Source organism: Taudactylus pleione, unplaced genomic scaffold (assembly GCF_031769625.1).
Source record: "Taudactylus pleione unplaced genomic scaffold, aTauple2 ptg000201l, whole genome shotgun sequence".
NCBI classification, from domain to species: Eukaryota; Metazoa; Chordata; class Amphibia; order Anura; family Myobatrachidae; genus Taudactylus; species Taudactylus pleione.
Window position 1 is genome coordinate 64,116,364 of NW_028284603.1, and position 72,089 is coordinate 64,188,452.

Genomic DNA, 72,089 nt, shown 5'->3' on the forward strand with positions numbered 1-72,089 from the left:
TCCACATATATGTAGTAAGTCATTTAGCTCTTGTGACATCAGACCCTTATTTTGCTGTAAATCACTAGCTACATAGAGATAAATCCTGTAGATTGTAAGCTTGCGAGCAAGGCCTTCCTACCTATATATCTGTCTGTTATTACTAAAGATGAGCGGGTTCGGTTCTCAGAGAACCGAGGTCACCCAAATTTAGCATATCCGAGAGTAATCTAAGCAGGCTCGGAGGTTCCCGCCTTACTCGGTTCTCAAACCCGAGGCAAAACCATAGAGACGGAAATCTCGCGGTTCGCGAGCTTTCATCTCTATGGTCAATGTAGTATATAAGGGACCACGCGACGGATGCCATTTCACTCCAGCTGTGTAAAGTGAACAGGGAGGGTGGGTAGTGTAGGGTTGGGAGAGGTACTGGTGCTATCTGCTGTGTCCTGGGCAGATGACTGCTGATCCATTCTGGTCTCTCTGGTCATGGTGCTGTCACTGTCACTGTGCTGCCTGTGTAGATCCATTCTGGTCTCTGGTCATGGTGCTGTCACTGTCACTGTGCTGTCTGGTGATCCATCTGGGCTGTCTGCTGTGTCCTGGGCTTGTGCTGTGTCCATCTCTGGGCCCAAGTTCTGGACTCCAAAAAAAAAAAAAAAGTGTCTTTTTATATTTTTCTGTGTGTGCATGTGTGTTAGGCTTAACCAAAGTAGCGCACAAGAGCCAGCCAGCAAGGTTTTCAGCTTAACCGTAGTAGTGGACAAGATCCAGAAAGTAATGCAAGTTGCAACCTTGTGCTGACAGACTCCAATCATTCTTAAAAAAAAATACAATTAAAGTGTCAAATTTTTCTCTTGTTTGTGTGGGTGAGTTTTCGGCTTAACCGTAGTAGTGGACAAGATCCAGAAAGTAATGCAAGTTGCAACCTTGTGCTGACAGACTCCAATCGTTCTTCAAAAAAAATACAATTAAAGTGTCATATTTTTTTCTTGTTTGTGTGGTTGGGTTTTCGGCTTAACCATAGTAGTGGACAAGATCCAGAAAGTAATGCAAGTTGCAACCTTGTGCTGACAGACTCCAATCGTTCTTAAAAAAAAATACAATTAAAGTGTCATATTTTTTTCTTGTTTGTGTGGGTGGGTTTTCGGCTTAACCGTAGTAGTGGACAAGATCCAGAAAGTAATGCAAGTTACAACCTTGTGCTGACAGACTCCAATCGTTCTTAAAAAAAATACAATTAAAGTGTCATATTTTTTTCTTGTTTGTGTGGGTGGGTTTTCGGCTAACCGTAGTAGTGGACAAGATCCAGAAAGTAATGCAAGTTACAACCTTGTGCTGACAGACTCCAATCGTTCTTAAAAAAAATCCAATTAAAGTGTCATATTTTTTTCTTGTTTGTGTGGTTGGGTTTTCGGCTTAACCATTGTGTGCCCTGAGAAATCGAAATCACAAATCCCAGAGGAGAGTACAAGTGTGTCCGCGGTTGTCATGTGTGAGCCTGACCTAAATACTAGTGTACTGGAGGACCCTCCAAGTTCCAACATTTGTGCGCTCTCTGTAAATGTGGGGAAGGGCAGTCAACATCTTGCAGACGTAGTCATTGAGGATGCTTCTGTGGAATTGCACATGGAGGAGGACAATATTTTGGTGGATGATGGCGCTAAGGATGATGAGGATGTTGATGCCAGGATGTCATTTGTGTAAGTAAGGCAACAGCTTTTACCCATGGTATGAAAAAGCCAAAGCCCATTGTTGTCATGCCGGGACAAAAGACAAAAAAATCTACTTCTCACGTGTGGAATTATTTCCATCCCGATATGGACAACAGTTGTCAAGCCATATGTGCCCATTGCCATGCAAGAGTGAGTAGAGGGAGGGACCTAAACCACCTAGGAACCTCCTCCTTGCTATGTCACTTGGAGCGCATTCATTAAATATCAAAGTGTACGTTGCCAAGTTCCAAAACACAAAACATAACAAGTCCAGAGTCACCTACCTGCTCCCTCTCTGTGAGATCCAAGCGCCTTCGATCTCCAACACCAACACCTGCATCATCAACATCCTCATTCGTCACCGGGAGTAGTCCTGCTGCATCCAATGTTGGTATTCCAAACATGATTTACTCCTCTCCTATACGTGATTCCTCAGAAGGATCCTTGATGACTACGCCTGTTGCTGCTGCTGCTGTTGCTGTCAGTGGATCTTCATCCCAGAAGGGGACCAGGAGGAAGACTACTTGTAGCGTATCCTCCAAAAAGCAATTAACTGTTAAACAATCATTTGCAAGGGCAGACAAGTATGACAGCAATCACACAGTTGCACAGCGGATTACTGACACCATAACAGCTATGCTGGTATTAGATGTGCGTCCAGTATCTGCCATTACTGCAGTGGGTTTTCAACAGTTAATTCAAGTCCTGTGTCCTCGCTACCAGATCCCTTCTAGATTCCACTTCGCTAGAAGAGCAATTCCAAATCTGTACATGGACATTAAAAAAAAACCTTATTAATGTCCTCAGAAATGCCGTTGTACCCACTGTCCACTTGACCACTGATATGTGGACAAGTGGGACAGGGCAAACTAAGAATTACATTACTGGGACTCCCCACTGTGTAGGTGTATTGCCTACAACAGCAACAGCAGCAGCAGCAACATCTCCCAAAAGACAGCTGATACAGAGGCAGGCTACTCTTTGTATAACTGGTTTCACTAAGAGGCATACCACTGAGAACCTCTTAGAAAAACTCAGGGAAATCATTGCTAAATGGCTTACCCCACTTGGACTCTCCTCAGGATTTGTGATTTCGGACAATGCCACCAATATTGTGAGAGCATTACATCTGGGCGAATTTCAACATGTCTCATGTTTTGCTCACACAATTAATTTGGTGATACAACATTTTTAAAAAAATGACAGGGGCGTGCAGGAGATGCTCTCGGTGGTCCGCAAAACATCCGGACATTTTAGACATTCGGCGACCGCTTGTCAAAGATTGCATGACCAGCAGGTACAGGTAAATTTGCCCTTCCATCAGCTGAAGCAAGAGGTAGTAACTCGGTGGAATTCTACCCTCTATATGCTTCAGCAGATGGAGGAACAGCAAAAGGCCATCCAGGCCTATACAGCGTACCATGACATAGGCCGTGGAGGGGGAATGCACCTTACTCAAGCGCAGTGGAGAATATTTTCTGTGTTGTGCAAGGTTCTCAAACCCTTTGAACTTGCCACACGTGAAGTTAGTTCAGACACTGCCAGCTTGCGTCAGGTCATTCCCCTCATCATACTTTTGCAAAAACAGCTGGAGAAACTGAAGAAGGAGCTGAAACGGAGCGATTGCGCAAAGTATGTTGGACTGGTGGATCAAGCCCTTGATTCACTTCACCAGGATCCAATAGTCGTCAAGCTATTGAAATCTGAAAAATATATTTTGGCCACCACTCTGGATCCTAGGTTTAAGTTCTACCTTTTGAGTTTTTTTCCAAAAGACCAAAATCTAAAACTATGCGAAGAGCTGTTGGTAAAAAAATTGTTAGCTGCAGCCGCATGTGAAACGCCTTCATCTCCTCCTTCAGTTTCAACAGCTGCCAGGAAAAAACTAAATTTTCCTTACAGAATGCCTGCTGGTCATGCAGATCAGTCACCAAAATATGACATCTGGTAGGGCCTGAGAGAACTGCCTACTAGTGACATGTGTTCTACCGTGACTATGTGTGATACGGTCTCCATTCACAGAATGGTGGAGGACTATTTCAGAGATAACATCATAATAGACATGTCAGACAGTCCCTTTCAGTACTGGCAGGAAAAAGAGGCAATTTGGAGTCCCATACACAAACTGGCTTTGCATTACTTAAGTTGCCCACCCTCCAGTGTGTACTCCAAAAGAGTTTTCAGTGCAGCTGGCAACCTTGCCAGTGATCGGCGTAGGAGGTTACCTCCTCAAAAGTGGAAAAGATGATGTTCATTAAACTGAATTACAAATTCCACGAGGAAGACCTCGACCAACAATTATATCAAAAAATTACAGAGGCGCCTATGGTGGAATCCAGCGGGGATGAATTGATATTGTGTGAAGAAGAGGATGTACACACTGATGGGGAAGACGAGGATGAGGATGATGACAACTTGTAATGTAAAGCCAGTTTGTGTATGGGATTATTTTCTTTTCCATGTCCAAAGCACATTGGCAACTTGTTTTATGGGGGTCCAAACAAACCAAAAATTTCAGCCACAATTAGCAGTCCTTGTCGCTGAAATGATTGGTTTGTTAAACTGTCCTGTTGCATATACAACATTAAGGTGGATGGGAGGGCCCAAGGACTATTTCATCTTGCACCTTTTTCCATTCCATTACGTGCTCATTGGGGCATTGCTGCCTGACATTTTAAATTAATGTTATGGTTGGTTTAAGAAAGAATGATTTTTTTAAAATTAATTTATGATCAATTTAACAGCATGGGGCTGCAACCAATGAATTGTTTTTTTCATTAATTTATGATCAATTTAACAGCCAGGGGCTGCAACCAATGAATTGTTTTTAATTCATTTATGATCAATTTAACAGCCAGGGGCTGCAACCAATGAATTGTTTTTTCATTAATTTATGATCAATTTAACAGCCAGGGGCTGCAACCAATGAATTGTTTTTAATTAATTTATGATCAATTTAACAGCCAGGGGCTGCAACCAATGAATTGTTTTTAATTAATTTATGATCAATTTAACAGCCAGGGGCTGCAACCAATGAATTGTTTTTTAATTAATTTATGATCAATTTAACAGCCAGGGGCTGCAACCAATGAATTGTTTTTTTATTAATTTATTATCAATTTTACACCTGGCTGTTACTGTCATCGGCTTAGCTGCGCAGGGGTGCTTTGCTCCTGTCTGTCATGGGGCTTTTGCCCAAAATAATAAATAAACAATTTTTTATGTGCATGTCAGCCACAACTGTCATTGGCATAGCTGCGCAGGGGTGCTGTGCTGCTCTCTGGCAAGGGGCTGCATGAATATTGCAATGAAAACTTTTTTTTTAAGTTATTGGGTTACAAAAAGTTTTTTTTTGTTTTAATCTTAAACATAGCAGAAATGTTATCCTAACAGCTTAAAAAGTTATATGCTCTAAAAAGCTAAAGCCTATATTTATATTTGTAAAAAACTAAAGCCTAATTCTGCCAAAAGAGAGACTGACACCATGGCTAAACATAAGAGTCACCTTCTGGATGTCAATTGTCTCATTTGCATGGGGAAAACACAACCCTCAGATGAGATGGATCTCAGCCAGTGGACAACATTGAAATCACCAGTAAAAAGTCACAATGGAAGACTACAGTGTGGAGAATCTTTCTTCACAGTCAGGAGAGGCCTCAGAGAACATGAAAAAAGCTCTAGGTGCTGAACTTCAAGGGATTTCTCCATCATGTTCCGCAGTATGGAAAGGTTTCATTTACATGTTTTCTATAAAGCAGCTCAAAGTTACAGCCTTCAAAGTGTCTGGTAATTCCTGGCAAAGGTGGGTATTATAGATAGCCAAAGATTATTACAAGCAAAGGATTAATCTGTCCGGAATCTGTCTGGGAATTCATGGATCGTATTTGGCCTAAATGCACTAAGACATCCAGTGATTCTGTCACTGTGTTCTGTAGCCCACTAGTTTATTCCTACCTGAATGGCAAAATTAAATACGGAATAGTAAGCACAGACAACATGGAGGCCTTTGTTATTCCTGCCAACCAATACCTCCCAGACTACACCCACTGGGGGGACCAGGTCTTGATAATGACCATCCCCATCTGTTGCTAGGCCTTCTTCCAAACAATCCATGCTGGACTTACTGTCCAAAAAGGGTAAGCAGGGTACAGAAAGAGGAGCTAGATGTCCCCAATGACATGTTTTTTCTTCTATCATAGATGATGTGGAGAGAATAAGAGCTTCAAATGTTTGACTTGGAACAGTGGCTCCCACCTATTTGACTTCCATCCAGAGAATAGAGCTCTGTTCCTCAAGAACTGTCTATGCCTGAGCTGATAGGTAGGTAGTCTCTGTCTGTTGGTAAACACCCTTCAGGAGATGGCAACCCAGAATAACAACTATAATAATGTGTCCACTGATAATGAGCCTGATCCCTTAACAGCAACATACCCCATATGGCCAACTCATAACATGACACCCAGTTTGCAGCCTCCTCTTCCTTATGACACTAATTCAGTCGCCATAGTTGCTCCAGTCCAAGACAATGGGAACAATGGCAATTTGAAGGCCACTAAATAACTCTGTTTTTTTTAATGTTCCTTTACAGGTTGGGAAACAGAACAGAAGATTTATTTTTGGAAAGCACGCTTCCTGGTCCCCTTCTGGGATGAAAAAAAAATGCCAGCAAGCAGGCATGGTGCAGCCGCACAACGTAATACTTAAACCTTAGGTCTGAAATTTTGCATTTGCTGCTCAGTTCCGCTTGTTCACAATATATCTCATATAGTTAAGTGGACAGTGGGAACAACGGCAGTTTGAGCTATGTTTTTTTTTATGTCCCTCTACAGGTTCGGAAATGTCAGTTTATAGAAGATTTGCAAAACATTATTTAAGTCATTTGTCTATTTATTTTATCGAAAGCACACTTCCTGGTCCCCTTGTGAGCTGTGAGGTGGTCAAAATTGACTGGAAATGAGTGGAAATAAATGTTATTGAGGTTATTAATACTGTAGGAACAAAAAAAGGCCCATTTTATGTGATTTTAGCTGTTTTTTTTATTTTTTTAAGAAAAAATCCAGATCCAATACCAAAACCAAAACACGAGAACAAAACACGGAGGTGATGTTTTGGCAAAACCAATCCAGATCCAAAACCAGGGGAGATCCAGATCCAAAACCAAAACCAAAACACAGGGGTCGGCGCACATCTCTAGTTATTACCCAGTTTTGTTCTACTACAATTGTAAAGCGCAATGGAATATGCTGTGCTATATAAGAAACTGTTAATAATTAAATAATATTCGGGAGCATATAGTAGGTATGGAAATCTCTAGGTAGCTCCACCACTGCAAATACATAATATCAATCTCTAACAGTACATTTCAAGCTAAACTTAAATCCAATATCAAAGGTAATCAAAATATTAAGACAGCAGAAATATATAAATATATAAATATTAAGACAGATTATATTCACAGAAAGAGGAGACAGATATCGACCCATGGCAGTAAATGTGGTAAATAAGTGACCAATAGATTCGGTAAAGATAAGTATATGAGGCTGAGCTACATCTGAAATGAAGGCAAGACCATATTTGCATTAACACTCACCTCTAATTCAGAGTTCCCTTAAGAGCTGTAGATGTTGAAGAAGTAAGTAAGGCAGTACAGTACAATACATCAAGATCTTATAACTACAGTATAGCTGTCACGACCAGGGTTTCGCGGCATGGAGGTTTGCGGCCCTTAACGGTGAGGGCGCTGTGGCGCGGTCTTTCTGTTGGGGGAGCTGGCATGTGGACACTGGCATTAGCTGTACGCAAAGGTTTGCCAGCATTGGGCCATCCTAGCAAGGGTAAGTCTAGCGGCATCTCTGCGTCACAGGTGTCTGGGCGCCACCATGTTGTCTTTGGCCATGTGACATAGCAGGCCAATAATCTGTAGGTCACCTGCTCTCTCTGGCCTGTCATGTTCCGCTACTGGGTACTTAAGGGTGTTTGGAGCTGCTTGTAGGTGCCAGTGCAACGTGTTCACAGCGTAGCTGTGAGAGAGTTATTTGCGCTCCTGAAACCTAGACTTGTGCTCCGGTGCTTGCCCTAGGTCCTTGTCTGCCTCTGGCTATCTGCATAGCCTGCAATGCTCTGCCTTGCCTTGCTCTCTGCTGAGATCAGCCCTGCACCTTCCACCAGACCCACTCCTGCCTGAACCCATCTCCTCAGTAAACCCACTCCTGCCTGAACCTGTCTCCTCAGTTAACCCACTCCTGCCTGAACCTGTCTCCTTAGTTAAACCCATCACAGCATTTCCACATTTCCATTTCAGCCATCATCACAGCATTACCAGATATCCCTTTAAGCCACTATTCAGCAAACCAGGATATCCACTTCACTCTCACAGTCTGTCTGGATTCATCTCTGTCACTGATCTGGACATTCGTTTACTCCCATTCACTACAGCTCCCTTCAGCCACATATATCAGTTTATTTATTGCTGGACTTTAGTTTATCTTATTATTCATGTCTATGAACAGTCACATTAAACAACCCACCTTTCAGTTTAAACCTTTTCCGGTGTCTGCTCCTGTTTCCACCACGTGTCCACAACAAACACAGACTCTGACAATAGCTAATTAGTAAGTCAGGTATGTTCTGCATTATATGTAAATGTTTCTGATAAGGGGTACTGGAGCAGGGTAATGTTTTGCAGATCTCTAGACTATGGGTCTGATTCACTACCGATCGCAACTGCAATTACGCACACAATCATCCGATTGCTGCGTTCTGTGCATGCACAAGCTGGCCACTGTGATCGGGTGACTACACAGACCCATCGCAGAGTGATTGACAGGATGTGCTGTTTGTGGAAGGTGACGGGGGCTGGTTGGGGAAACGCAGGCGTGCCAGGGTGTTTGAACCCTGTTGCATGGGTGTGCATAAATTATCCACTGCGATGCCTAATGCAGCTTGTGTACTCATAGCGTGCGATGAGGTTAGTAATTTCTGCGTAAGGTCTGGACTTGTGCAAGTGTGTGTGAGGCTGCGATGGTACTCAATTTGTAAAAAAATTAGCGCTATTATTATATGTGGCACCTTTAAAGAAAATCTAGAAAGGATTAAAAAAATAGAAAGAAGAAAGAGAGAAAACAAAACAAAACATGTATGTACAAGTAAAAAATTATATGTTTATAGCTCTTTTCTGAATGTTAGTCGAGACCGGATAGGTAAAGTTTGTGTGCACAATGTACACACAATAAGAGTTGAATGCTAACTTTCCCTACCTCTATTTTCAAGGGTGGTAGCCACTCAGTTCAGTTCGCTGAGTCCCGGCTGTGGCGCTGCTAATCCTCTTCTGTCAGCGCTATGTTGCCGCGTAACTTCGCCTGGCTCGCCGATGGTGTTGACGTCACTGATGTGTGCCGCGGGCAGGTGATGTTTGCAGGCAATGTTGCTGGATGTAGTTTTCTTCCTGCCGGTCTCCCCAGGTTGCTTCCAATGCGTTTCGTGCATTAAATACACTTTTTCAAGGATGGCTTGCATCAAGGAAATGTTCCATTCTATAGTACAAAAACTTTATTGTTCCCATAAAATCCGGAAGTCAAAATCCGGAAGTGTGTTAATAAATGGCAGTAACTGCATGTAAAAATACCATTTTGAATGACTTCAATGTGAATTAAAACAAAAAATTATTTATAAGTGTTAAATGTATAGAGTAAAAAAAGAAATGAGGAATGAAATAACAAAATAGTACAAGATAAATAATAAAAAAATAAAAATAGATAAAAATAAATCAAAAAATAAATATCTGAAAAAATAATAATAATAAAAAATATATAAAGAAATATATAAAGATTAGGTGCCACTGATGATATATACTGTAGATATATTTAAATTTTTTGTATTTTTATATCATTAATGCTGTTTATTATAAAAAAGCATTCAATTCAAAATCAATATTCATTCCATATGGTTGTAGGATTTTCAGTTTGAAAATCCATTCTGATTCTTTCATTTTTAAGCTTTTTATTGTATCTCCACCTCTCCAGTTACAATCTATTTTCTGCACTGCTAGAAATGTAAGGCCTTTTGGATTCTTGTTGTGGGCTTCCAGGAAGTGATTTGACAGACTATGGGCGGTTAATCCCCTCTTAATGTTATATAGATGTTCTGCCAGTCTAATTTTGATTTTCCTTTTCGTTTGGCCAATGTACTGGAGCCCACATGGGCATTCAAGTAAATAAATAGCTTGCGCAGTGTCGCAGGTAATATGATCTTTAATTTGATGTACTGTTCCTGTTTGATTTGATTTTAAACTTGTCATTGGTTTTGTTGTGGCTTTGTTTAAGTTTTTACAAGCTTTACAGTTCAGACAATAATGGTATCCTTCATATTTTTTCAGATGGTAAAAAGCTTTTTGTAAGTTTTTGTTTTATGTTTCATGCCCTTCTGTAAACTATCCTCGATTTGTCTGGAATTATTGTTTTCAGATTATCATCTAGTTGTCTAGTTTGAGGACATGCCAGTGTTTCATCATCATGTGTTCTATTATTAGAGTTACTGTTAAATTGTGTTATGAAGAGGAGTTCTGGATTTTGATTCTTTTTCTTAATTTATTTTGCACTAGGTCTTTCCTTTGTAATTGGTCTATTTTATGCATTTGTTTTTCTAAATCCGTTTCTTTATACCCTTTGTCAATAAAGTTTTTCTTTAGTTCATTACTTTGTGTTTGATAAACCTCATCCTCTGTGCAGTTCTTCTGAATTGACCACTTGATATGAAATCTTTCTATTTTTGATGGTGGTTACTCGAAATAGCTAATATATTGTTTCCATTCACTTCCTTTATATGTGTTCATGTATGTACTGAATCATTCTTGATGTAGATTACTAAGTCTAGAAAGACTGCCATTTATTTATTTGTAGTTGTTGTGAATTCTAAATTGAATGGATTGCTGTTAATGTATTGAATAAAGTTTTCCAAGTCCTTTTCTGTGCCATCCCAGATAAAGAAGATGTCATCTATATATCTCTTCCAATATACAATGTTGTCTCTATATTCATTGTTGCTCCATATATATTCGTCCTCCCATTTGGCTACAAATAAATTCACAAAACTGGGTGCAAGGGATGTGCCCATTGCAGTTCCGCACTTTTGAAGATAGTAGTTGTTACCATACCAGAAGTAGTTATTTTTCAAAATAAAGTTAATGCCTTCCATAACAAAATGTATTTGTAAATTTGGAATGTCTGTTAGGGTGGAGAGAAAGTGATGTGTATAATCACAGCCTTTCTCATGTGAAATACATGTATATAATGCTTTTATGTCACTCGTGATTCTGTATTTTCTAAAATCTGGAGGACACTGATTGTATCTTTAAGATAGCTCTTCTGTTGAGTTACTAAATCTTGTCTTTGTGCACTTTTGGTAAAAAATAAAATAAAATGTTGGTATCCTACGGTTCTTCTCTTAAATGAACTCATATTATTTTCGATTGATTATGCCTAGTTCAAAACTTTCTTCCAACAAATCATCCAGTTCTCTAGAAAAATTTTCCTGCACTCGTCGATGTGGACCCAGAGGTCGCTCCGGTGGACCCTTCGCGTGAAGCTTCCAGTGATTCGGTTCCTCATCCAGGTGCTGGTGAGTATGATATGTCTTCATCTTCGTCTTCTTTTTCTGCGTCATCCTCTCATTCGTCTGGTTCTACGGGGTGCCCGCGCAAGATTGCTAGATTGGTGGTGCAGCATTTAGCCAAGAAGGCTGAGGGCAGGAGTAAGATAGGTGAGGCTTTCGGCCATGTTGAACCACCGTCGGGAGCTGATTCTGTGCATTGCGCTAATACTGCTGTACTTTGCGCAAAAGCATTATGGAAAGGATCCGTAGGGGTAAGTTTGTTGATTTTTTCACCCTCACGGACGATATAAAGAAGGGTTTAGCTCAGGCTAAGATACCGGGAGGGTTTGGGGAAGATGTGTTTTGCGGTTACAATTCCTGGCTCTAAGGTATGCTAATTTTTGAGGCTTGCTATTTAAAGATGTGGCTGGAGGAACATCAGAATGTTATCAGGTATATTTACTTGGTGCATGTTATGTTCACCCAGTCGCAAGGCATGCAGGATTATGATTGTCAGTTCAGGTGCAAACATGAGGGTAGTCACATAGTCCCTTTTGGTGTTAAATATGTTGAGATTTGGCTTGAAGTTTTGCAGCAGCCTCCTTTAGATGCGGCACCCCCCCACAAAGTTTCTTTACCTAGGTCTGGTGTATCGGGAGTGGAGTGAGGGACGTGTTTTGCCTTCAATGACTCGAGGTGTTCTCATGGCGCCTCTTGTCATTTTTGCCACTCCTGCCACATTTGTAAGGGGGCTCCTGGCCAGGGATTGCTATCAGGGTTCCGGAGCCACAGTGTCTGTTAGGGGTGATAGCTCCAAGACGGCTAGTTAAGGTTAGGTCACCCATTTGTTTGCCAGAGCTTACTAAGTGGTTGGCTGGTTATCCTGATAGGTTGCTGCCTTTCTTTTGGATGGTTTTAAATTTGGTTTGCCTATTTCCGGCCCGCTGCAAGTTAATGTGCCCCACAATTTGCACTCCGCCCGGGAATTCCCTCAAGTTTTGCGATCTAAGGTGGACGCTGAGGTTTCGCTGGGCAGTATGGAGGGCCAGTTCCTTTGTCCTCCCTTGCTGAATCTTTGCATCTCACCTTTGCGGGTGGTCCCCAAGAAGGTGCCTGGGAAGTTTTGTCTAATTCAACATTTATCCTACCCCCATAGTAATTCGGTCAACAATGCTAAACCTGATTCGGCTTGCAGTGTTGCATATCAGTCCTTTGATGATGCTTTAGGTCAGGTGCGTAGTTTTGGTCTGGATGTTTTGCTGGTGAAGTTAGATATTGAGTCCGCATTTCGCTTGCAATCTTTACACCCTGAAGCAATGCAGTATATGGGTTTTAGGCTCGGGGCGGTTTCTTTGTGGATAAATGTCTGCCCATGGGTTGTGCGGTCTCCTGTGCCTATTTTGAGATATTCAGTTTGTTTTTACACTGGTGCATAGTTGCAGGCACTGGCCATGTCGGTGTCATGCATTACCTTGACGATTTTCTCTTTATAGCTGCAGGAGGGAGTGAGGTTTGTACGGATCTCCTTCTTTCCGCCACAGCTTTGTTTAATGTTTTAGTGGTTCCTGTTGCGCATGACAAAACTGAGGGACCCTCATCTTGCCTTTCTTATTGGGGCATTGAGATAGACACAGTGGCAGGTTGTTGTCGTTTGCCGCATGATAAGGTCAGTAAGTTGCTCAATCAGATTGCGGTTTGTTTAGGAACAGCTCAGTCTTTGCTTGGGTCATTTAATTTTGCCTGTCGCATTATCCCCATGGGACATTTTTTTTGCAGGAAGTTGGAGAGGTCCATGGTCGGGGTGAGCCAGCCTCATCACCACATTCATTTGTCTTCTGAGATTAAGGAGGATCTTCGAACTTGGTCCAGTTTTTTGGTTTGTTTTAATGGTGAACGCATTTGGCCTTCTGCTCCTGTGGCGAATGTTACTTTGCAGCTTTTCACCGATGCGGCTGGTTCCTCTGATTTTGGGGCCTTTTTTAACGGGGAGTGGTGTGCAGCACCCTGGCCTACTGAGTGGCATTTGAAAGGCCTTACTGGCAATTTGCTTTTGTTGGAACTTTTCCCTATTGTAGTGTCAGTTGAGCTATGGAGGGAGCATTTGGCTAGTCAGTATGCAGTTTTCTGGTGCGACAATCTAGGGGTGGTTCAGGCCATTAACAATCAGCGATCTTCCTCCCCTCCAGCTTTGCATCTCCTTAGACATATGGTTTTGCGTTGCTTAGAGGCCAACATTCAGTTTTGCGCGTGCCATGTCCTTGGGGTACATAATGCAATTGCTGATTCATTGTCCCGATTCCAATTTTCCCATTTCCATTTGCTGGCACCGGCGGCTTCTGCAGTTGGGTTACCTTGCCCTCCTTTTGTATGGCAGATCATCAGGCCGGAATAGAGGGCCTGGCGCAGAGGTTGCTGGCTCCAGAAACTCAGAGGGCTTATTCTGCGGCATGGCAGGACTGGCAGGCTTTCTGTTCACAGAGCCCCCAGTCAGGTAAGTCTTCCGCGGAGTTGATTTCCAGGTTCGTTTGGGGGCATTACCAGCATGGTCGCTCCAAGGCTTCCATGGCCTCGGCTCTGGCGGATATTTCCTTTTTCAGTAAATTGAGGGGTTTACCAGACCCTAACAAATCATTCCTCCTTTCTAAAGCCCTTAAAGGTTGGGTCAAGGAGTTTCCTGCCAGAGGCGATTCTCGCAGGCCTATCAATCTTCATCTCCTTGTATGCTTGCTGGGTGCAATGGACAGTGTGGCTTTGGATTCTTTTGAGGCCTCGCTGTTTCGTTTGGCTTTTGCAGTTGCATTTTTGGGGCTTTTAGGGTCAGTAAGATTGTAGCTTCCAGTAAGTAATCGGTATCCACAGGGTTCATGATGGGAGACTTCATATTCCAGGAGTCATCCATTTTGTGCAAACTTTGGTTTTCCAAGACGGATCAGTTAGGCCGAGGCAGGTGGGTTACCTTGCATAAGCAGGGTGACGCCTCTGGGAGATGGAGGTCCTCTGCCTATAAATCTTATGTTCACTGCGACAAGCTTTAGGTGCACTCCTGCACCAACTGAAAAGCTGTTTACCCGCCAGCTATCGAATGGTTAGCATTCGATAAGTGGGGGTGTGAAGGGATTTTTAAATTTTTCCTCCCGGGGACCATTATCTGGCCCAACTTGGTTCACGGGGAAAGTTTCTTAGTTTTTCTTCTTCACTAAGGTTACGTGTCTCCCCCATTTGCATCCCTGCAAGATTAGTTGCTGTGTGTTAATTTTGTTGTGTTCGGCTTGGTTTTGGTGCGGTGGCTCACTGTTAGGGCGTTCTTTCCTTACAGTGGAAGACTTTGGAGAAGAGCAGGTTTGGCTTGTCGGCCATTCCTATATTTTCTGGGCAGAGCGGCATGGTTTGGCTAGACGTGCCAGCTTATTGTTGGGCAGTAGGCATGTTCACTGTATAGGTGTACGTGGCCTGCTGTGTGCATCCATTCAAGATTTGTTGGTCTGCAGCAAAATGGGGTTTGCCTGATTGGTTGGTCCTGCATGTTGGTGGGAATGATCTCAGTAAGTTGAAAGGTTTGGAGTTGTCTTTTCGGCTGAGAAATTTAGTTGATTCAGTTTGTTTGTTGTGGCTGAATATACACATTGTCTGGTCTGAAATAGTGCCATGGCTGGTGTGGCGTGGTGCATGAGATCACAAGGCCTTGGATAAGGCGAGGCATAAGGTAAATAAGCATGTTTTGTCCTTTGGTGGCTTGGTAGTCAGGCATAGCTTTTGGGGTTCAGATTTAGCCAGATTTTATTCGTCCGGACGGTGTTCATAATAACAGTTTGGGTTTAGGTTTGTTTATTAAGGATATGCTTGTTTTTTTGGATTAGTGGGTGTTTCTCTAGGTGGCGGGCCAGTCTCCTTTTGAAGCTGGCTTTGGCGGTAGAACGCTGCATCTCAATGGCTTTATTGTGGCGCAAGAGAGCGTTGTGAGGGCGCTGGACCTCGATGTAACATGGCGAGTTTGCCATTCTCGTACGAGGGGACCCAAGCGCTTAAGTAAGGATGTTTAAGGTATTTAATTAGCAATAAACCAATCTTAATATTAAATAAAAATAAATAATACATTTGCAGATCACTGGTCATTGAAACCGCTTGGATATTCCAAAGTCCCCCGTAGACTTGTGTGTCATCTGGGACCGGATATCTACATTGTAAAAAGTCTCCTAAATGGGGATAAGTTCCTCAGGAAAGTCACTCATCCATAGTCCATACATTAGATGCTCCATAAGGTGATTCACCGATGTGTATGGTATTAACCTAAAACTTAAATAAATACAAATCACCCTGAGATATTAATAAGTAAATATATAGAAATACAGCAAATCATTCCAGGTGTGTATTAAAAATATGATTTTACAAGAACCATTTTAATTCAAAGTCCTTGTTTAATCCGTGTGGAATCAAAGTTCCATACGAATAAATACACTACATTTCAGTTTTTGCTAATTATTTAGATGTATCCTTACATCCTATATTGCCCTTAATAAGCCGAATGCCATACAAAGCTTCTATGTGTGTAATAGAACAATCATGACATTCCTTCAAATTTAAGTACTATGACGCTGCTGGCTGTACCCCAGTGTATCCAGATTCATTAACTAGTGCAGCTGTTGTCCTTTGGTTCTAAAATTGTACCCCAGTATATCCAGATTTCATATAAGTACTGTGACACTGCAGGCTGTACCTCAGTTTATCCATACAAGTATTATGTTGCTGCAGCCATATGCCAGTGTATCCATACAAATACTGTGATGCTACAGGCTGTACCCCAGTGTATCCATATAAGCAGGGCCATAGAGAGCTCTGCCGGGCCCAGGTACAGAGGGTGTGTGGCCTAGTCGCGGGAGGCGTTGCCATGCCCCCTTGAAAAAAAAACAATAAATACTTTTCCAAGCCGGGAAGGGGGGCGCTGTGATCAGTGTGATCGCTTCACCCCACAGGCATAGGAGACTGCTGTGGCTGCTGCTTAGCAGCCACGAGCAGTCTCCCATTGCAGTTCAGCACACGCTGTGTGCTGAGCTGCTGTGTGGGAGAGAGAAGGGTGGGGGGCAGTGCCAGAACCAGGCCCCCATTGGGCCCCTCAGGAACCAGGCCCCCGTCGTGCCCCTCAGGAAGCCCAGGCCCGGGTAAACAGTACCCGCTCCCCCCATCTTGATGCCCCTGCATATAACTACTGTGACGCTGCTGGCCATACCTCAGTGTATACATACAAATGCTGTGATGCTGCAGGCTGTATCCCATTACATTCACATAAGTGGTGTGACACCGCAGTGTCATTTGTGAACAAAGTTTAAAAAAAAGTTGATATAAATAAAAAAATATATATGTATTTTGTTGTACTGTTCCATCCAGTGGCTGTGATGTGTTGTCTATCCAGTGGCTGTGTCCAACTACTCCGTCCTGTCACAGACTGGTGCTGCAGTGACTCCACAGGCCATACCCCACTGCATTCACTAACTTCACATAAGCACTGCAACTCCAAGCAGTGTCAGTTTAAAAAAAAAGTATAAAATAAAGTTTCAAAAGATATATTTGGTTCTGTTGTTACTTGTACTGTTCAGAGTGCTAAACCACAGTGAGTTTGTTCACGTACAACTATGCTCTCTGAGCCCCCACAGTCTGAGCTGCGCTACGAATCAAAAAATGGATAACAATCAGTTTAGAAGAGTAGAGAAGGAGCAACAACCAAAGACTTTTGATGCAATAGTCATGACGATACTAGTCCTTCAACGTCATCTAAAGCCGATGCCCAAGGGAATAGAGGGCTTAAGTCAGGGCATCTAAAATCAAAGAACTGATATTTTAAAGTGTTAAAGAAAAAAACATCAAAGTTGGCTGCAGAAAAACATAAAACTGCCAATATGCCATTCCCCACACAAAGTGGCAAGGGAAGGCTAATGACTTGGCCTTTATTTATGAGTGGTGGTTCTGCAACCATCAGTGAGGCATGTTCTTCTGCCTCTTATTATGATGATGTAAGCCCTTCTCACTCTAGAAGAGGTGTCAAAAAAATGAAAACCACTAAGGCGCAGGAATCAACTGTGTGCTCAGAAAAGTCACAAATCCCTGAGGAAAGTCTAAGTATGTCCACGGGTGCAGTATGTGAGCCTGACCTTTCCAGTACTCGAAGAGGAGCCTCCTTCCCCCATTTGTGCACCCTCTGCAAATGTGGGGATGAGCCGCACAAGTCAATATGCTGTCATATAAATTAAGGATGCTGCTATGGAAGTGTACCAGGATGAGAATATTTTGTAGCTAACTCTAGAGCTAATAAGGATGTTGATGATGAGGATGTTGTTGATGAGGATGTTATTAGTGCAAATCAGGCACCAGTGGAAACTGTTGATGACCATATGGGCATAAGACAAAAAAATCCACCTCTTATGTGTGGAATTATTTTTACCCAAATCCAGACAACAATTGTCAAGCCATATGTAGCATTTGTAAAGCAACAGTAAGTATAGGTAGGGACCTTAACCATATAGGAACCTCCTCTCTGTTACATCATTTGCAGTGAGTTCATGGAACATTTTTGGTAAAATCAGAAAATGGTGCTAAAAACATAACAGACAGTCCAGCATCAGTTAGCTCCCTTCCCTTAGCTAGATCCCAGCACCTGCAATGTCCACCGTCAACACCTTCATCATCAATATCCTCACTAGTGATCGGAGGTAGTTCTGCAGCCAGGATAAGGCTAGGTTACTCCTCCCTTATCCAGGATTCCTCAGAATAATCCTTGAGTGTTAGGCCTGTTGCTGCTGCTGGGGGTGGAACTTCATCCCAGAAAGGGACCAAGAAGACTACTACTAGTAGTAAAAAAAAAATTGACTATTAAACAATCCTTTGATAGAGGAAGCAAGTATTAGATGGTGAAATAATAGACATTGAGGATGATAGTGTGGAGGAATAGTAAAAGGAGGATGAGGGGAATATTTGTGTCCTATCTGAAGCTATAGGAGGATGCTAATGATGAGGATGTTGTTTGTGTAAATCAGCCACCAGTGGCAGCAGTTCTTGCTCATGATAAATAGAAAGCCATTGTCATGCCGGTGTATAAGACCAGAAAAGCCACATCTTGGGTGTGGAATTATTTGAAACCCAAACAGTTGTAAAGACATCTGTACCATTTGTGAAGCCAAAGTTAGTAGAGGTACTGTAGGGCCATTAACCATCTAGGCACCTCCTCCTGTTACGTCATTTGCAGCGAGTTCATGCAAATTATTTAACAAAATGATAATAATTTGTAAATTAATAACAAGCAGTCCAGTATCAGCTACCAGCAGTTTGGACCAGCAAATGCAATCTCCACCACCAACACCTTCATCATCAACCTCCTCCTTAATGATTGGAGGTAGTCCTTCCAATTATGGAGGTAGTCCTTGGTTTGTGTGGGGGCCCACACAAACCAAGGACTTCAGCCACAAAAGTGTCAGTCCTTGTCGCTAAAGTGCTTGGTTTGTTAAACTGTGCATGTCCATTTTAATATCCCACATAATTGTGCGTGGGAGGGCCCAAGGACAATTCCATTTGCACCTCTTTTCTTTACAATTTCTGCAATTTGGGGCACTGCAGACTGACATTTTTATAGTTTATTAAACTGCCATCCTGTCTGCCACTACTGTGTGGTAATGTTACATAGATGCCCTATATTTTTTATACCTGGCATGCATTTGTGCCGCTGCTATGTCGCTTACTTTAGCCAGCCAGCTTGCTGCAGCCTTTGGCCTATATTGGTGAAAAGTAGTGAAAACAATATTAAGAGCTGTGACGTGGTTAAAATTGCCTGTAAATGCCTGAAAATTATTGGTTTTAAGGTTAATAATACTGTGGGAACAAAAACAGGCCCAAATTATGTGATTTTAACTGTTTTTATAATTTTTTGAAAAAAATACAGATCCAAAATCAAAACACGTAAGGGTGGTTTTACAAAACCAAATCCAAATCCAAAACACAAAGGAGATACAGATCTAAAACCAGCAAAAATGGCCCGGCCCACATCTCTAATGTGTACCCGGCCGACGTGCCATCATATCGGATCCTGGGAACACATTAGAACAAGGTAATGAATGACGGAATGATACCTCATTCCGTTCTTCATTACCTGCAATGGGGCTGTATGCGACATCATCTGGTTGGACGTGCAGCACGGATGCCCGGACTATATCGCAGGCATCTGTGGGAACATGCATATTGGCCATACACACTGAGTGATGAGGCAGATATGTCGTTCAGATTTGTCCGGAAATGAAATATTGTGTCGACATCACTCCAGTGAGTACCTGGCTTTACTGTAGGTTAAAAAAATGCAGTAAAGCATTCCTGTATTTTGTTTACTGGGATTTTACTTTAGTTTACAGCTCCTGAAGCAGCACTGCATGTAGACTTCAGCAAGGCAGATTCTGTCAGTTTAGAAACCACAAAATGCCCCACCCACAGGTAATTCAATTTAAAATAGCCCCATGTAGACAAGACCAAATCAACTGTAGATAGGGCTAAAAAAAAACGTGGTGGGACTAGCAAACCGTTACAATATGTCAAGCATCTCAGGGACCACCATAGAGTACATTGACAGCCCAGTGACCTGCATTCAATACATAGAGCTTCCCAGTAAACACCATACAATACACAGAACATCCCAGTAACCACCATACAGTACATCAACAATTGGTTTAATCTACACATGTAGTCAAAGTCAAACACTCCTAGGGGTAAATTTACTAAGAATCGAGTGTAGGAGAGTTTGCTTTTTTTTTTTCAATTTGCTTCACCTAAACTGAGAGTGAGATGGCCGATGGTGAAGCAGAATTAAATTTCTCTGCCAAGTAGCAGGTTTTGCAGGAGATGACTCACTCGAGATTACAGTTTCTTCTCTCTGCAAAACTCTCCCAAGCAAGCAGCCTGCACATATCAGTGAGATATGTGTAAGCTGCTTGTGTTGTATCTGTAAAAAAACAGGTTAAAAGTGGTTAAAAAAAATTACATAGGGGCCCCCCCCCTAAAGCTTAACCAGCCCCAGGCTTGCCAGCCTCTCCTTGGTTCTAAGATTACGGGGAACAAAGTGTGTATGGTTCCCCTGTAATTTAGAAACCAACACCAGGCTGCAGGGACAGTCCTGATTTTAAATATAGGGGGAAAAAATTGCGTAGAGTCCCCCGTATATTTAAAAAAAGCACCAGACCCAAAACGGCCGGGCTGTAATGCCACAGCCCGGAGACCCTTTCACCGGGGCTCCAGGTCCAAAGCATTAGCAGCCCAAGCCAGCCAGGCCAAGCCGGGGATCTCAGGGCAGGTGGGGACCCCCCAAAAAAGGGGAGCCCCTCTCCCTTAACCCCAGGCTTGGTCTGAAGCCTGGGGCTCTTCCCTGCACCCCTGGAGCGTTGGGTATGGGGTAATAAAGTGGGGAAATATAATTAAACTATTGTATTTTACAGTGGAAGTACAGGTGCCAGCATGCTGCCCTTCGGCACTTGTGGAACTACAAGTGCCAGCAGACGGGCGGCACCTGTACCCCCACTGTAAAATAAATAGTTAAATAATAACAAAACACACACACCGTGATTATTAAAACTTTATTACACACACTTACCCATTCACACATACTTACCTATACCAGATGTTTCTGTCCCCTTCTCCAGTAGAATCCGTGTTGACTGGCCCTGCAAAAAAGATTTCATACTCACCTATATCCTGCCACTGGTCTCCACAGTAATCCATGGCCTTTGTAAAACAAAAAAATTAACTTACCACCACACATACTGATACCTCCCGAATGCCATCTGACGGGACTGCACAGGCTTTGCAAGTCCCGACAGTCAATCAGCAGCTGCGCTGACTGTAGAGCGGCAGCTGATTGGCCCCAACTACTGACAGTTCCCATGTGGGTGCCGAAATACATTTCCAGGCAGCTGCCTGTATTAGCATATTGTTGCACACTTATAGGAAATGGACCTCAGACTGCACACCTAGAACATATATATACACAATTGGAGGTGCTACCTGTGGAGACAATTGATATAAGCACAAAAATAGAAATACAGGTGCTCAACTCCAAATTTACTGATTGTATATAAATAAATACATTTTTGCAATGAATAGAGGTTTTTGGCATAATCTTGGCCAAGGTTATGGGCCTACCCACCACATCCGGGTAACCCCTGTCGGGAGGTCCCTAACATACTAGGGTGTCCTGCGCTCTGGATTTGAACCCTAGTATGTTAGGGACCTACCCAACAGAGCTTACCCGGATGTGGTGGGTAGGCCCATAACCTTGGCCAAGATTATGCCAAAAACCTCTATTCATTGCAAAAATTTATTTATTATATACAATCAGTAAATTTGGAGTTGAACACCTGTATTTCTTCTTTTGTGCATATTGTTGCACAGCAGTTACCTACAGGATTGCAGCTGTGATTGCATTAGTGTACATCTCTGAATCAGGTCCACAGTAAAGTAGTCTGTTTGTTTGCAGTGTGTGAGAGTGCATGTGCTGTGTGTGAGTGCATGTGCTGTGTGTGCGAGAGTGCAAGTGCTGTGTGTGAGAGTGCTGTGTGTGTGTATGTGAGTGCACGTGCTGTGTGTGTAAGAGTGCTGTGTGTGTATGTGAGTGCATGTGCAGTGTGTGAGTGTGCAGTGTGTGAGAGTTCATGTGCTGTGTGTGAGAGTGCATGTGCAGTGTGTGAGAGTGCATGTGCAGTGTGAGAGTGCATGTGCTGTGTGTGTGAGAGTGCATGTGCAGTGTGTGAGAGTGCATGTGTTGTGTGTATGTGAGTGCATGTGCAGTGTGTGAGAGTGCTGTGTGTGTGTATGTGAGTGCATGTGCAGTGTGTGAGAGTGCATGTGCTGTGTGTGAGAGTGCATGTGTAGTGTGTGAGAGTGCATGTGCAGTGTATGGGAGTGCATGTGCTCTGTGTGTGAGAGTGCATGTGCAGTGTGTGAGAGTGCATGTGCTGTGTGTGAGAGTGCATTTGCATTGTGTGAGAGTTGCTTGTGCAGTGTATGGGAGTGCATGCGCTGTGTGTGGGAGTGCATGTGCTGTGTGTGAGAGTGCATGAACTGTGTGTGAGAGTGCATGTGCTGTGTGTGTGAGAGTGTATGAGCTGTGTGTGAGAGTGCAAGTGCTTTGTGTGAGAGTGCATGGGCAGTGTGTGAGAGTGCTGTGTGTGAGAGTGCATGTGCTGTGTGTGAGAGTGCATGTGTAGTGTGTGAGAGTGCATGTGCAGTGTGTGAGAGTGCTCTGTGTGTGAGAGTGCAAGTGCTGTGTGGGAGAGTGCATGTGCAGTGTATGGGAGTTGCTGTGCTGTGTGTGTGTGTGAGAGAGTGCATGTGCTGTGCGAGAGTGCATGAGCTGTGTGTGTGAGAGTGCATGTGCTTTGTGTGAGAGTGCATGTGCAGTGTGTGAGAGTGCATGTGCAGTGTACGGGAGTTGCTGTGCTGTGTGTGTGTGAGAGAGTGCATGTGCTGTGTGTGTGTGAGAATGCATGTGCAGTGTATGGGAGTTGCTGTGCTGTGTGTGTGTGAGAGAGTGCTTGTGCTGTGTGTGTGAGAGAGTGCATGTGCTGTGTGTGTGTGAGAGTGCATGTGCAGTGTATGGGAGTTGCTGTGCTGTGTGTGTGTGAGAGAGTGCATGTGCTGTGTGTGTGTGAGAGAGTGCATGTGCTGTGTGTGAGTGTGCATGTGCAGTGTATGGGAGTTGCTGTGCTGTGTGTGTGTGAGAGAGTGCATGTGCTGTGTGTGAGTGTGCATGCGCTTTGTGTGAGAGTGCATGTGTAGTGTGTGAGAGTACATGTGCAATGTGTGTGACAAACAAAACAAACACACTGACAACGATGCATGTAGTCACCCTTTCCAGGCACCTACTCCAGCTTTTACTAGTAGTCAGTCTATTATAAAACTGTAATTCCACCTACTTACACTCCTCCTAATGGCACACTGATGGTGTGCTAATGGTGTTTTTGCCCCAGAGCTACAGCCCACAGTCCCACACCCTCTCCCTCCGCTCTCCTCTGCAGTGCTGGCCATACACGCTACAATTGTCAGGGCGATCCGCCTGATATCGGCGGATCACCCCGATAATTGTAGCATGTGGGGGGGCGACCGAGGGTTAAATATTGCTCGGTCGGGCATGCCGGATTGTCCAGCATGCCCGTCCGATGCGATATTTCCCGGTCAGCCGCATCGGGCAGTGTATGCCCAGCCGCGGCTGACAGACAGATATTTCCTGTGTTCCTTCCTACTGAAGGAACAGGGAAATGTTTCCTCCCCCGGGGCGGAGCGCAAGATGTCGGGCTATACACTGTGAGAGAAATCTCACAGTGTATGCCGGCGACATCTGCGGCTGGCAGCCGGCCATATAAAATGTCTTTACAGTGTAGGCATCTAAGCACAGAGCTCCCTATGCCCTCAGTTTCATGTTTGCACTTTCTCTATCAACATCCAATGTCCTTGTTCTGTTTCTATATATATTTTATATAATTTCATTTATGTAGGATTTTCTATAGCTGCTGTCAGGTGCTGCAGAGTCCTGGGGCCACTTATAATCAGGCAATGATAATGATGATGATTCTGAAACAGGTGCATTGCTGCATGGTAATGGAGTTTGCCGGTGGAGGGACCCTCAGAGATCTGATGGCCAAACATGTCATCTTTGAGGAATCCGCAGCTGCGTAAGTCACATAGAGTACAGTGTATGATAAAGTAATGGTGTGAGGTTGTGTATCATTCACACATTAAATGTGTCATAGCTTACAGTTTTCTCTACTCACCAGATAGTGTAGGGGAAATATAATGCTAAGTTAGTGCTACAGACTACAGCAGCTCAGAGCAGAAGAGAGGCACAGCTGAGATAGTTCCTGGCTCTTGCTTCAACAGTGCTTGAAGGAACAGGGATCCTTCTTTGTGCTACACTTACCATAAATGTTCAGGACATGATAAGGGTTTGTGCTCCTACCCTATAACAATGTCTATCTAGGGGGACACTGGTTGGTGAGGAGTCCACATGGAACACTTGATAATTGGCCCTGAGCACTCTATAAATACAATATGTGTAAGAACTGAAGCCTACCTTTGTGTGTTAGCAGGAATCATTTGCATTACATTAGGCAATGCCAACTGTGTTACAGGTCACACCTGTACCTTCTACCTTATATGCAATAAAGGAAGGAAGAAACCGTTATAAAACCAAAACAAACACAGGGAAAACATATAAAATCTACATAGATAGGGCCCTGGTCAGAATCAAATCCATGGCCCTAGCTGTGGTGAGGCAGCAATGCTATCCACTATGCTACAAACCAGTTTCCTCATATGTTGAGTCAGTGCTCGAAGTGGGAATTTAGAGGTGGGGTATGGAGAATGAATCTCCCCCCCCCCTTGGACCCCTGCTTCCATATCCCCCCGTTGTACTTCTCACCAACTCCCCCCCCACACACACACACACACTTCTCCCTGCCTGCTTCCTCTCTCACACCCTGCCCTTCTCACTGATTCCCTCTCTCTTTCACCCCCTACAATACTAACTGTCTGCCTCCCTCTGTCTGGCCCTCTCTCACATCCTCCCCTCTCTCTACTTCCCTCTGACCTGCGCTGCTGGAATGGATGGAGCCGCCGGGAGCACCGTGTCCTCGATGCTGCTGCAGTAGTGCACTGCAGTTTATGATAATCCGGTGCCACTGTGAGCCAATGAGAAGCTTCTCATTGGCTGGCGGCCGCGAGCCCCGTGATTGGCTGGCAGCCAGTTCATGCTGCTTACAGTGCAGCCGGGACCAGATGCTTTGTCCCGGCTACATGCCAACGTCACCGCTGCCACCGATCGAGATGTGTCCCCTGTGGGACACATCTCTACACGTTGCCGCCGTTGTTCCAGCGCTGGGATGCCATACTGGATCCCAGTGCTGGTGCAATTTCTACTGCGGCTAAAATGAAGTGGGGCCGGGAAGTGGCGGTATGTCATACCGCCGTATACCTCCCCACTTCGACCACTGTGTTGAGTAATGAATGACATTTGTGCTTTGCTTACATTATAGTGTATCATGTATATTCCATCATGTCTCTGTGTCTCTTCCTATCAGGTTTTACTCTGCAGAGATAATTTGCGGAATCCAATTTCTGCATATGCATGGGATAGTTCATAGGTAAGTGCTCTATCTGCCTCTCAGTATGCTGTTATCATTATATTATACTTTCCCTTTCTCTGTGGTTCCTCTGCTGTCCCACTGTAGTTATTATGCTTCTCATTAAATAGTAAAATGTTTATTGTCTGCTAATTGAGTTGTACATTTCTTAAGACGTGCAATTCAAAATACTGTTTAAGTATGAGGCCTTTTTCAAGATATGCTTGAAGCAAGGTAAGAACTACAAGTGACAATGTCCAAGCAGTTTATGACTGCCAAGGCTTGGTGAGCATTGTAGTTTCACCATACTTGCCTACTCTCCTGGAACGGACAGGAGGCTCCCAAAAAACGGGTTGTGCTCCCAGCCACCCAGAAAAATGGGCAAGGCTCCCAGTAAGCCGCCTACCCCCACAGCGATGGCACGATTTGCACATCATCATGGCCTTCACCTCTTGTTTTACAATGCCAGTAATCTCTGCATTGTATAGTGTGGCAGCATGGCAGGTCCATGATGACACGATCGCGGGTCACGTCCCACTCAATAAGCAGTGTATGTGGAGATGCTGACTAATAAATATAGGTCGCATCTCCAGGACAGTGACACACTTAGGTTTACGCACCCTTCCTTAAAAGTAAGTTGTCCCCTTATCGCTGCCTCTCTGACTACTAAAAATGACTCTGCAGTGACTGCATGTGGAAGCTGGCAGAGAGGCACTTGGTGGGGTGTGGGCAGTTGCAGTGGTGAATTGCAGGTGGCATAAGTAACTGTGATGCCCTTACTCATACCCTTAGAGTTTCTCTATCCGCTCATTGTGTCCTCTCCTATGTCCATTTCTGTCTATTTGTCACTATAACATGTACATACAGAACCTGTTATTCCTTTGTCTACCTCAGAGACTTCAAGCCAGTGAATATCCTAATCAGTAATGAGGGGCATGTAAAAATTGCAGATTTTGGCCTGGTTGTAGAGAACATCTATGGAAAATGCAAAACTGCTTGTTTTGCCGGGACCATTAAGTATATGGCCCCAGAGGTAAGTTGTATCAGGAGGTGTTGTAGTAGCTTTGCCCACTAGCCCTAAAGTAATGAAGTATTCTAGAGATGTCACTAACAGGGCATTCTGAGACCTGTAATTCCATGACAGCTAAGGTGCTTCAGGTTACCTACATTAGGCCTTACTTGTTGTACGGTATTGCAGCAGCTGTGCAATACCATTCAACTTATATGCGTATGCAGCAGGAGGCGTTTAAGGAGAAAAGATGCTTCCTCCCAGCATCTAAGTGTTGTATCCTAATGCTGGGTACACAATGGGAACGGCCAATATATCGCGAGCGCATTGGTGGGTGTGTACCCCCAACATACCTAAGAATGACAACATTCACAGACCGCTGGCTGCATGTACACTTGCTGCAGGGGCTGAAATCACAGCTGGGTGGGCAAATTCAAATGAGTGGCTGATCGGTAAGTGTGTACACTTACCTGAATCGGCCGCTTGGTCAGCACAATTGCCAGTTACCCATCAAGTTGTACCCAGCTTAAAAAATAGTTGCAACATATGTGAAACCATCGGCCATCTGAGGTTACTCAGATAGGCCCACGCAGCTTCATAGCAGAGGCCAGGAAGTCTGCATCTGAAGATGCAGACCCTGGCCCCGGTACTCCCAGAAAACTGGGAGAACAAAGCCCCCAAATGGCTGCAGCCTGTCACTGGCTCTAACTATTTAGGTAGAGTCAGTCTAGTACAGATGTGTTTTTGGGCCAGGGAGGAGGGGAACAACATTCAATATGGACAGTATACCTGTGTTATTTTAATACTACTATATGATATCCATAATTGATATGTATAGGTGATTGAAATATGTACACAAAATGGACCAGACAATGTTAAATAAGTAGTTAAATACAGTCTTTAATGAAAAATTATAAGCTATTAAAGTTTTACTATATTGTTACACAAACATTTACTTAATTTCATATAGAAATAAAATTACTAAGACCTAGGGGTAAATTTACTAAGAATCGTGTTTGAAGTTGACTGTAGTCGCTGGACATCACCGGAAAATGTTACAATCAAAAACCCAAATTTACTCATTTACATTTATTTATTTATTTACATTTGATGGTGATACTCAGTGATTTCTGTTGTGTACGAGATTAGTGGGTTTGCCCTGCTTACCATAGACTCTGCTGTCAAATCAAAGCATGAATCCGCTGACTGTCGATTGCAGATTCAAAGCACTGCACAGATCAGCATAACCAGCCCCGTATTTCTTAGCCCGGTCTGGTACTGGAAAATCAGGGGGAAAACCAGCATGGGCCCCCCCAATTTTGCAGTAAACAGCACTGGGCTGAACCAGCCAGGGGGCATACACAATAGCAGTAACAAAGACAGATTGGGGTCCCCCTGCCATTATGTAAAACCAGCCCCAAGGAATCCTCAGGAAGTGGGGACCCCAAAAGTAAAGTGGGGTCCCCTCTCCCGAAGGATCAAGCAGGGCTCTTCTCAGTATCCCTGGAGGCATCGATTGTTGGAGTGATGGTGTAAAAATGGAATTAGTATTGTTCTTTACAGTGGAACTACCGGTCCCAGCAAGCCTGCCTTTGCATGCAAGCCACTTGGAGGGTAAAATGTACTAAGCGGCAGGTTCGAAACCCCGGCGGTTTGGTGGTGGTTTGTCGGCGGTTTTGCTATCCGCAGACTTACTAAGGCCAAAACCACTTCACAACCGCTGCAAAGCCGCCATCAAAACACATTTTAGAATAGAATAGAACAGGGCTAGGGCTAAAATTATTAGTCAGCGGTTTTGGTGTCATCTAGAAACTGCCGTCAACCCGCTGGGGTTTAGAACCCGCCGTCAAACCACCACAAAACCGCCGGGATTTAGAACCCGCGGCTTAGTAAATTTTGCCCGGAGTATGCCTGCACAGTAAGTGGCCGCTGGCACCTGTACCACCACTGCAAAAGAAAATATAAAAAAAAGACTACTCACATACCGACTGTTTTCAAACGTGGTTCTCTGTACTGTAGAGCTGAATGGCTTAGAGTCAGACTGCTCTCAGCCAATCAGTGGACGCTGACATATTTTCCAGTCCCAGACCAGGCTCAGAGGTCTGGGGCTAGTTATGTTTTTTGGGAGGAAAGGGGGGGCTCACACAATTTTATAAAATTAAATTAACCCTTTCTTTATACTTTTTGAAACCAAGCCTGCACAGATCATGCTGATCTGTGCAGTGCTTTGGTCAAACACGCTACTCACAGGCAGGTCTATTTATTTAATGCATTGTGCTGCGATTTCATTGTGATTTTGATTGATTTGACAATCATGATTCTTAGTAAATTTGTGATTTGTATTAAAGTCAATGTTAATGATACAATGTTTGGTCTGATGTATTATGCCAAATTTTTACACCTGCAATTAGCCTGCGATTTGGGTTTTAGTATTTTAGTAAATCTCTGAGTTGCAAAATCACACCCAAATCGCAGAAAAATACCAAATCAACCAAACACTAATCTTAGTAAATTTACCCCCTAGTGGTACATTTAGTAGGTACTAATCAGCGCTTTTCAAAGCCACCTTCTCTGCTGCAGTTTCATTCACTGGCTTTAAACGGGAAATAATATTAAATCCCATACAGGTCTGGTTTTGTATGTAACAGTATTGTCCCTTTACAACCAGTGGCTGACACCACAGAAGATGTGGAGACTGTGAGAAGCGCTGCTTAAGTAATTTACTCCTTGTTCCTCACATGTATACATTAATTTATTTATTTTAGGCTTCACGTAGAACTGAAGGTAAAATATTACAGAACGTGCTGAAATAAGAACAGCTTTGTGTTATGCAAATATATTTGTCAAAAGCTGCTCATCCCACTCTATCACATTTGTGGAAAAGTCCATTCCACAGGGAGATATTTCTTACAGGGATATAAGTTTTTTTTTTTTTTTCTGTCCCTCACATCCCAGATCCTCAGAATGGAGCAGTATGGAGCGTCTGTAGATTGGTGGGCACTTGGCATCATCCTAAGCAGTATGCTGACAGGAAAGCCTCAATATGAAGCACCAGGCCCAAAATATTCATCTTACATGAGAAATATCACCTTTCAGAACACCTTGGATACAAAACGGCTTACATACCCTGCTGCTGACCTCCTGACCAAGGTAATTGTTTTACATTACAGGCGCGTATAGAAGGTGTAACCCAAAATATGCACTTTACCCTGATGTCACAGAACAATCACAATTCCACCATCAGCTCTGATCTTATAAACCTCACTAATTGTCTTACTGTAAATTCTCATATAACAACATTGTCCTATGGTTTAAAAAATGTACTTTCCCCTGATTTATCCAGCTCCAATCCAGAATAAGAACAGCGAATTGCGCCTTGGGGTGAGAGGAGACATCAGGGGTCACCAGTTTTACTCCAATACCAACTGGAAGAAATTGGAGAGGGGGAATATTACTCCTCCATTCCAGCCAACACTGGTAAGTATGAGACAGACATGTCGAGGATGGTCAGTGCACAGGTGTATTCACAGAAAATTTGTTTTATGACAAAACAAATTTTGGTTACTGATAATATTAATTTAATCAGGTCATCAGGCCCATTACTTATGCATATTTTTGTTCGGCGGTGCTCCCCATGAGTCAGAGAAAATCATACTTACAAGGAAAACGGTAAAGAAGACTCTTTGTTTAGGGGCACACTTTTCCTGATATATTCAATTTAAAATATAACTTTTAATACACTTCTATCCTAAAAATAAGCTAAATATAACTATAAAAGTCATCATATAATGGACAAACAAAGACATATACATATAAAGAGATTGTTACACATTTAAATATATTCCAGTACTGTCAGAATTCAAGTAGAGAAATTCATATACTGCACAAGGATAGGTCACAATTGTTTTTTTTCCCCTGGTTTAAGTGACCAGGTAGGATTGAAAAATGATTTTGGTATACTAAATCTCTGTAAGCATAAGGAGTCAAATAAGCATGCAATGTAAGGTACAGATTAAAGACTATTTAAACATTTAGCAGGGAACTGCAGTAATATTGATAAACAAGTCCTGCATGCCTCACTCCTTCTCAAAGGATAGTATACAGTCAGTCATGAAAAGCACATATATAAAATAGGAATAGAAATCTGCTTCTGGTTATTTGTCCGTCGACATTGGATAATCAGTGAGAGTTCCTTACTCCAATATATGTGATAAATTGGATTCCCTGCATCTGCTGTCAGCTCCAAGATACAGAGCTGATGAGAGTACAGAAAGAAAGGTACAATGACAGTAGTAATGCAATAGAGTATAAATCGTATCTATTCCTGGAATGTGTATTCTACAAAATAATCTCCCTCAGGAGACCTAAAATAAGGGTGACAATAATTGATAAACAGACATTAAGTAGCATGATATCTACCATATATATTCACTCCATTCCATTAAATACAGTTTAACCTTAGAGATATCCCTCCACAGTTGTTTTCATTAGTGGGGAAAAGGTAATAAACTTAAGATATGAAAATGAAAAGGAAACTCCTCTGTTCCAGTCCTCTATGATCCTGACTGGGTATTTGCCTTTGGCAGTGAATACCTCAGAAATAGTATCCAGAAGGAGGTACTTGGAGGGACAGTCTAAGGCTCCTTTATCGAGGTATGGGGAACTGGGGAAGAGAAAGCAAATACCTGTTTCTTCCATTAATGGAGATTAGCTATGCATGTGTGTATAATAGGGAGCCGGTTTGCGCAGACCTCGGCTTCCATATGGACCAACGCGCGTTTCACCCCTTAGGCTTGATCACGATCTTGAGTGTGTCAGGTGAACTTCTATGCACATTTATATAGTATGTAATTAGAGAAACCTGCGTCTCAGCTGCCGAGTTACGCAGCCAGTTCCCTGGATGTCAGAGACTCCCAGCCAATCAAAGGGATGGGCGGGACATGTGACGTTGTGTACACCACAAAGTCTTTTCAAGCTTTGTTGTGGGTAAATGTGCATAGAAGTTCACCTGACACACTCGAGATTGTGATCAAGCCCAAGGGGTGAAACGCGCGTTGGTCCATATGGAAGCCGGGGTCTGCGCAAACCGGCTCCCTATTATACACACATGCATAGCTAATCTCCATTAATGGAAGAAACAGGTATTTGCTTTCTCTTCCTTCACTATCTCTCCCTAAGAGGTATTGAGGTTTGTCCTCAGTAAGGGAATCAGTTCCCCATACCTCGATAAAGGAGCCTTAGACTGTCCCTCCAAGTACCTCCTTCTGGATACTGTTTCTGAGGTATTCACTGCCAAAGGCAAATACCCAGTCAGGATCATAGAGGACTGGAACAGAGGAGTTTCCTTTTCATTTTCATATCTTAAGTTTATTACCTTTTCCCCACTAATGAAAACAACTGTGGAGGGATATCTCTAAGGTTAAACTGTATTTAATGGAATGGAGTGAATATATATGGCTATATATGGTAGATATCATGCTACTTAATGTCTGTTTATCAATTATTATCACCCTTATTTTAGGTCTCCCGAGGGAGATTATTTTGTAGAATACACATTCCAGGAATAGATACGATTTATACTCTATTGCATTACTACTGCCATTGTACCTTTCTTTCTGTACTCTCATCAGCTCTGTATCTTGGAGCTGACAGCAGATGCAGGGAATCCAATTTATCACATATATTGGAGTAAGGAACTCTCACTGATTATCCAATGTCGACGGACAAATAACCAGAAGCAGATTTCTATTCCTATTTTATATATGTGCTTTTCATGACTGACTGTATACTATCCTTTGAGAAGGAGTGAGGCATGCAGGACTTGTTTATCAATATTACTGCAGTTCCCTGCTAAATGTTTAAATAGTCTTTAATCTGTACCTTACATTGCATGCTTATTTGACTCCTTATGCTTACAGAGATTTAGTATACCAAAATCATTTTTCAATCCTACCTGGTCACTTAAACCAGGGGAAAAAAAACAATTGTGACCTATCCTTGTGCAGTATATGAATTTCTCTACTTGAATTCTGACAGTACTGGAATATATTTAAATGTGTAACAATCTCTTTATATGTATATGTCTTTGTTTGTCCATTATATGATGACTTTTATAGTTATATTTAGCTTATTTTTAGGATAGAAGTGTATTAAAAGTTATGTTTTAAATTGAATATATCAGGAAAAGTGTGCCCCTAAACAAAGAGTCTTCTTTACCGTTTTCCTTGTAAGTATGAGACAGAGACAGACAGATATTTCTGTTACTTCTGTTATTATTAGGAAACTTTACATTTGTTTTTTCCCCTCAGAAAACTGATCTCCATCTACAACATACAGAGGAACCCATCTCAGTTTTGGTGTCCCCCGAGACGAGCTCCAGTCTACCAGAATATATCTGTATCTCTGGGATTCCTTTCTGTCATCTGACCCGGGATAACTGAATGACTGGAGGACTCTAGTACCTTTATCATATGTGTCAGGTGTGTAAATCACTGATCACATACTGTAGAATAAAATAATACACTGATATGAAGTAACACTTAGGGGTTAATCCAATTAGGTGTGAACTGCGAGTAGCGAGTTTGTTTCTTGAAACTCTCAGACTTCGCATCGGAGCGTGCTCCCAAGAATTCTCCACTCCAACTAAAAATCCCTATTCGCACAACTCGCAGCGGAGGGGTGCGAATTGACTGCGAAATGAGATTTGAGAGAAGTGCATGAAAAAGTGAGGAGACCATCCTAGAACCCCCAAAATGGATAATTTTGATAGCCGAACCCTTTAGAAGGTTATTTGTGGGCATTAGGAAGGTACTGTAGGTTTTTAAATGGTGTCAAATGGCTGTTTTTTGTTGTTTTTGTAAAATGCAAGAAAATTATCAAAAAAACTTTTTTCGTTTAATCTCAAATGAATTAAACGAAAAATGCAAAAAAAAGTAGGAAAAAGGTGATTTTTTTGGTACTTTGAGGTCACTTTGAAAAATTGCAAAAAAACTATTATTTTTCAATTAAAAAAATATTGTAATTAAATTTTGGGTGCCTATACGAAAAAGTTGATTTTGAGGTAATTTGAGGATAATTTTTCTTTTACCCAAAAAAATTACATGTAATTATTGGACTAATTAAGCTAATTGGAAACTTCCAATTGCCTAATTAGTCATTAGGGAAGTATCCAAGGGGTTCAGCACAGTGTCCCAACATTTTAACCTTAAAATAAAATTTTTCCTATCCATCCCTCAGGTAGGTGCAAATGGAAAGATGCAAATTCAGTCTGACTGATTCAGTGAAAGTTGCTAATTGCATTACAAAATTAATTCGATATGTGAGAGAATATAGCAACTCGCACCTCGCAATTTGCACCTAATTGGATTAACCCCTTACTGTGTTCCTTTGTAAATGAGGGGTGACTTCTATTTATATACTGGGATGAAATCTGTTATGTAGAAAGCCGGGGAATTGGGGGTTTCCAAGTAAGAGGGATTTGTCTCATTAGAAAAATTACCAATCTATCCTCGTACTACCCCCTGACAAGGTAAAGGGCCTTATGTAATAGCCTTTGACATGCAGTCATGGGTGCAATTCCATAGAGACAGCCCATATTTTTAAAGCGGCAAAAGTGTAAAAGATAAAACCAAGTTGGTCTTGCCTTTTAAATTATTGCGCTTTAAATGGCTGAAGTAGTAATCCACTGCTCCCTACACCTTGGAGAGCACTGTATGGAGATACAAGGAGGATACAAGGAGTGATTTAGACCAGTGCCTCACAGGGAAGACAGACAGCCTATGTGTCAGAACCTAGGTTCTACCCAAAAAAGAACCAAGAGATCAACTAGAATATATATACTTTATATAGTGGTGGTTGTGTCATACTGGTGCTATCAAAATGTAATAAATGGAAAGAGGTGGGGGGGGATGAGCATGTCACACGCCGGCCTGGAGACCCCAGAATCAGACCCCGTCGATTACCTGTGCGGGCGCTGACCCGCGCTGTCTTCCGGCTCCCGCGCTGTACGCTCCTTCCTCTTCCCCCAAAGGCAGTCTCCGCTGTTGTCCTCTGGAGGGTCCCGCTGCTGTGCTGCTCCCACACCGGCTCCTGCTGACCGCTGGTCCCCGCTGACTACCTCCAGGAAGCGCTGTCCTCCGGTCCATGGGCGCGGCCATCTTGGATTGCCCATGTGACCCCACTACCACCAATGAGGAGCCTTCTTCTTCTCTCTCAGCCTGTCAGCTCCCAGTGTCCACTATAAAAGGATCCCCAATGCTCACACAAGTTGCCAGTGCAACTAGTTTCTTAGTTTAGCTAAGCAAGCCTTCCCACTGCGCTCCAGCCGCTCCACGTAGCCGCTCAGCTACCAACGTCTACCCACGGCTATCCAGCCGCTCCACGTAGCCGCTCAGCTACCAACGTCTACCCACGGCTAACCAGCCGCTCCACGTAGCCGCTCAGCTACCAACATCTACCCACGGCTAATCAGCCGCTCCACGTAGCCGCTCAGCTACCAACGTCTACCCACAGCTAACCAGCCGCTCCACATAGCCGCTCAGCTACCAACGTCTACCCACGGCTAACCAGCCGCTCCACGTTGCCGCTCAGCTACCAACGTCTACCCACGGCTATCCAGCCGCTCCACGTAGCCACTCAGCTACCAACGTCTACCCACGGCTAACCAGCCGCTCCACGTAGCCGCTCAGCTACCAACGTCTACCCACGGCTATCCAGCCGCTCCACGTAGTCGCTCAGCTACCAACGTCTACCCATGGCTAACCAGCCGCTTCACATAGCCGCTCAGCTACCAACGTCTACCCACGGCTAACCAGCCGCTCCACGTAGCCGCTCAGCTACCAATGTCTACCCACGGCTATCCAGCCGCTCCACGTAGCCACTCAGCTACCAACGTCTACCCACGGCTAACCAGCCGCTCCACGTAGCCGCTCAGCTACCAACGTCTACCCACGGCTATCCAGCCGCTCCACGTAGCCACTCAGCTACCAACGTCTACCCACGGCTATCCAGCCGCTCCACGTAGCCACTCAGCTACCAACGTCTACCCACGGCTATCCAGCCGCTCCACGTAGCCACTCAGCTACCAACGTCTACCCACGGCTATCCAGCTGCTCCACATAGCCACTCAGCTACCAACGTCTACCCACGGCTATCCAGCCGCTCCACGTAGCCACTCAGCTACCAACGTCTACCCTCGGCTATCCAGCCGCTCCACGTAGCTTCCTAGCTACCTCGTTACTGCCGCATTCCTCAAACTCCTGTCAGTTCGCTGCACCCTCTCATGCGGAGAAACTTCATTAAGCCAAGTCTCCTCCAGCGAGCGTCTGCGCCAAGTAATACAGATCCAAGGCCCAGTCCGGGAACACAGCTCCTAAATTCCACGCTTGTGACAGTGCAAATGGAAAACAAGGATATAATAGATTGTATTTAAAATGCTGCTTTCATTATATGGTGCCTGGTTGCAGTGTTTTCAGCATGTCATCATATATATATGAAAATAACATAGAGAAACAATAATAACACTATTTGGCATAAGTATATATAACCTGTTATATGTCCTCAATTAGTAAGTGTTGCCACCTTACCAGAATACAACGTGACAGAGTGTTAAAATAAAGTAACAAATGTATTTATAAAATATATAAAACATAGATGAAACATTCGGAATTGCAATCAAAATGCAAGAAAAAAAGCTGCCCAAATAGGGACTTTTACCAGATTGATGAATCAAATATAACACAATGCCCATTTGTTTCATCTCAGATCCACATCTGCAGTGATCACATAAGCACCAGGCTGATGTCAGATGTGTATTAAATATAATTGTATCCACCTCTGCATAGACGGCAAATGTGTGAGAAGATTAAGAGCATGGCATATAATGGCAGCCAGATCCACTTAGCAGGAGAGGGGGGAGGGGGGAGAGAAAATAAATGTCCCAGGTGGAGCTAAAATTAACTAAATAAGATGCGGCTGCCCATAAAGAAGGATTGTGCAGGACCTTCAACAATTCAAAAGGCAAGGACAGTAAGGACTGCGCAATAGCTACAACATACAAGTCTCTGTGCTAGATAAACAGCACATTTATTATAAATTTTAAATCTAAATCATACACATAAATAAAAGCAGTTTAAAGAAAAATAACAACATATAATTATATAAAACATCAAAAATCTTAGTATCCAGTTAGAGGCCTTAGGAAATAAGTACAAATTGTCTCAGATTGCGCTGGAGACTAAATAGATATAAAACACCAATGCTGAATGATTGTTCAAATAAGACAATTATTGTATGTAATATAGCCCAGCAACAAGTTAGACATCTCTGGTTATTCTTTCATAGATTCCGTATAAATGCTAATAGTATATCAGAGAGAATGTGATGACAGAAAACCAAGCACTGAAATATCGCTCCGCTATTAGCATAACTGGGAATTAGTGAAATCAGTATCTCAACACTGGTGATTGTCCTGTGTGTGACTTTTTTTTTAAGGTGGAGCACTTTGAGCTTCAGGAGACCATGTAATAGTACAATCCTTGCAAGTTAGTGCTATAATCAAAGCAACAATTTTAGAAATTTTTGAAGGAAGAAATGGTAATAAATATCAAAGCCAATAAAATGCTGGCCTTGAGGCCCTTTGGAATGAGACACAAGTCAAAAACTTTAGTTGTAGCTGGGACCATTTCCATCTCCTGTGGAGAGATTTACATATCATGTTCCTCATCCCCAAGCGATTGTGAATATCGTCATCCAGGTAGAATACATATGTTGTCTTTATGGGCCAGATTTATTACAACCTGCTTTTTTAATGCTGATGTGATATATAATGTTTGCCTAAATTTGCAAGGTGTTAATTTAGCAATCTCCACTTGCCTGGAGACAAGTTCAGATAAGAGCCCTTACTGGTGAAGAGCTTGAAGTCATCTGGGTTCTGGATTCATAGATAAACTAACCTGGGGTTCTGTTGGTGCAATGGGTAGGAGAGGTGTTACAATTTGGTATGCACTGGCATCTAATAGTTAGCCAATTTTTCCTGCATTAAAACATCTCAGCCTGAATTCAGAGTCAGATTAAGGGAGGAGTCACAGGGGCCAAGTACCCTAAGCCCACCTTTTCCCACGAGCTCCCCCACTGATACACACTTATGCTAAGCCTGCCACCCGCTGCTCATGGAGTCGAAGCTTAGAACTCTGGGAGCACCATCTGAGTCCGCCCTGTATTTTACTTCTATTTGGTTAGTACATTTACCCCATAGAGTAAAAAAAAGAGATGCAAGTTCACACTGTAACTATGCTGAACCTAATAATAATACTGCTAAATTGCATCCAAGAGGTTCTTAGCATAATAATGGCCATAATTATGGGCCTGCCCACCGCATCCAGGTGACCTCTATCAGGCAGGTCCCTAACACATAGTTAGAGTGTGCACTTGCATCTCTTTTTTTGCTTGCAGCACTACAAGTCTCAGCAAGAAGCACCTCACATTGTGCTTAGAGTGTGCAATCTAGGGCCCCTCCCCCTATGTATTCTGTACTGTGTGTATGTATGTACACTGGAAGGACCAGACTCCTCCCACCTTGATTAGCACCCCTCCCACCTGTTCCTTGGTGTTTTTATTTAGCAAGGAGTCCTTGCACTCCAAGACTGCACATCTTATGAGGCACACTGTGGGTAAGACCTATTATATATATGCTGTGTGTCAGTTTTGGGACTGATAATGGGGCGTGGGGCTCTCTGGGCTGGTGTGACTGGACTGCTTCATGGCATCATAATGTACACTTTTTCATTTCTTTAGTTTGTTTTTTGTATATGTAGCACTATACACTTTTTATTATAACCTCCTACTTATGTAGGACTTAACACATAGGCCTTCTTTATTATTCTTTAACCCTCACTTTAAATCTCACACTAGTATTATGCCATGGGGCGGTTCTGCTGGGTTGGCCTGGGGGGTCCCGTGCCCTGTAGCACCTCACATTGTGCTTAGGGTGTGCAATCTAGGGCCCCTCCCCCTATGTATTCCTTTCCCCATAGAGTAGCCCAAGTAAATGAATATGAATAGAATAGCTTCTATACAACATTGGTTCCAATAGAAACTGCTACCAAATAGAACACGACATGGCACATTGTGATTTAAAAACTGCCAGGTAACAACAAATTCAGGTTCGACACCAAAAAAACTGGCCGACGGTAGACTTTTTTGCCATCTTCTGCAAATCCAAAAGATGGCAACTTAAGTCTGTAGCGAGCGCACGTGCAGAGCAGGTCCCAATGGAGAAAGCAGGAAAAGAAATGTCTCTTCCCTGCTTTTCTCCAATACTTGTAGATATGGCGCCATCACTTCTCTCAGCTATATAAATAGCATTTGTGTGCAGCTCCCATTGAAGCCTATGGGGGCTAAAGGAATGTGTACTTTTTCTATACCAAATATAGAGAAACTATATTTCTCTATATTTTAGGTTTTGTACAGCTAAAATCACCCTTCATTGCATCTTCATTACCCATTTATCTGATTTAAATAAATTGGACACAAAAATCTTATTTGTGCATTTAGGTGCAAATGGGTCACATGCATTCAGCTAATCTGTACTTGACCAGAAAGGCCCCAATGTCACAACTTTTCCTATTGGACCTTTGCACCTCTGCATTTTGCCCTGGTAATCCATGTGCTTGCATCGGTGCATCTGTGCAAAAAGTAGACGTGTGACCATTTGCCCTGTCAGATTACACTTTTTACATGAGCCTTCAAGGATAATAATTCTATACAGATAAGCATAATCAAAATGGTAATGATAATTATGTAATATATGAATATTTCAGGAGATAACATCAATGTGGGTACAAAGTTATAGGGGCCTATTCATGATGTTAATTATCGGGGTCCGAACGGACCCCGATAATTAACACCCTAATTCGCCACGGTCACCGGAGCAATTCATCATTGCTCCGGCGCGGTGGCAGCTGATGTGAAATCAGCTGCCCCCGCGAGCGGCTTCATTACTCCTTTTCGGAGCAATGAATCTTTTCACTACAGGTCACACATGCGCACAAGAGCTCCGACGTCCAGCGAAAGGAGCCGGCAGAGGGATCCGAAATGATCCCTTCTCGCAAGCCGGACCCTCTTCCCATAGGGAAGAGCGGGCGGCGAAGAACAAGCGGGGGTATTCGCCATCTGAAGATGGCGAATGGCCCCGCAGTCAAGCTCCGAAAATATAATATTTTCGGAGCTTGATGAATTCTGTCTCCATACTAGTGTATGGGGACAGCGGGCCATTCCGCAAACAGAAGGTAAGTAGGTGATATCTGTGATATCTCCCGCTTCACCTTCTTAATGAATGGCCCGAATACTTAATTGTCACAATTGCAGGTGAAAATTTGCTTTTTCACCTGCTTTTGTCAAAATTAAGTGATGATGAATAGGCCCCATAGTATCTTAAAAGAAGATAAGTATGTACATGAGCATCATAGGAATGTTTCTTGTTTTAAAGTAAAAATCACACATCAAACAGCAATATTCTTTTTTTTAGATATTAAATAAATGTTAAAATATATTATGCGACAGGTTCACACGAGACATTGTAACCAAGATAAGTTCTAACTCTGTAGATCAGAGAATTTTCTACCTACTTTACAATTTGAAAGGCAAGGAAGAATTATTTAGGGATTTAAAATACGCTTACTTTCATTTGGCATCAGTGAACCTCTCATTTGAAACTTGGCAAGTTAATGTCATCGTCAGACTCCTGAAATATTCCCAAGGGAGCTTGTTAAACATAGTAACAACAGTGCTGGCCATGTGGGATTTAATTATCAAAAAATAAAAGTAGCTAAAGTGTTGGAACACAGACATACTGGATGATCTCTGTGGGTGGTATTCAAGACAGGAGTTGCATCTTGTCATTTATACCACTCCAGTACTGAAAGGGTCCAAAGGAAAGCAAGAAGTGAACTCAGAGCAAAGCAATTTAAATATTTCTGCTACTAATCCCCATGGAGAGAGAAAACAAAACACTGTGGTCTTATCCGTTAGTGGATTAACTTGTTATCACTTACACTTTGGATCAGTATGTGCAATATAAGCATTAAAAAAGATCAGGCCTTTGAGTTTAATTGCTGAATGCTAGTACTTTATTTTTTTTACATGTAGAATTTCTGCAGCCTTTTTCAAAACTTGGCTGGAAATACCCTGTGGCAGCAGTTTTATTTAAATAAAAGAAAATATTAAATATATCTGGAATGTACAGAATGATAGATTTGTGGCTTATATTCCTTCCTCTCTGTGAATGAATGTAGTCTAGAATAGCAGCAATCTACACTAGTACTGTAGGTTGCACGTAAAAGAGCCTATTTCGATGACACTGCTTTACAAATAGTGTTCCCTGACATCAGCCGGAGGTGAAAGGCAATATGTTTTCTAGGTCATTGCAAAGAACCATGGAATAAATAAGCTTAATATACTCGCTTCTATACTCTACTGTATGTTCTCTATGTAAATGGGTCTAATGGAGCAATTATTGCAAACACAGATGAGAAATAATCAGCCAGATCCGACCTTGATGACAGAGATATTTTCCCTCATTTGATCATTGTGATAATGGAGTAATTCTGCGTCCAGGACGGAAATGTTTTTAATGTACTCAGCCTTATTTATGATGTAGGTTTACAACCTATAATCTGTTTCTATAGTAACATTTAATCCTCCACAGAAAAATCCTCAGAATCCAGCCTGGGTTAGAGAAATATTTTAGATCAAAATATAACTGTGAAAACTTATGACGATAGAGCCGCGCCATTACATCCATCTCACATCCTTTTGCCAAAAATAGTTAAAATTAGAGATGAGCTGCTTGGATCCTGGTAAATCTGTTAGAACTGGATTTTGGAGTACGGAGTCGAAGAGAATCACAGTTTGGTTTCATGTGACAAAGCCGGATCCGGAAAAGAGGTAAAACGTAATTTTCATGGAAAGATCTTGCGTGTTTTGGATTGCATATAGAACATTCCTTCATGCTCTCAGCTGCCATTTTATCCTAGAAAATGTGGGGAGAGGTTATGTTGTTAAGTGCAGTGATTTACGGAGTGGGTAAGAAAGGTTTCTTGTTTCACTGTTTCAGCAGGTTTTTATTCTTGTTGAAATCCAAGTGGCTTCAGTTGGGTATTGTTGTGTGAGGGGCAGTGTCATAATGTCTCTGATAGCAAAAGGCTTCTGTAGATGTACGCACATTAAAGAATCACAAAATTAATAAATAAAAAAATCAAAGTAGTTACAGTTAGGTATTGTGTCATCTCAGCACATCACATCTCTGACATCTAAAGGCTTCTGCGGCAGTGTGACAAATATTAAAGCACCAGAGGAAAAAGAAAAAACATGGGCCCAGCTAGTTTGTTGCTCCATATGACATGTAGCACACCCAGCATTTCGCGCCACACGGTACACCTTGAGTCACGCCTTTCAGTATTAATCGCAACAGAACGTACCTTGGCGCTGGAAAAAGTCATAGCATGTAATACAACTTTTTGCCCACCAGATGTCACTTTTCCTAAACTACACTGTGCATGCGTCCCATATCCAATGCATTTTCTTTATCACCGCCAGATGATTAGCTGACAGAAGCTGTGATTCGGTACACTATAGTACAGCATTTCGTCATGGAATCAGGGCTGTAGAAGAATGTGTAATAAAGTTTTAAATAATTACAGTACAGTATGCAGGGCCGGATTAAGGTCTATGGGGGCCCCTGGGCAACAAACATGTGGGGGCCCCTATTAAATTTGGACAAACTAGGGGTATGCGCAATGGGAACCATATGCAGAGCCTACAGTAGTGTCAGTGTTCACAGTGGTAGTGCCCCATATGCAGTGCAAACAGTAGTAGTGCCCCCAGGAGTGGTGCCTTTTATGCAGTGCCCCCTATGCAATACCCCTATTAGTAGTGCCCCGAGTAGTCATGTCCACAGTAGTTATGCCCCCTGTTGTAGTGCCCCCATAGTAATGCCCCAGTAGTACTGCTCCCAGTAGTAATGCCCCTGTAGTAGTGCCCTCAATAGTAATGCTCCCTGTACTAGTGCCCCAGTAATAATGCCCCAAGTAGTATAGCCCCCAATTGTAATGCCCACAGTAGTAATGTCCCCCGAGTATTGCCTCATTAGTGATGTCCCCCAAGTATTGCCCCCAGTAGTGATGTCCCCCAAGTATTGCCCTCAGTAGTGATGCCCCCCAGTATTGCCCCCTGTAGTGATGTCCCCCGAGTATTGCCCTCAGCAGTGATGTCCCCCGAGTATTGGCCCCAGTAGTAAAGCAGAAAAAAAAGAAAAAAAAAACCTAATACTTAACTTAAGCCCCGCTCCAGCGTCTGTCGCCATCCAACTCCGGTCCACCCAGCTGCTCCTCTGCATTATGGGAGAAACGTCATGACGTCTCTCCCATAGTGCACTGCGGGAGCCGGAAGCCAGAGCTCAGGAGTGAGCTCCACCCTCTTTCACTAGCTGCTACTATGGGAAAGGAGCTGGGTGCCCGCTGGTTACAAAATCTCAGTAGGCTCCCAGCAAATAGAGCCTCCCTGCGGCACCGGGCTAAGGTGGGCTGGGGGAGACAGAACTGGTTCCGTCTCCTCCAGCCCACTTAACCTCAATGGGTGTGGGGGCCCTTTACATGTGTGGGACCAAGGACGACCGCCTCTGTCGTCCCCCCGTTAATCCGGCCCTGACAGTATGTGTGTGAGTCCTGTACTTTTTTTAAAACCCCAGGTGTTGCGGTTCAGGGACTCAAATGCAACCTCAGTTTTCAATAAGAGCACATGATTTCCTGTTCAATAATGTTGCAGTAGTGTATTGAAAGCACTACATTGCTCCACAACTCCCCTGCACCCTGCAATGACACACCCATACAGTTATGGGGTGCAGGGGCTCGAGTGTCGGGTTTTCCGATGCACTCTCAGCTTCAGGGGCTTAGATGGGTCAGACGCACCTACAGGTGTTGGTGTTCAGGGACTCAAACGCAACCTTAGTTTTAAAGACATGCACCAGTGTAAAAATTTTCACTCTTCACCATTTTCACTGTTCAGTGCACTCTGAAATACACAAGTATAAGGATACTGTAAATATTAAGCACAATAGTGGAAAAATAAATTGTTCACATTACAGCAGTGTAAACAATTACTCATACTGTACTTCCACAAATGTTCTGCTACCCTCTGCAATTACAGTAAGTTATACAGTACTTACTGTACCAACATGATCCATTCCAGTAGGGATTAAAAGCTCTATTCCTGGACATCCCTCTGATTTTATGAATACCATCACCTGTGTTGAGCAAGTTAATTGACAATAAAGGTCACCACAGGTGACGGCAATCATAAATTAAGTGGGAAGTCCTGGAATAGAGCATTTTGTCCCTCCTGGCTCATGTTGGAAAACAAGAGTCTACCCCAACAGCACATATGCTAATGAAGGCATAAAACAGTGGCATGCAGGGCATGTAAAGTTAGGTTGCTTCATAAGACTCAATACAGTAATATGTGTCTAGGGGCATGGAGGTTACAGCAGCACATAAAACAGAGATACATGGGACACAACACTAGAGGCCTATGCACGAGAGAGACAAAATGGGCGCTGACAGCTGAGCCAGGCCGCGAGGCAGATGGACCTTATGGAGCGATCGGTAGCGAGCAGGCCATGTAAAGTGAAGGTACTGCTTTATGAGACTCGATACACAAATATGCGTCTAGGGGCATGGATGTTGTAGTAGCACATAAAACGGAAATACTGGGCTAGCGTTGGATACAGCACTATAGGCCTATGCACGAGAGGGACAAAATGGCTGCCGACCGATGAATCATGCCGCTAGACGGCCGGACCTTAAGGAGCGATTGGCGGTGAGCAGGGCATATAAAGTGAAGGTGCTGCTTTGTGAAACTCGATACAGAAATATGCGTCTAGGGGCATGGACGTTGTAGCAGTACGGAACACCGAGATACTGGGCTAGCATGGGATACAGCACTATAGGCCTATGCACGAGAGGGACAAAATGACCGCTGACCATTGAATCAGGCCACTAGGTGGCCCGGACTTAAGAAGGGATCGACGGCGAGCAGGGCATAAAAGTGAAGGTGCTGCTTTATGAGAATAGATACACAAATATGCATCTAGGGGCATGGTCATTGTAGCAGCATGAAAAACCGAGATACTGGGCCAGCATGGGATACAGCACTATAGGCCTATGCACGAGAGGGACAAAATAGGAATAGATACACAAATATACGTCTGTAATTACTGTAACTGTACAGTAATACTGTACTTAATATGCAGGAGGTGCCTTCTGAGCCTCTCTAGCCACAGGGCGTCCAACCAGTGCCTTTGTAGTGCTCGGACACTTCGGTCCCTTCCCAGTGTGGCCAGGATCTCGTGCCTTGCCCTCCTTGTAGGCCAGCTCCTTCTTCCAGTTATTAGAGAGAGGTTGGTCCCTTAATTTAACCAAGATGAGGAGCTCACCCGAGGTGAATTGCCTCCATCTGGTAGCCATAATACAGGAGTATAGGACCCACGATGCATGCATGACGCATGACACACACTACAGTATGCGCATGCTCACAGTGTCACAGTGGTTGTCAGTCCTGTAAGCTACAGTATGCGCGTGTCTGAATGTCTGTGTGTCATTGCAGGGTGCGAGGCATTTGGGGAGCAATGTAGTGCTTTCAATACAGTACCCCACCATTACTGAACATTGAATCATCAGTACTCAGTGAAAGCTGTGCTTGCGTCTGACCCGTCTGAACCCCTGACGCTGAAAGTGCATCTTAAACCCGACACGAGCGCCTCCAACACATAACTGCATGGGTGTGTCCAGGGGCGTATCTACAGGGCCAGCCCGAGCCTAATATTTTTGGTAAGCGAAGATACATTTTGGCGCCCCCCTGGCGGAATTTGCACACGCCGGAGGAAATTCCATAATCCCGAGTGCCGCACCATAATTTCAATCATGCTGGATACATGCCCAGTGCTCTGGAGCTGCTGGGCATGCTCCCAGTCCCTTTCTCCAGTCAATAGATGCCGCTTGCATGCGCATGTCATCTATTCACCATTCCCCCCCCCCCTCCCCTTCTGGGACACTTTGTCGCCAAAATAGGGATGTTTGGGAGGCATGCTGAAGGTAAGGTCTCAAAATAAATGGGCGTGGTCACACAATAGTATTCCCAATTCAAACTACACCACACAGTGCACAATCTTATTCACATTACACCGCACATAGTGCCCCTGATTCACATTACACCACATAGTAGTGTCCCTTATTTATGTTCTGACATACAGTAGTGCCCCTTATACACAATGCCCACAGTAGTAGTGCCCCTAAAACAATGCTCACAGTAGTAGTGTCCCTTGTACAATGCCCACAGTAGTAGTGTCCCTTGTACAATGCCCACAGTAGTAGTGCCCCTAATACAATGCCCACAGTAGTAGTGTCCCTTGTACAATGCCCACAGTAGTAGTGGCACTTGCTCATAATGTCCACAGCAGTGGTACCCCTTCTGCAATGCCCCCATTAGTAGCGGCCCCAGTTGTAATGCCCTGGCCGCTGTAGTAGTGCCCCGAATTGGCAGGTTTGCTTTTACTCAGCGATATAAAGAAATGAATGTAGATTATTAAGGTCATCGTTAAATTTGTCACAAAGTCTGATCAGTAGTGCTGGTTATGGTTCCTTGCTATCCAGTTACTGTATCCTGCATTTTTGGTGGATTGTAATTGGATTTTGCTGACGTAACCTTGTACAATGCCCACAGTAGTAGTGGCACTTGCTCATAATGTCCACAGCAACAGTTTCTGGATTGTCCTTGCTGCCTGCCCTGACCTCTGATTGTAGTATGACCCTTCTTGTCTGCCGCTAGCATTGTACTTTAGTCTGGTCACTATCTTGTGCTATACTACCTGCTGTCTTCAGTCCATCACCTGGCGTGTACACATAACACCACTTGAATGGTTTTTATGGTGTTATATCCCTTACACTGGGGCAGATGTATTATAGCGGCACATAACATCGGGGAGAAGCGGTATCAGTAGGGAGAAGCGGTATCAGTAGGGAGAAGTGGTATCAGCGCACATAACGTGCGCTGATACCGCTTCAGGGCTTCTTACATCTACCCCACTATTCTGAGCTAATAAACCCTTATAATCTGAAGGTCTGGCGTCTGGGGCATCAGAGTAACGGTAAGCACATAAAGCTATATGGGAAGGTTGGCTGCTATAGGCAAAGGCCTCACAAAATGGTTATAGGGCGATCATTAACTTTCTATGGATATTGCCCTTAACAGTGCATCACATCTAGTGACATCAGGAAGAGCCTAGTTCTGTGAGTTGTTGAATATTCTCAGACTCTTTTATTCCAGGTGGGTACTCTGTATGTGAAGTCTACTATATCACTCTATGGGGCCCATTTATCAAAGTGCATTTGAGGTAAATTCCCCGAAATCACCTGTTTTCGGGGGTTTACCTCAAATACTAAGTATCCCCCGAATGTATGAAGGAGGGACCGCAGCAGGTATCTCCGATACCTGCTGTGATCCCTCCATTGCCGCCGGCAGCCGCCTCCCCCATAGGTTTCTATGGGGGATGCAATGCTGCAAAATGTATCAATATCGGGAATTCGAAGCATTCCCAATATTGACCCCAGCAGCTAACGCTATCTGACGATAGCGTTAGCCGCTGAGTCCTATGGGCACTCACCGCATTTCAGCCGGCAGTGGGCGCCGCTCATGTGCAGTCCTCGGGACTGCGCATGCGCAGCAGCCCGGAAAGCGCTCCGGCCACATTGCAGGGACGGGCTCTTTTCGGAGCCCTTCTCCCTGCATGTGCCGGGTCATACATTCGACCGGTATGATCGCATTTTGCAATGCGATCATGGGCGGTACTGCATGCCCTGATCGCATTGCAAAATGCGATCCTTAATAAATGGGCCCCTGTGTTTCGATGGTTACCTGCATGCAGGCCCCGGAGACACAGGCAGTCATGTGGTACCATTAATGTAATGAAGCACTGGTCACAGCTTTCCAGCCAGACACGTCTTCCACCACCATGAACAGTACAAGAGCCAGGCTGGTCCCAGTACTGCGGGAGGCACTGTGTATACACCCAGCCAGAGGCCCCTCCTCCCAGGGGCATGCTGGGAACTGTAGTCCCTTACCTTTTCTCACATACGTAGCACAATGCACAGGCAGACAGCAGCACATATATAACCCCACTGCACCTGACCATGGTGGTGGCGGCGCAGCAGAGGAGGAGCGCCCTCTGTCAGTGCTCCGTGTGGAGGTAACGCGCCTGCACACGCAGGATATATGTGAGTGACTCTAGGCTGCAGTCACTGGAGGAGGAGTGGCAGCGTCCTGTCCATCTCCGCCTCCTCCAGTGACAGTATGACTCCGCCCACGCTGCAGGAAGCCGGGCGCCCGGCAAATGATGCCTCCCTGAGGCGGCCGGGGGGGGGGGGGGAGAGAGAGGATTGTGCCAGCAGGGGTTTCTGGAGGAAGGATTGTGGCGGCAGGAGGGAGCACGAATCAAAGCGCCCTCCGGTGGCTGGCGCCCTACGCACATGCGTAGTTGGCGTAACAGGCGGACCGGCCCTGCGTATCTACCCATTGGCCAGGAGGGCACTCGCGGGGGGGGCAGGCCGAGGCGGGGCGCCGTCCGGCAGTGCCTCCCATGGTCAGGGGGTAGAATAAAGACTGGACTGCCGGGGAGTCCCAGGTACGTCATACTGGACTATATTTATCCTGCTCCTGTCCGTCCTGGGAGTCACCCACCTCCTGCTTCCTGGAACCTCCTCCTCACCCGCCACAGCACCTCCCTGTCCTCTCCTAGCCTCCTCCTCCCTGTCCCCGGATCCTCCTCGCAGCCACATGTCACCGGGTACTGGGGAGCAGAGGATGTGGGAGCGTACCTGCCAGCTGCTCCTGCTCCTGTGCGGGCTGACAGAGGGACACCAGAGCCCGTGGCTGACTCTCCATCGCACATGCCACAGGGCACCGGGGAGAAGAGGATGTGGGAGGGTTCCTGCCGGCTGCTCCTGCTCCTGTGCGGGCTGACAGAGGGACACCAGAGCCCGTGGCTGACTCTCCATCGCACATGCCACAGGGCACCGGGGAGAAGAGGATGTGGGAGGGTTCCTGCCGGCTGCTCCTGCTCCTGTGCGGGCTGACAGCGGGACACCCGGGCCGGGACCCCAGAAGTATGTGACAGGCTGAGTGTGAGTATGTGACAGGGTATAGTGTTACAGGTGACAGGCTGAGTGTGAGTATGTGACGGGTGTAGTGTGAGTGTGTGACAGGCTGAGTGTGAGTATGTGACAGGGTATAGTGTTACAGGTGACAGGCTGAGTGTGAGTATGTTACAGGGTGTAGTGTTACAGGTGACAGGGTGTAGTGTGAGTATGTGACGGGTGTAGTGTGAGTGTGTGACAGGCTGAGTGTGAGTATGTGACAGGGTGTACTGTTACAGGTGACAGGGTGTAGTGTGAGAATGTGACAGGCTGAGTGTGAGTATGTGACAGAGGGTAGTGTGAGTATGTGACAGGGTGTAGTGTTACAGGTGACAGGATGTAGTGTGAATATGTGACAGGGTGTAGTGTTACAGGTGACAGGGTGTAGTGTGAGTGTGTGACATGGTGTAGTGCTACAGGTGACAGGCTGAGTATGTGACAGGGTGTAGTGTTACTGTAACTGGCAGGTGAGGCATGGGGGCTGGCTAGGGAGAGCTTTTAAGTACTGAGTGTGTATTTATACAGAAAATATGGGGGAGGGGCGCCATTCCATTGCTTTGCCATGGGCGCATGGACCCCTAGATACACCCCTGGGTGTGTCATTGCAGGGTGCGGGGCAGTTGTGGAGCTATGTAGTGCCGCCAATACAGTACTGCAACATTACTGAACAGGAAATCATGTGGTTTTATTGATATCTGAGGTTGCATTTGAGTCCGTGAACCCCAACACCTGTGGGTGTGTCTGAAAGTTGATTAGTGAGGATGGATACACCACTTTACTTTATAAAATAAAATATATAGTGGAATAAATCTAAAGTAATCATGATTACAAAATAATATCGGGCTGTTACAGTACTACAGTATACTGTAACTGTAAATGAATCGCCATTTTTGCAGTTGTAACGCACTAATGTGAACACATTAGCTTCTAATGTGTAGGTTGTATCGTTATAATAACACCATGGCAATTCCACTACTGTACAGTACTGTATGTGTGCTGATTTGCGTCCCGTTCAACGAGCTTCTGCAAAATTATTAAAAATTGGTTGTCCGAACATGTGACATGCAAATACACTGCAAAAGTGTCCCGAACGTCATTGGGCCGCTTGTCAGGGATATCCATCCACTCCTACAGTATGGATCGATGGGTACAAATGGCCAACGTCAAAAGGTAGAAACAAACATGGTCGACACAAAAATGGGCAACATAATTTTTATTTTTAATTTTTTTTCTTTAGGGTTAGGGTTTGGTTAGACACTAAAATGCTCAACACTAAAATGGTCACCACTTTAATTTAGAAAAAATATTTTTATTTGGTTATGTGGTTGGTGAAAATGTCGACACAAAAATGGTCAACACAAAAATGGTCCACACATGATGCTTTTTAAATGATTTAGTTATGGATTGGTCAAAATGTCGACACAAAAATGGTTGTCATGTTGGTATTTTTTAGATTGATATTAATTTTTCATGGTTAAGGTTTGGTCAAAAGGTCAACCAAAAAATAATCGACGCAAAAATGGTCGACACTGGATGATTATTTTTCTTTAGGGTTTGGTTAGGTTTAGGGATAATTAATCTCATTGAAAGCTCTGCATGCGTCTGACCCCTGTCTGAGCCCTTGAATCCCAATACGCTTTAGGTGCCTCTGAGACCTCTTGGAGACCCTGAAACACGAAACTCGAGCCCTTGCACACCATAACTGTATGGGTGTGTCTTTGCAGGGTGCGGGGGGGTTGTCGAGCTATGTAGTGCCGCTAAAACAGTACTGCAACATTATTGAACAGGAAATCATGTGCTCTTATTGAAAACTGAGGTTGTGCTTTCATCCCCGAACTCCTACACCTATGGGTGCGTCTGAAACTTGATCAGTGCGGATGGATTTACCACTGTACTTTATAAAAAAATATATACAGTAGAGCACAGGTTCTCCAACTCGGTCCTCAGGACCCCAAACAGTGCATGTTTTCCAGGTCTCCTCACAGAATCACAAAGCTCCACCTGTGGATCTTTTAAAATGTGCCAGTGAGTAATGAGTACACCTGTGCACCTGCTGGGTGACCTGTGTGGGGTCCTGAGGACCGAGTTTGAGAACCACTGCAGTAGAGGAATGAATCTAAAGTAATCATGATTACAAAATAATGTTGGGCTGTGGTGGGAATTGAACCCGGGACCATGGCTTTGGAAAACTACCGCTGTAACCACTAGGGCAAAGAAGGCTTTCACATCCATCTACTAAATCCTTGCGCACTCCACCCACCCGCTGCCATTTTTAAGCTTAGGTGGAGAGCACAGTGAGTGAATGGTTTGGATGAGAAAACATCAAGTTTCCGTACGAAATTAGTAATGCTGCTGTTCATTATTTGGATGTACAAGTTACCCAGGAGGTTAATTATTTGCACACCGCTGTATACCACAAACCTACAGACAGAAATATACTGTTGTATGCCACTAGCCCACATCCTTCATCAACAAAGCGGGGACTTTCATATTCCCAATTATTAAGGGCATACCGTATTGCGGATAATATGGACAAAACAATTGTTGAAATAGATTGGATGATATTGGCTTTCAGAGTGAGGGGATACAGGAGGGATGAGTAAATCAAGGCTATCACTAGAAGCCAATTATTGGCTCCCAGGGAACAAAAAGCACAACCGAAGAAGAAAAGGTTGCCATTTGTACATCTTGTACTTGCATAGCACAAAAAGCAAAAGAACTGTGGCCCCTAATTGCCTCTGATGCGGACTTGAAGGCATTAAAAGATATATCACTTATTTCTAGTTATTAGTGATGAGTGGTTCGGATTTTGAGGAATCCGAACCGCTCCGAACAGGTGGAATCCGAGTCCACTCAAACGCAAGTTCGGGTGTTCCCGCCTGACTCGGATTCCACCTCGAGGCCGAACGTCACCCGGCCAGCGTCGGATTCTCGCAAGACCTCGCGAGAGCTGGGTGGCGTTCGGCCTCTATAAAAGGCGCAGTGCCCGGCTGTCGGCGCCATTTCGCGTGACTGTATCAGACGGAACAGTCACGCTTAGTTAGTTAGTGATAGAGAGGGGAAAAGTGAGACTAGAGTTAGAATACAGTTAGAGAGAGTAGTTCTTGCCACTGTGTGCTCCGTGACTGGGCTTAGCCCACTGTGTGTGTATTATACAAGCTCCGTGACTGGACTTAGTCAACTGTGTGTATTTATACAAGCTCCGTGACTGGACTTAGCCCACTGAGTGTATTATACAAGCTCCGTGACTGGACTTAGCCCACTGTGTGTTTTTATATTATACAAGCTCCGTGACTGGACTTAGCCCACTGTGTGTATTATACAGGCTCCGTGACTGGGCTTAGCCCACTGTGTGTATTATACAAGATCCGTGACTGGACTTAGCCCACTGTGTGTATTTATAATATTATACAAGCTCCGTGACTGGACTTAGCCCACTGTGTGTATTATACAGGCTCCGTGACTGGACTTAGCCCACTGTGTGTATTATACAAGCTCCGTGACTGGGCTTAGCCCACTGTGTGTATAATACAAGCTCCGTGACTGGGCTTAGCCCACTGTGTGTATTATACAGGCTCCGTGACTGGGCTTAGCCCACTGTGTGTATTATACAGGATCCGTGACTGGGCTTAGCCCACTGTATACAAGCCCAGTGACTCTGTGGGCCTTAGCCCTCTGTGTATACAAGCACCGTGACTTTGTGGTGTCTGTGCCACTGCGCCGCTGCTCTGACGCTTGGTAACCAGTCAGCTCACTGCAACCCTTGGCCAATAATGGTGAAAACAATAATTTAAGCTGTGAGGTGGTCTAAATTGACTGTAAATGACTGGAAATTAATGTTATTGAGGTAAATAACATTCTAGGAAGAAAAAAAAGCCCAATTTATGTCATTTTCGATTTTTTTGCGAATTTTGGCAAAAAATGCAAATCCAAATCCAAATCCAAAGCCAGTCACCGCAGTTTGGCAAATCCAAATCCAAAGCCAGACGACGAATTAGAACCAAATCCAAATCCGTCAAAAATGGTCCGGCGCACATCCCTACTAGATATACCCGCAATAAGAACTTAAAGGACTGGCTAGTTCACAACAATATCACTGTACTGGATGCACAACTTGTGGATACTTAGAAACTGGCAGTTTCTTTGCGCATCCCCATATAGGCAAACGCATACAGATACGTCATGTCGTAACTTGTTCTACCACACATGCAGTGTATTTTATCGGCTGTCCTTGTGGTCTTCTCTATGTAGGGAAGACCACAAGGCAGTTTAAAGAGAGAATGGCCTTACATAGGTCCTCAATTTGTTTGGCCTTGGAATGAAGAGAAGTGAACCAGATGGTAGCCACAAATTTCAAGATGTATAAGCACAATCTTTCAACTTTACACTGCAAAATTATAAACTACATCCCAAAGTCCATCAGAGGAGGAGATAGGGCTAATGCCCTTCTCAAATGTGAGGCACGTTGGATACAACGTCTCAACACGGTATCCCCATGCGGACTTAATGAGAACTTTAGTCTGAGTTGTTTTTATATATTTCTGTTTTATGACATTTAAAAAAAATTATTGTTCTCATTAAGGAGGTAAAATTTGATTGTTATATGGATAGAATTTATAGGAAGTCAGATAATAACATTGGAATATTGCTGTGTGTCTTTATTGCTACTTTTGTTTCTTTTCATAATAATTTTGTTTTTATAGTGTGGTGGTGGTTTACACTTGTTGCTTAGCAACCTCTCGGCGACCGGGGGAACGCCGGATGGCGTGCGTCTCAGGAGTGTGACGTCACTATGCCCCGAGGGGCAAATAACATAAAAAAGATACAGCGCTTATATGAAGTAAGTATATACAATTTAACCAGATGAAGTGCAATAATAAATATAATTTAATGTTGTTAAATACAATTACAATAACACAATTATTAAAAACATTAATTAATAGCATGTAGAGCCTTTCAAGCCAATATCAAAGCATACTGTACCAGTAAAAGAATTTGTAAGATCTCTCCTTTCGCCGCTGTTTGAAATACAGCTGGCGGGTCCCTCTGCAAAACAAGCCGGCGGGTCTTCTAGTACAAGCGACCCACCTCGTGACTGAGGGGATGAGTGGCTAAACAACTGACAGCCGCCTTTAGCGCCTCCAGCAAGCAGACCTCTCAGGAAGGACTCTACTTCTCCAGCACTTATCACCACTCCAAAGGGACATTATAGAGCGAGACTGCTATTCCGATTGAATATTGGGATCCCTGTACATTGTGAGTCGGTTAGGAGATGCAAACACCTGTACATTATCCAACTTGTCCATTCTTTGTCCACACAACAGGAGCTACACAGGAACAGGACATTGCAATAGTGTGCATTATCAATCCCAGAGATAGGTGCAGTATGCTTTGATATTGGCTTGAAAGGCTCTACATGCTATTAATTAATGTTTTTAATAATTGTGTTATTGTAATTGTATTTAACAACATTAAATTATATTTATTATTTCACTTCATCTGGTTAAATTGTATATACTTAGATCATATAAGGGCTATATCTTTTTTATTTTATTTCTTGTTACCTATTTATTGAGTGTGACTACTCTCAATATATACAGCTGCTCTGGAACTAGAGTCCATTGAAGTGCCCGTTACTTTTGAAGATTTCTTCATAATTTCTTGTTATGTCCCGAGGGGCGGCTGATGGAGGGAGCGAACTGTTCATAGAGGTGATTTTGGTATTTAAATGTAAGATTGTATACTAAAATGGTTGTGATCCTGATTAAAATTCTGTAAAGATTTGAAAGATTGATTAAAGGATTTTGGCATCTGTGTAAACTTTATCTTCATTTCTTTGCTCTGTTGTAAAAAGGTATCATGCTGGGTACAATTCTGTTTTAACCTTCTGAATTGGCCTCCAGGGATATTCTAGATCCAATTTTTCTGATGATTACTGGTCTGTTCATGATGTTATTTCCACTTACCTCTTTAGTGTGATTTCTTGTGTGTATCTTGTTATCTTGAATGAAGATTTCTAAGTCTAGATTCAGTAGACTACCATTTTTTTTGCTTGATGTGGAAGTGAATCAAGCACAAAAATGGTAGTCTATCTAGACTACCATTGAAGAAGCGAAATTAGAGGAAGAAATAGAGAAAGTAGCCATAATGGACAGGAAAGAAATGATACAGTACAAACGAAGTACAAATCAGGAAAATTTTAGTACAGCTTTCATAACACAATACAATAGCCAGCATTATGTATTCGAATCGATACTGAATAAGCACTGGCACATCTTACATTTGGACAAAACAATTAAAGCCTTTTATCCAAGATAAACCTCAAATTACTGTATATACAAATGGGCAAATAATCTTAAACAATAACTTGTCAAAAGCTATACCCCTGAAGATGGACAACACAACAACGGAGAAGAAAGGATGTTAATTCTGTCTGAATTGTCTTGCATGCAAAACAACAAAGAAAAAACACCTAACCTATAACAGAATTCAAGTGAAATGTAACTAAAAAGGAATAAAAGATAAGAGATAAAATCACATGTGAGATGGAAGGAATTATAGATTTGCTGGAGTGCAAGTGTGGTTACCAGTATATAGGGCATAAACCAGGATTACGGAGCATATATTCAATATTAAAAAAGGATTACAAACCCACAGCATCTCAAAGTACTTTCTGGACTTCCACAGTAAGGATCCCACAGAAATAAAATTCATGGGGATCCAAAAAGTCTAAAAAAAATTGGAGAGGGGGTGAGCTATCCCAGAAATTGAGGAAAAAAAGATGGATCTATTTCATGCAAACCCTAAAACCTACAGGGTTAAACATAGACATAGGGCCATATTCAGTTGGGTGCGAGAATATCAAAACTCCCACACCTGCAAGGTTTTTCCTGCAGGTGCAGGATTTTTGTTATTCAATTAGGTGCTGTTTTTTTTTTGTGAGCTGGGAGTTTTTTTAACTCTCACCTCCAAATCGTTAATTTTAGGTAAAATCTGTGGGACTTGCTCCCCGACGGCACTCCCCCTTAGGACTAATTAAGCAATTGGAAGTTTCCAATTAGCTTAATTAGTCCATAATTACTTACCTTCTGCAGCGCTGTTTTCTGCATCAAGCGTCAGGAGCCGGCTCTTTTGCAGCAGGGTGAGTATGTCAGTGTGTGCAGTGTTTGTAAGTGTGTATGAGTGAGTGTGTGTGTATATGTGTGTGTATGAGTGATTCCCGGTGTAAATGTGTCCCCCCCACTGTTAGTGTGGCCCCCCAGAATGGGCGCTGGGAGAACTACATCTCCCAGCAGCCCTTGCCCCTCCTACCAGCCCCTGGAGCCTACCAGCAGCCGGTGGGTCTCCCAGAAGCACCCTCTCCAGTGGGAAGGTAGAGGGGAGACCGACGGGAGCCACAGAGACCACCGGAGACCCCCGGCGAGGTAAGTGAAGAATTTTTAATTTTTTCATCGCGGCGCAGGTTTTTTCATAGATGAAAACACCGCAACCTCTATTCTTTAAATTGGATACCGCGGGTATCGGGAGCGGTATTCCAAAATTGGGCACTACATGCGCGAGGTCTTTTCCTCGGTAATCCTCGCGCCCAATTGAATCTGCCCTATAGAGTTCAATGCTTTTTCATAGAACCAAAGTTTGGAGTCATTTAATGATGTTAGTCCCCTTGAACCTCAGTGACAATTATTCTTTTCAACTATATATATATATATATATATATATATATATATATATAATTTAATTAATTTTATTTCATCCAATAAATACTATACACACATAATTTTAGAATTATATTATTTTATTGTCTTAAACACATAGGAGCACAATAACTATTATATTAAATGGAAAGAAGAAGAAGAAGAAGAAGAAGAAGAAGAAGAAGAAGAAGAAGAAGAAGAAGAAGAAAAAGAAGAAGAAGAAATGGAAAACATGGTAACCGCTTTTTAACAGTGAGATCAGGATTGATTTCTGTTTAAGTTTTCTAAATAAAAAGGAAACCCCAGACACCAGACGCTATCCTTGACAAAGGGCATCAGCCTGAAACGCATTTGAAGCGTAATACCGTAACACAGTAACCAGGAGTGTTGTCACAGTATTGCGCTGCCAGGTGGACGAAGACACACTGAGGGAACCAGTCGGCGTCAGAGAAGCTCAGCACGGAAGGTAAGCAGTGTTAGAGGCATCTAACTAGCCTTTCCTGTTTGTCATCCTAGTGCGGCTTGTAGTAGGCAGCATCGTAATCCTGTTTTTCCAGTTTACGGACTATCAAAATCAGCAAAACTACTATATAAACATTTATGCAAACTAATACAATTTCTTTTAACGGGTATTGCGCAAAACATTTATTTTATTATTATTTTCCAACACGCACTTACAAGCGCACTTTTATTATTTTGTTTCATTGTATACTGTGAATTCAGCTGCTAACTTTTTTTCCTGCCTTTTTTTTTTCCAGCTAGTTTGGTGATGGTATGAGATACTGCAGCTTATAAAATCTGACATTTGCATTTAGAATAGTAAAATACAAACTAGGACAGAGACTACAGTCAGATGTTTTTTGAACATCAAGATTTTTGGCAAACCCCCAACAATTTTAACTTTGCTAAATACAGAAGTTTTAAAGTCCCTCCAAAAAAAAAGAAAACCCCTAGTATGACCGAATCACTGCTTGATAAATTCTCATCTTGACTCGTATGTTGGTTCTCGCTCATATACAATATCAGGACTTGCATTTTGTCTTTTGCAGAATCTTTTAATGAGGCAGTAATCTGAATAGGGGAAGATATACAGTCAGGTGCATAAATATTGGGACATTGACAGAATTTTCATATTTTGGCCTCTATTCACCACCACAATGGCTTTGAAATGAAACAAACAAGATGTGCTTTAACTGAAGACTTTCAGATTTAATTTGAGGGTAATTACATCCAAATCAGGTGAACGGTGTAGGAATTACAACGGTTTCTATATGTGCCTCCCCCTTTTTAAGGGGCTAAAAGTAATGGGACTATCAACTCAAAAGCTATTTCATGGACAGATGTGGGCTATTCCCTCATTATTTCATTATCAATTCAGCAGGTAAAAGGTCTGGAGTTGATTCTAGGTGTGACATTTGCATTTGGAATCAGTTGATGTCGACTCTCAATATGAGATCCATAGAGATGTCACTATCAGTGAAGCAAGCCATCATTAGGCTGAAAAATCAAAACAAACCCATCAGAGAGATAGCAAAAACATTAGGTGTGGCCAAATCAACTGTTTGGAACATTCTTAAAAAGAAAGAACGCACCGGAGAGCTCAGCAACACCAAAAGACCTGGAAGACCACGGAAAACAACTGTGGTGGATGACAGAAGAATTATTTCCCTGGTGAAGAAAAACCCATTCAAACAGTTGGCCAAATCAAGAACACTCTCCAGGAGGTAGGTGTATATGTGTCAAAGTCAACAATCAAGAGAAGACTTCACAAGAGTGAATATATAGGTTCACCACAAGATGTAAACTATTGGTGAGCCACAAAAAACAGGAAGACCAGATTAGAGTTTGCCAAACAACATCTAAAGAAGCCATTACAGTTCTGGAACAACATCCTATGGACAGATGAGACAAAGATCAACTTGTACCAGAGTGATGGGAAGAGAAGAGTATGGCGAAGGAAAGGAACTGCTCTTGATCCAAAACATACCACCTCATCAGTGAAGCATGGTGGTGGTAGTGTCATGGTGTGGGCATGTATGGCTGCCAATGGAACTGGTTCCCTTGTATTTATTGATGATGTTACTGCTGACAAAAGCAGCAGAATGAATTCTGAAGTGTTTTGGGCAATATTATATGCTCATATTCAGTCAAATGCTTCAGAACTCATTGGACGGCGCTTCACAGTGCAGATGTACAATGACCTGAAGCATACTGCAAAAGCAACCAAAGAGTTTTTTAAGGCTAAACAGTGGAATGTTATGCAATGGCCAAGTCAATCCCCTGACCTGAATCCAATTGAGCATACATTTCACTTGATGAAGACAAAACTGAAGGGGAAAATGCCCCAAGAACAAGCAGGAACTGAAGACATTTGCAGTAGAAGCCTGGCAGAGCATCACCAGGGATGAAACCCAACATCTGGTGATGTCTATGCGTTCCAGACTTCAGGCTGTAATTGCCTGCAAAGGATTTGCAGCAAAGTATTAAAAAGTGAAAGTTAGATTTAGGATTGTTTAGTTTGTCCCATTACTATTGGCCCCTTAAAAAGTGGGAGGCACATATAGAAACTGTTGTAATTCCTACACCGTTCACCTGATTTGGATGCAATTACCCTCAAATTAAATCTGAAAGTCTGCAGTTAAAGCACATCTTGTTTGTTTCATTTCAAAGCCATTGTGGTGGTGAATAAAGGCCAAAATATGAAATTCTGTCAATGTCCCAATATTTATGCACCTGACTGTATGCAGCAATACCTTCAATCATATTTGGAATCCTGTCTCAAGTCTTAAAGAAAGTGGGGAACAGAGAAGTCTAATATTGAGAATAAATCAAGAGGGAAACTGTATTTTAAATTAGAGATGTGCGCGGAACCCCGTGTTTCGGTTTTGGTAAAACCACCCTCAAGTGTTTTGTTTCGGTTTCAGTTTTAATTTTGGTTTTGGATTTCTTTAAAATTTTCAAAAACAGCTAAAATTATGTCATTTTGACCTATTTAGATGCAATCCAAAATCCGATATTCGGTTTTTAATTCAGAGTTCCGAACTTATGGGAAGACCCCAGCTGGAACTCGGTTCTACTCGGAACCCCAAAAGTGATCCTAGCCGAGATTCGGTTCGACTCGGACCCAAAAGTTTGGTTCCTTTCAACAAAACTGAACAGCTAATATATATTTTAATATGCTGTATGTGGGATCTTCTTTTTGTCCCAGCTGGGATGGGTACGGGATGCCGGCGCTTGGGATCTCGATGGTCAGAATCCCGATGCCAGCATCCCGACAGATCACAATGTCAATGCCTAACGGTAAGTACTCCTAACCCCTAACCCTACCCCTCCCTCCCCGCAGCCTAATCCTAACCTGCCCCCCTAGTGCCTAAACCTAACCCTCCCTCCCTCCCTGCACCCTAAACCTTACTTCCCCACCCTGCAGCCTAAACCCAACCCTCCCCCTAGTGCCTAACCCTAACCCCTAACCCTCCCCCTAATCCCAGTACTTACCTTCGGGATGCCGGTGCCAGTATTCTGATAAGTGTCGGGATTCCAGCGTCAGCATTCCCAGCGGTCGGGATTCTGAACGCATCACGCCCCAAGTAGCATGCAGAGACTATGTTGATGATAAAACATTGCAGTAAAGTTTATGGGGTCTATGTACTAAGCAGTGATAAATGACAGAGTGAAAAGTGATAAATCTGTGATAAGTGCCAGCCAATCAGCTCCCAACTGTCATTTTTCAAACAGCCTGTGAGATGACAGTTGGAAGCTGATTGGCTGGCACTTATCACAGACTTATCACTTTTCACTCTGTCACTTATCACTGCTTAGTACATAGACCCCTATACTTTTTGAATGGATAGTTTCTCAGCGTATCTAATTATACATTTTGTGAAATATTCTCTAGGGATGAAGGTCTGGGCCTCCACTTTCTACAGAGTTTTACCTAGTGGTCCATCTTACTCAAAAGGTATAACATATGCCAATGGCCACTACTGACTGTGGGATGCTATGATATATCATATATGCTGTCCCTGGATGTACCTCATTGATAGATCTCATATGGCTATCATGCCCCCAGTTCTGCATTTTCCACACTGCCTTTAGAATTGCATGCGGGCCTACAATCTTATAAACATTTCCTTAAGAATGATACCCTTGTGAAATGACAGCATTCTCCCAAGACATTGACCCCACAGTATATAAGCAATGGACAAGGCACATATTTTTTCCAAATATTCTGCCTCTTAACCTCTCTGAGTTCCCTGAGCGGTATAATCACACTGACTTTCCATTGATTTCCTTATATCAATATCTGCATCTTCACCATCTCTATAATGCTAGCATTAAGATAATGTAAGAGCACCTTTGCAGCCTTCTACTTTTGAGGCTCTCTGCTTAAACAGATCTTCTTCTAAGAGAACCTAATCTCCACCTTTCACTTGCTGGTAAATAAACATGGTTAGTCAGCGCAGGAAATGCATAAGCATTGTTGAGTGTAGGACATAATAGGGGCAATGCTTGATCTGAAAAACTGGTCTCAAATTAGAGGAGTGCCCAAAAGTTTGTTATGTATACCTTTCAAAGAGAAATTATGTAAACTTCTGTTCTGATGGTACCTAGTTCTAACTCAACTTCAAGCTATTTACCCAACCTCTTAAGGCTGGTGAGACTGCATTGTGGAAGGCACGCTGTCCCATATCTGGTAGAGGTGTCACAAGGTACAGGTGACTTACACAAGTGAGCATCCTATCAATCCAACCGTTCCTTCTATATCCTATCATGCTTAGAGACATATTTATTACCATAATTTTTACTAAAATAATGTGATAACAGGTGTTTTCACACCGTTTCACATTCATTTTGTATCACATAAATTTATTAAAGGGCAATTTTTGTGACAAACTACTCCAATCCCTTAAATGCACATATTTTTAGTAAGCAGATAGCATATTGTAATGCTTGTAAAGGGAAATGTGAACAGCCCAGATTTACTAAAAATATTTTGTGAAAATATAAAGAGGGAAGCCCTGTGATAACAGCACCACCTTCAAATGGCGTTATTGGGGCTTTCCACCAGTTCCCTGACTCCTGCTCTGCTCTGACAGGCAAAGCAGAGCCGGGAGCAAGTGCCTGTGATCAGCTGTGTGGTCTAAGTACACAAACAAAAAAATGGCAGCTGCTCAATCAATGTGGTAGTACTTTTCAGGTGCATGAAAGGGAGGGGTCATACCAAGTAGAAAAGGGAGGGGGTGTTTTAACCCCCTATTGTTCCTCAGCACACTGAATTATACTTGCAACAATATATGAACACTATATGGTAATAGAACTTCACAGATATTGGTTGCATCATTTGCAAATACATGGGAAGCTGCTAGGTCACATCATGGCTTCTCTGTCACTAGCAGTCCCTAGCACTAAGGTGTTAACGTCCGGGGTGCAGAGCACCCCAAAAAACATCCAGCCCAGGACCCCCCCAGGGCATCACACGAAAATGGAAAAAGAGTGACAGTGCAGTGTAAAGTATAGATGTGTGCGAGTAGTTAATAAGTGTTGAAAAAGAGGTTAAAATATATGTGTAAAAATTACATGAATAAAAAACAAACATAAAAGGTGATGTGAAAAGTAACTATGTGTATTAAGTGGTGATGCCCTGAGGAGGCCCAGCCAGAGTAGCCTCGGGGGCCCTATGCCCAAATGCTCACCCCAAATTTAAGTGTTAGGGACTGCTAGTGATAGAGAAGCCGTGACGTGGCCTAGCAGCTTCCCATGTATTTGCAAATGCATGCATCCAATATCTCTGAAGTTCTATTACCATATAGTGTTCATACTGTATATTGTTGCAAGTATAATTCAGTGTGCATCGGAAAAGTACTACCAGATTGATTGAGCAGCTGCCATTTTTTTATTTGTGGTCATAAGATGCATGAATGAGCCAGCATTAGCAAGGCATGCTGGTTCTAGTAGTGCTAGTTGGAGTTCCCAGGGGTGACTCCCAGGTAAGCTGGCTCTCAATTTGGATGCATTTATGTATGTGCCTTTATCATGAGGCCTTACATTTGCCAAAATATATATGTGCCTTTATTATGAGGCCTTATAATTGGTATATATCATTTCGGGTGAGCGTTTGGGCATAGGGCCCCCCGAGGCTACTCTGGCTGGGCCTCCTCAGGGCATCACCACTTAATACATATAGTTACTTTTCACATCACCTTTTATGTTTGTTTTTTATTCATGTAATTTTTTCACATATATTTTAACCTCTTTTTCAACACTTATTAACTACTCGCACACATCTATACTTTACACTGCACTGTGACTCTTTTTCCATTTTTGTGTGATGCCCTGGGGGGATCCTGGGCTGAATGTTTTTTGGGGTGCTCTGCACCCCGGACGTGAACCCCTTAGTGTTAGCGACTGCTAGTAACAGAGAAGCCATGACGTGGCCTAGCAGCTTCCCATCTATTTGCAAATGCATGCATCCAATATCTCTGAAATTCTATTACCATATAGTGTTCATACTGTATATTGTTGCAAGTATAATTCAGTGTGCTGAGGAACAATATGGGGTTAAACCCCCCTCCCTTTTCTACTAAGTAGACAACCTGGTCACTGCTAAAAAAAAAAGTGGTAAAAAGAAAATAAAACACTTAAGGCACGTATCCACTAGACGATATGCTCCATGAGTGATATCATCTAGTGTTTGCCTTCCAGTACCAGGCTCAATGTCATTAACGACATTGAGCATCCACACTGAACAATATCATTAATGATATCGTTCAGTACCGGCACCCTCCCTCATCCCCGTATTTACAGAATCTGACGATACCCAGTACGGGCAATGAAAAGGTATCGTCAAAGCCAAGTTGGTCATTGACAGCATACACACTGAACGATATTGCGGATGATGAATGATACCGATATTGTTATTGGTCAAATCGTCCACTTTATCTTTTAGTGGATACGCGCCTTTACTTGCATCCACCAACCAATGATCAGTGCTACGGTGAAGACCTCTCGGGCTCTGGTCAGCTGGTCTACCAGCTCCTGCACTGTGACCCCGGTCAGCTGCTCTATGCCGGCATCTCAGTTTGCAGCATAGAGCAGTTGACCGGGGTCACAGTGCAGGAGCCCAGAGACCAGCTGATAGCTGACCGGAGCCCCAGAGAGAGGAACTCACCGGATCACTGATCACCAATGTAAGTGTAGCCTGAACAGGAAAAGGGGGAGGGGTGGTTCCGAGGGGGAGGGGGTGGTACTGAAGGGGTTCAGGGGGATCGCGGTCGCAGCTGGGGGGTAAGATGAGCTAGTTGGCACATGCGTGTGCACCTTCTCACTGTATATATTTCAGAAATACAGTGAGAAGTGTGTGGAAGGGATTCGCAGAGACAGAGCTTTATCACAAGCTCTGTCCCTACATGCGGATTTAAGAACATATATTTCCAAAATTCGCAATGCAAATTGAGTCGAAAATATCACACTACAACCGCATTTAAAATGCGGATTGTAGTATATAGGGGGCTAAATCCTGATATACCAAAGCACACACAGAAACCATTGGGGCATATAGGGGTTTATGTACTAAACCTTGGAGGGAGACAAAAGTGGATGGAGATAAAGGGGTCTAGTTACTAAGCAGTGTTATGAGACAGCGTGAAAGTGATAAGTCTGTGATAAGGTGCCAGCCAATCAGCTCCCAACTGTCATTTTTCAAACACAGCCTGTGAGATGGCAGTTGCAGTAGGAGCTGATTGGCTGGCATCTTATCACAGACTTATCTCTTTTCACTCTGTCTCATAACACTGCTTAGTAACTAGACCCCAAAGTACTAAACAATCAGCTCCAGTCATTTTTCAAACACAGCCTCTAACATGGCAGTTAGGAGCTGATTGGTTGGTGCTTTATCTCCATCCACTTTTTCTCTCTCCAAGGCTTAGTTACCTCCCCCAGATGCTGGCTACCTGTCACTTTGCAAATGGATCCTCTGTGCATGCGAAAACACAAGACAATCGCAGCACATACGCAGTGTGGCTTATACGCATACGCAATGGCAAACAATCGCTCGATCTGCGTAAAAATCTCATTGTCGTCCATCTCAGAATCAGGCCCTATGGTGGGTTAAATCTTTACAAGGCCATGTCAAATAATAATAATAATAGCCAGAAGCAAGGACCGTGTGGCGGTGCCGCCCACAAAACCCTGTGCTCTGTGCGGTGGCACCGGTCGCACACTCCTAGTTATGACCCTGTACTCATGTACGTCTTTGCCAAAGTCTGCTTGAAATGGTTTGGTAGGGTGAGGCATAGCATCCAGATAAAGGGATGCAAAGTTCATGTTTTTATGTTCATGTCCATTTAATGAACACCTCACACACTGATAAACCTTACTGCATGAATAGCTTTTTATAAGATGATTCAAATGTGCAATCAAAACATAGCAATATTTATTTAAACCCAGATGAATTAATAGCTTTTTAATAGGGAGATGAATCAAATTGTAATCACAACATTTGCCATTACATCATATCAAGGACTATCAATCTCTAATCAATTGGGGAGTGCTAAGGAAATCATCAAACTCTTATCAAAGGGGGTGTGCTAAGGAAATCATCAAACTCTTATCAAAGGGGGTGTGCTAAGGAAATCATCAAACTCTTATTAAAGGGGGAGTGCTAAGGAAATCGTCAAACTCTTATCAAAGGGGGAGTGCTAAGGAAATCGTCAAACTCTTAGCAAAGGGGGTGTGCTAAGGAAATCATCAAACTCTTATCAAAGGGGGAGTGCTAAGGAAATCATCAAACTCTTATCAAATGGGGTGTGTTAAAGAAATCATAAAACTCTTATCAAAGGGGGAGTGCTAAGGAAATGATCAAACTCTTATCAAAGGGGGAGTGCTAAGGAAATCATCAAACTCTTATCAAAGGGGGTGTGTTAAAGAAATCATCAAACTCTTATCAAAGGGGGAGTGCTAAGGAAATCATCAAACTCTTATCAAAGGGGGTGTGCTAAGGAAATCATCAAACTCTTATCAAAGGGGGTGTGCTAAGGTAATCATCAAACTCTTATCACAGGGGGTGTGCTAAGGAAATCATCAAACTCTTATCAAAGGGGGAGTGCTAAGGAAATCATCAAACTATTATCAAAGGGGGAGTGCTAAGGAAATCATCAAACTCTTATCAAAGGGGGTGTGCTAAGGAAATCAAAGGGGTGTTCAACCTGTCAAAAAAGTTTGATGAAATGTGGGACTATTTAGCTCGCCTTTTTTTTTTCTTCTTTCTTTACACTACTCTTATAGCAGCTCACAGATCCGGCCATGCAAGAGTAAGGGGTAAATTTACAGACATCGAATGGGGTACATGCGTCCGTTAAATGCATATTCAGAATTTATTAAAGGCTAAACTCTGCTGACTTTGCTCCATTCGATGTCTAAAACTCTGCCAACAATACCTGTAACTCAGATGGTAACATGTTTTTGGACATATAGACCATCTGTACAACTAGGCAGCCTTTTGCCATAGACATCAATAGGACCTGGAAATTTACTAAGGATTCATATTTGTTTTAACGGATGAAATATAGTGCAAATCGACCACAAAAGACACAAAAAAGAACCCAAATAGAAATATCAAATAGAACACCTTTTTCCATTCGAGTTTCACATCTCAACCTACACAGATGCATGCAGGCTTGGACTGGGCTGCCGGGGAGCCGAGAAATTCCCCGGGGGGCCCACTGATTTTATGCCACTCCCCTTTCTGCGGGGGGGCTTATCGTGCCTCGATAGTGGAGGTTGCTGCCCAGCCTATAAGTGTGACCCATGCTCCCCCTCCCCACGATCTGAACTAGGCATTGCCTCCTGCACCTTGCCCCCAGATCCATTCCCTACCACATGCTGCTCTGAAGCAGCTCAGTGGCGGGGGGCGGAGCCTAATGCAGGGAGTGGAGCCTAAATACTGGAGCAGATCTGGGAGGTTCAGATATCCCCGCTGCAGTATGCTTAATTATGGTTTTAGTGCCCCTTGTGGGGCTCTCGGGGCCCCCCTAAGCAAGGTCTGGCTGCCAGCAAGTTCCCCTTGTCCCCAGACTATGACAGCATGCTGCTCTGTTTTAGCTATGTGGTGGGGGCGGAGCCTAATGCAGGAGGCGGAGCCTAATGCCAGGAGCAAGCCTAGGAGTTTCTGGGATCCCTGAGTCAGCTTAATAATGGTTTTAAAGTGCCCCCTCCCCCCCAAGCCAAGTTTGGCTGCCAGCAAGTGTGGGTGGAGCATCAGTTGGTGCGTAAAGTCTGTAAACCAGTTTAAAAATTCCCAAAGTATGGACTGTGTGGGGCGGTTGTATACAAATACAGAAATATAGGAGAGAAAACTGCTGTAAATTCACACACACAGAAAACCAGAATCTATACTACATATATAGGGAAAGCAACGTCAATTCTCTCTCTATCTCCCTATATAAATAAAAGTAAAGCCTGATCTACATAAAATACATTGAGATAACCAGACCCACATAAAAATGGAGAAGAAAGGGGAAGTGCAGGAGAGGGAGGGCCGGACCTATTGGGGATACAGGGCTGTCTAGACATGGTGGGGGGGGGCACTGGGCTGGGAAGGGTGGACTAGGGGTGACAAAGGGCAAGAGAGGCTGGTTGGAATAGGGGGACAAAGGGCAGAGAATGCTGCTGGAATGTGTGGGGGCAAGGCAGGCAGGCTGGCTATCTTGACTGGGGCGGGGAGCAGGGAGGGCTGGCGGACTGAGAGGGGCAGTGCAGGGAGGGTTGTCTGGACTGAGATGGGCAGTGCAGGGAGGGCTGGCGGGACTGAGAGGGGCAGTGCAGGGAGGGCTGGTGGGACTGAGAGGGGCAGTGCAGGGAGGGCTGGCGGACTGAGAGGGGCAGTGCAGGGAGGGCTGGCGGGACTGAGAGGGGCAGAGCAGGGAGGGCTGGCGGGACTGAGAGGGTCAGTGCAGGGAGGGCTGGCGGGACTGAGAGGGGCAGTGCAGAGAGGGCTGGCGGACTGAAAGGGGCCGTGCAGGGAGGGCTGGTGGGACTGAGAGGGGCAGTGCAGGGATGGCTGGCGGACTGAGAGGGGCAGTGCAGGAAGGGCTGGCGGCCTGAGAGGGGCAGTCCAGGGAGGGCTGGCTGGACTGAGAGGGGCAGTGCAGGGAGGGCTGGCGGGACTGAGAGGGGCAGTGCAGGGAGGGCTGGTGGGACTGAGAGGGGCAGTGCAGGGAGGGCTGGCGGACTGAGAGGGGCAGTGCAGGGAGGGCTGGCTGGACTGAGAGGGGCAGAGCAGGGAGGGCTGGCTGGACTGAGAGGGGCAGTGCAGGGAGGGCTGGCTGGACTGAGAGGGGCAGTGCAGGGAGGGCTGGCTGGACTGAGAGGGGCAGTGCAGGGAGGGCTGGCTGGACTGAGAGGGGCAGTGCAGGGAGGGCTGGCGGGACTGAGAGGGGCAGTGCAGGGAGGGCTGGTGGACTGAGAGGGGCAGTGCAGGGAGGGCTGGCGGACTGAGAGGGGCAGTGCAGGGAGGGCTGGCGGGACTGAGAGGGGCAGTGCAGGGAGGGCTGGCGGGACTAAAGGGGACACAGGGCAAGGTCAGGTCTGGTATGGAAAGTGATTATTTTGATGTGCACATGAACACATGGAAGTCATAAGATCACAAACTTTTATAACATCTTTAATTATATTATGGAATTAAAAAAAAAATCCAGATAATATGAAGCAGCATTGTGTGTGCACATTTTTTTTCATTAACACATGCATATTACTATATGTATATGCTTTCTAGATGCACAATTTAAAGTACATACAGTTGCCTCCTTACCGCACTGGTGCCCTCGGTTCAATTCTGACCAGAGCATTAGGTGTCTGGGATATGTATCTTCTCCATGTGGTTTCCGAAGAGAGAGCAGACCCAGAGAGGCGGCCCGCGACCGGTACCAGCGGAGCTCAATGCATCAAGCAGCTGCCAAAAGAAAAAGCACTAGCGGCATTGGAAGTATGGAGCCGGCCGCAAGCCAATCACAGCTCGCAGGACTGCAGCCAATCCGGAGCGTCCGCTCCTGATTGGTTGCCTTTCCGTCACTGAGCTGTAATTAGCTTGCGGCCGGCTCCTATAAATTCAATACAGCCGGTGCCCTCTCTTTTGCCAGCCACCTGATGCAATGCATTTTTCTGTGCTGCTAGCCGTTCCTCCCGGGCCCCCTCTCTCTCCAGGCCCGGTACTGGAGTCCCGTCAGTCCCCCCTGATGGCGGCCCTGCCAGTTGCACATCTGTGAATTTATGCTAATGCCACAACAAGGCATTACACCCGTGCTTATGAATGTGTAAGGACAGGGACGTCCATTTAAATCATCTCCAGACACTGCAGTTCTGCTTTGTGTGTTCTGGTGCATCAAAACTTGCAGTATCCCCATGCTAGGTGCAGAATCTCTGTTTAAAGGTGCTGAGTGAACGTTTGAGTGATTACAACATCGTAATTGTTCAGTCGTTCCTCATCCTATAGGTGCCCACACTGAACAATATGTCGTTCAGTGCAGGCACCCTCCCTCATGCCCAATCTGTCGTTATCGGCAGATTGACTGGCATGTTCGGGCGATGATTGATGTCGGACACGACCAGCGGGAGCGCGCATCGCTGGTCATTTCCGACATTATACTGCCCGATTTATGCCCGATTAATGAGCGATTGAATGATAACAATATTGTTATTGTTCAATCGCTAATTTTAATCGGCAAGTAGATACACGGCTTAAGTATGGGCTCCAATGTGAGCAATTAAGGGGTATATATACTAAAGTGCGTTTTTGTTTAGAAGTAGAGATGTTGACTATAGCAACCAATCAGATTCTACTTAACATTTATCTAGCACCTTCTAGAATATAATAGCCAGAATCTGATTGGTTGCTATGGGCAACATCTCCACTTATAAAAACTCTCATTTAGTAAATATACCCTTAAAGGTGTATACACACGTAACGATTTTTTGAACGATTTAACTATAACAACGTCATTATTGTTCAATCGTTTGTAGAATCGTTCATCTTTTTAAGGTGAACGATAATCGTTCATGCGCATTCACATTTGTAGTTTGTAGTTCATCGTCCATTCTGACTGTCCAACAAACGATTTTCATTCAGAAAATTGTTCATGTTGTTCAAAATGAACGATAAACGATGAACGATTTCCATTCACTGTATGCATGATTAAAAAATCTGTGTCCAGCATTGACATAGTGTAGTGTCTGACTCAGAAATAGGTCCTAAAGGCTTTCCCACTAAAGCTGGGTACACATTAGACGACCTGTATACCCAGCCGACGGCAGGTGCGACAGATGACATATCGTGCGGAATATACACACCACACGATTTGGTGAACGACCATAGTCATTCCCCCATCGCATCCACATGCATGACATCGTCAGTCACATCTTCAGATTTGAACAATTTTTCCTTCCAATCAGTCGGAATAGGACAAATCGTTCCAAATATTGTCTAAAGTGTACCCAGCTGAACACAGCAGGATGGTCGCTCCTTCTCCTGGTTGCCGCTAATCCTGCTACTTCTATCCATTTCCCTCTCCAACATTCTTGGGCACTTTCTAGAGTGCTAGGGGCCTGATTCAGAGCCGTTCGCTATTTGTGGTCGCTCGTTCAAAAACAAGGGGTGGCTATTCAAATGATCCGTTCGCAAATTGCAGTCTGTTCCCACCTCTAAGTCTGAACGAGCGAGCAAAACATACGCTCGTTTATTTGATAAAAACGCCCCCTGGCCGCAAGCACCATACGTCATGTCCGCTATTTATTAGATTAATCGAGTACATCGTACAGCGTATGAACTGCTCGCTATTCTTGTGGTTGGTGTTTTCAACCGCTATTTTGCGAGCAGTTCTGAGTTAAAAAAAACCAAGTGACGTGGTCAATGACGCTGCTGTATTAATTATGCACTCCCTTAAAACGCCCGTTTTGACCTTTAAGCACGCCTGCGTTCGGATCTCCACTCCCCTTTTTCAAACACCTTCCCCTGTTACCACCCACATACGCCTCATTCTGTCACTCAAAATAGCAGGCCCTCGCTATATTGCGTACAACGATTTTCGGCCGCACTGACTGGTTCGCGCATGCGTACTAAAAACCGTACGCATGCGCAGATGTGCGAACATCGCTCGGAACGAGCGTACTGCCGCTAGCGAGTGGCTCTGAATGAGGGCCTAGATCTGCCTGCAATAAACTGGCCTCCATTCATAATATTTTCATCTATGATTTCCGAAAGCTCTTTGACCATACCCCTCCATTTAATGACCACACCTACCCAATGGCTAGTCATTATTATTATTATCTTTTATTTATATGGCGCCACAAGGGTTCCGCAGCGCCTTACAAAGTACATAAACAAAGTACAGAAACAGTACATAAACAGTTGAACAAAACAAGAAAACAGTGACATACAGTACAAGACATTGCAGGACAAGTACATGGTATATAAACATTTGGAGTATAGAGTAGATAACAATGTAAGTAAAGGAAGGAAAAACACATGAGGGAAGAGGGCCCTGCTCGTGAGAGCTTACATTCTAAAGGGGAGGGGCAGACAGACAGGGGTGACACAGATAGGGTAGACAATGAACATGGGACAGAGGGTCAGGATGACAGATGGGTGGATTCCTATTTTACAGTATGTTAAGAAGTGATTTATAATAATAATTGTATTTATATAGCACTTTTCTCCTGCAGGACTCAAAGTCGCTTTACAGACATCAGAAAACATGGTACATTGTTCAAGGATTAGGTATTGCAGAAAATAGAAAAGCACATGAAGATAATTAAAAACAACCAGAACCTAAAGAGCACAATAAACATATTACAGGGTTGGTGCAGACATTTTGCAAAATAACTTCCACGTGTAATATATTTCACCAACAAAAGGTACCAGATGAGGCAGCCATCTTGGGCGCACCACGTAGGATTACCCTGGGTGGAATAGGTTATGCCTAGAAGAGAGGACACAAAATGAGTGGTTGCAGCATCCTAACGCTAGGAGTAGGGTCCCACCATAATCGTCAGGTCCATGTATTTTTCATCCCATCCACGAGTGTACCAGGTGAGGCAGCCATGTTGGGCGCACTATGAAGGTTACCATGTGGGAGATAAGCCGTACAAGGACCCAAGGCATATATGGGAAAACTGACATGTGTGTGGCAGCGTGATATACCCAGTATGAATAAATCCATGTGAAGTACATACTGCCTATGGAGGATGCACTACATTGGAGGTATAGCATGCAGGCATATCATACAGTGGGGCGGAAGTACATGGTTCAATTCAGGGAGTAGCAAATGCTGCAAACAGTGATGCAGTTTGGGCATGATGTATATGGGTGACTGGAACATTTGTAATAAAATACACCCTGACTGAATAGATCCACATGTTTGTTCATCCTGCTAAGAAATAACCATTCAGGCAGCCATCTGGGGCGCACTGTGTAGGTTACATCTGGTAAGGTGTGCAAGTAGCGGATGTATAACATCCAGGCGGAGAGAAAATAAAAATAATGAATGAGAGGCTAAATACAAAGGTATAAAAAGGCCATCTTAAAAGAATAGTGACAGCATTATAAGGCAAAAACCATGTTAAAGTTAATCAGAAATAAAAAATAACGGTGTAAACTGTACTGTAACAGGTAACATGACTGCACCAAGCATTTCCCTTGTCCGAGTGAGAGAGCTTGTCGCATCCAGAAGTTTGTTGAG